This window comes from Bactrocera latifrons, unplaced genomic scaffold, assembly GCF_001853355.1.
Source record: "Bactrocera latifrons isolate USDA-ARS-PBARC rearing strain unplaced genomic scaffold, ASM185335v1 scaffold_15, whole genome shotgun sequence".
NCBI lineage: Eukaryota > Metazoa > Arthropoda > Insecta > Diptera > Tephritidae > Bactrocera > Bactrocera latifrons.
In genome coordinates, this window is record NW_017534963.1 from 1,759,404 (window position 1) to 1,823,109 (window position 63,706).

At 36.3% G+C, this 63,706-nt stretch overlaps 1 protein-coding gene across 1 annotated transcript; it reads left to right on the forward strand.

Moving 5' to 3' along the window:
- Positions 1–33,742: 33,742 nt before the first annotated feature.
- Positions 33,743–60,166, forward strand: LOC108965846 (aldose 1-epimerase-like). The gene is made up of 7 exons (XM_018928501.1): positions 33,743–34,012; positions 40,198–40,291; positions 43,895–44,265; positions 46,126–46,373; positions 46,557–46,659; positions 58,466–58,555; positions 59,314–60,166. Exons 1-7 carry the CDS (start codon positions 33,899–33,901, stop codon positions 60,016–60,018), a joined length of 1,725 nt encoding a protein of 574 aa, XP_018784046.1. The 5' UTR covers positions 33,743–33,898; the 3' UTR covers positions 60,019–60,166.
- The last annotated feature ends 3,540 nt before the right edge of the window (positions 60,167–63,706 follow it).

Below are 63,706 nucleotides of genomic sequence, written 5' to 3' on the forward strand. Positions count from 1 at the left end.
GAAAAGAAAACGTTGCCTACATTTTGGCGCTTTAAACAAATATTTAATGGCTATGATTACTAAACAAAAAGCTTATTATTAATTACTACTATTCTTCTGTTTGTTTTAAATATTTTTCTAATATTTATTCACTTTTACTTTCCCCAAAAATTAATTCATAATTGTTGTGATATTATCAGTTATGCCCCCATATACACAAGTTAATGCATTTTCCCCATTTGCAGAACGCTCGCAGCACTTGATCCTCTTAACCCGCAACATTTGCTAAACAAAGCAGCTTCCACTAAATAGGGATAAGACATGAACGTCATTGCGAGACATAAGCAAGGCATGTACAAATAATATACATATGTAAACACCAGCGCTTATGCCAATATTTATGCTAATATGCTTAGGAGGAGCAGGTCTTGCAAGCGCCAGCTAAGCGACTCAGTAAGCGTAACTGTATAAAAAGCATTGGAGGCGAGATATTATCGCATTGTTTTTGTTGGCAGCAGCAGCTAAGAGAACTAAGCCTCCAGCACCAGTAGATACACTAACACTTACTTTCATATGTAAGTGAGTGTGTATGCGCCTCTTATGATATGCGATAAGCGCTTACATATACACACACTGGCATACAATGCATTTGTGTGCTTAAACATGAAATTAATGTGAGCATTGTTTTGCAATTTCTAACTGCATAAATAATACAAATACTCTCAGTTTGCTTCCACAAATATAACTCAGCATATTTCAAGGCGTTCTCAGTAATGGAGACTTCCAAGTATTGCTATCGTGTATTTAATAACTACTCAAGAGAGTATATGATTTTAGTTAGTTCTACATGTACACACACAAATATGCTGACTTGTGTGCTGTATTTGTTGTCACTTAGATCAGTCAACACAATTACAACTGCGCAAGCAAAAACGGTAATTTTAATATACACAAGAATATTAGTATGCAATTTGAGGTTATGTGCTTCTCTGTAATGTGAATTTACGCTGAAAATAATTTGATCAATTAGTACTGCATTTAAGTTCATGGAAATGGTAGTTGCCGAATTGAAAAATTAATTTGAAATCGCAAAGCATGAAACCCAGATTTCGAAAAAATTTACTTCACATAAAGAAAATCGAATAACTATAATAATAGATCATCTCTGTTTGATGCGCAAAATACTAGAGAAGACTCCACACAATAAAAAATGTTTCAAATTATTCCATTGTGCTTTAAAATAAGAGATATTATCTCTCTCTTAATCACTTTATATTAAGATCTTACCATATAACAATGGTTTCATACGAACACAATGGCTGATCAAATTTGACTCAGACGTCATTTGAATTTTGATCATCATATGCATATTAGTGTGTGTTTGGCTGCTGTTTGGTTACAACGTGAAACACTTTTCACGGTGGAAACAATTCAGCAACGAGATTATTTGAAATGTTCTGGTTCGGTTTCATCACGACTACGGAATCATGGAAATGTTACGGAAGTGTTTCGCGAACACACGAATTTCATTCACAAAACATATCGAGAAGGTCGTGAAAGTAATGATAACATACCTCATCCATACCATCTCTCTTCGTGTAGATAACATCAAAAATGTTAAATAAACAGTGCCTGATAATCCTCGTGTTGACATCAGAAAGATAGCAGAGAGTCACAGTTTCTTCTTTGAATCGGCACAAGACTTTTTGGTTCATTTTTTTAAAGTCGAATTAGATCGGAAAACAAAGTAGCTGAGAACCCCCAATTCATCAAACACATTATTACTGGGAATGCGGGGAATTTTTTTGGCATTAGTTAAGGTTAGCTGACTTATCGCTCAGCATGAGGAAAACCACTTTTAGATTGTTATATACTGATCTGTGTAAAGATCTCTGAAAAACTCTTGTATTTGGATAGCTACTATCGGCAAAATGCTTTGAACATATCACAAATCTGCTTAGGTGTTTTTTTTATATATATTTCAGCTTCTTCACATGGATGTCTAAAGATTTGAAATCCGAGTAGTTCTTGCCGTCATCTGGCATTACAAAAAATAAGTGTTTCTTGCGGTTGTAACTGACATCCGTTAAGATGTTAGATCTGCAGTTGATCAACGCTCGCTGAGCAGGGTTGAGGTCCAGCAGCCCTGTGCGGAACCACAATAATCCAATGAAGTGCTTAGCCTTTCCTACTTCGCAGCTACAGAGACTGAAGTAGCTGTCTTACCAAGCTCTTCAGCCTTAAAAGTTCCTGCAATACAGTACTGGCCACAAACTCAAAGCAGTCTTATTTTAAACAAATCGATGCTCGAAATAAAGAGTCTAGGCATCCTTTCACTAGTCCTAAGCGCACAGTCAGCAAACTCCAAGTTAGGAGCGTTGCCTTAATATCAAACTGATAAGTCACAGCTCTGAAAGAGGTTGCACTAGGGAGAGTCGATCTACTGCTATCTTTATGGTAACGCCTTCCGCGTGGAAGACGCTGCAGTGTTCAAGAAGCCGAAAATTGAAGTTTATGAGAACAACAATCCGCTCCTTCAGCAACCAACAACGGAAGCTTTGAACATCACCACCAATCTCCTCTAGCAAGTCCTTTCCGTCCATGCCTCCCTCTACATATGATTTTATGGTTATGTGACATATAGTAGTTTCAGTCCAGTCAAATTTGATTATATGGTTTAATAAGTTCTCTTTGTGATTGGATAAACAATCTTTGAATACATTATGAGTCCTAACTAAGCAGCATTCAGCTGCTCAAAAAATCGGATAAAATGTCTGAACCTTTCCATCCTTGCTACTGAAGTTCTTTTAGATTTGAACATTCTTCAAGCATACTTTTGCAAAGAATAGTTTAGTTCTATTTCAGGGAAATTATCAGTTGAACTTTTAGCTTGACTAGGCGTAGTTTTGATCCCAACCCTCTTCCCTCCATACAGCATTGGTAAAGAGCACCGGACAGAATATTTAGTCGCACTGCTTTTAAACCCTTTGGACTGTGTCCAGTCAAAACATCTACAATTGCGATGAGATTGACTTTGATAAATGCCAATAGCTTGGAAGAACTCCTATCCGGTCCTAGTCGGACAAGTTCTAGTTGCTGACCAATGCTTACTAAACTTACTGAAGAGCCAAGCGTTGAACACCAGAATGCAAGAAAAACTCAAAAAAATGACTCGTTTCCAATCGAATGAAATTAAGGAGAGGATGACCTCCCTGGCAAACTCATCAACTTTGAGGTTTTCGGCGATTCCGGCGATTCTAATGTAGAAAAAGCTTGAAGCTATTGTCAATTTGGACATGCATTCCTTGGCTAGTTTTGAGCGTAAGGCTAGCATGCTCTAGCTAGTATAGCTGCCTGACTATCAATTTGAATGATCAACTCTCTGTAGGAAGCTGCACCTGGGTATCATGATGGTATTCACCTCCGCTTGATGGCGCTATGTGGGTTAGGTAGGTTGAAGCTAGAGAATATAGAGAACTTTCAACAGAAGTAATCGCTTCTACTCTTCTTCGTAACTTCGATCCATCCTTGAAAGTGCTGACTACACGATTTCTCCAATGAACTGACCACGTCCACGAATTTCTCACAGATATTTAGTTGATTTTCTCGAATTTATAAAGCTTACCAAGCATTTATGGCGATTCTGGTCTGCTTTTGGCCGACTTTGGTTATCTTCCTTTACAACTCTTTTAGTTTCTTATTGGTCCAACTGTATAATGCTGTTTTCTATATCTGTATCACTTCTTCATTACAATAACCCTAAAAAACTATACTCTAGAGCTTTCTCCCGTTTATGGAGTATTTCGTTTTATAATAATACTAAAAAATTATTCATTTTGCAAAATTGATTCACTAAAATTACTACATAAGTTTATTTAATATCAATATTATCTTTAGTTGAAATTTACTATTGAAGAATTACTGCTTAAAAAAATAAACCTGCTTTCTTACTTTCAGTCACAATTACTTAATGATAAATACTTAATTGGCCAGGAAACAGCTGCGACACCTCGCATCCACATGGTCTGGCTGCGTGGCTGCCTGGATGTCGATGCATCAACTGATTGACACCGAAGTGCAGTGGAATGCAACGGAAGGCTGTTAAGCAACGAAGCATTCAAGCATATTTCAAGTGACAGCTGTTGCATGCTGCCTGATGAATGGCAGCGTAGTAAGAGTGTAAATGATTAGAGAACCAAGGTGATCGAATGCTGCCAAGGAAGTGCCGAGAAACATAATTGATTCGATACTTGGCCGCATGAGATCGCTTAAAGGACAATGACCGAAAGGTGAGTGCAAAACACACAGTTTTTTCACTTTACTCAAACTATTATGTGTCATCGAAATATTTTTATATTCAGAAAAATTCTCTTTATTTCTGAATTTCTCAAGTAAGACCAGTTTTTTAATTTTGTTCAATAGGACCACTAGCTTTCCCGTAATCGAAATAAACCATTTTTTTACCTTTAAAAATTTAACCACGCCCGATTTCTACATCTTTTCGAGCTCGGTTACTCCGTTAAATATTTGTCACTTCATTTTTGATATCTTATTTTTCATTTCCAGTGGGTTTCATTGATTATTTGTTAAAAATAATTGTTTCCCTTGTCTACTAAATAATTTAAAGATTGTTTTAAAACAATTTATTAATCAAATAACTAAAAGAACAAAAAACTATTTCAACAATTTTTCGCTTTGTACTTTCTTGACTTTCTCTCTGGTATTTACTCCACTTGTGTGCCAGCTTAACTTGCCCTAATGAGAAATAATGTCTTAATACTAGCAAAAATACCAAAGCCAAAACAAGCAAAATAAATATATACGTAAAGCTTCAGACCAAAGTGGGAAAACTTTTACTGACCCACTGAGATACTTAGCTTGTAATGCAGAAACACGTGTATGTCGTAGATATCTGTTTACACGAGTGCTTGTGACATGACAGTTAAAAATTACTACTTGCCACTACATAACTGTTCTTGTAGTGTAAAATGACAACACGTTAAAAGATACATACCCCCTTTTTCATAGCTGAAAAGGTAAAATTTTCCAAGACACACGAAGTCCAAAGTTTGAGTAAAAAAGCAATTTTCCGTAAATACAATCCCAGTAGTGCTAATGGAAGTTTGTTTGACTAATTTAGCTTGCATACGGTCGCTTGATCTCGGAAACCCACGGCATTATCTAGGCGATGCAATATGTATAATTCCCTAAAAATCCCCTTATCTGCCATGAAAAAACGGAAATTGGCAGGCATTTTTAATTCATATGTTTTTCACTGATTTCTACTCCCCTTAAAAATACTCAATGTTGTTCAGAAATTATCAATATAATTTTTTTAAAGTCAGAGCACACCGTGTCTCCTTTATACCCTTTCTCCTCCTTCTACCTTTAGAACTTATAACCTTTAGAACTCTGTATTTGAACACTAAGATAATTATTCTGGCCTCAGAATAAAAATGATGAATCGTATGTATCTTAAAGATTTTTGCTTTTCTATAAAAAACATTTTTTTATGAAAGACAAAAAAATCCGTGGCTCTCGAAATTGATTGAACTAATTTTTGACACACAACATTATTATCAAATAGTTCTTTGACCGATAGTCCTAAGTATATGGTTATCAGATGATGATAATCCAGATATGTGTAAAGTAGGTGAAATATTTTCCTAATTTTACCAATTTTTTACACAATGTACTATTATTTTAGTAATAGATTATATCTGAATTTCATTAACATATATCACAGATAGGTGATATTTTCGGTATTAAGGTTCACATATACGATTTAAGAGGGTTCCGATTATTTACAGACGCCAGTTATCATAGAGCGTACGCAAAAGTTTTCTTCAGATAGCGTCAATGGTTCTTTATTTATATATGTAAGTTAAAAAATATGTGTCTAAAAAAATTTTTTAACGAATTTATACAAATAAGAAGCTCTCATGGAAGCCGAATATCGAGGAGAAAGCAAAGAAGGCATTATATTGCCTTATACTGCCTTATACTACTGCAGAGGAGTTAGTGGCAAAAGATGGGACCGAAAGTGGTCCTCTGGCTCTATGACACCATACACCATAGTCAAGCCCATGTTGTTCTATGAGATCCTTCTGTGGTGGAGGGCCTTAGGGAAGACCACACTTACTAAGAAAATCAACTCAAAATTCAACGGGCTGTTCCAATTAGCGTATGGGGTGCATTAAAATCCACCCCAACCCTGGCACTTAATGCAATTTTGACATAACGCCGGTGGATATTACCGGCAGGTGCATAGCCGCAAAGACGGCTATCAGACTCAGAGAATCTGGATTCTTAAAGGAACGTTTATCTGGACATTCGGATATCCTCACAAACTTTGACTGCATACCGCATAATCTGGATCATGGAGTCGCCATATCGAACTCTGGCGGCTCCTTCTCTGCCCATATACCGACAAGGGAGATATGGGTGGGAAGATGCCGTTGGAGAAGAGGGCCAGCAAGCTTCTTCACGGATGGGTCAAAGCTTAGGGGGAAGGTTGGTGGAGGAGTCTACTGTCGGGAGCTCTCCATCAATTTATGTTTCAGGCTTCCCGACTACTGCAGTGTATTCCAGGCTGAGGTCGCAGCCATCAAGGTAGCAGCAGATTTGTTGCTATGGAGTGTATCCACCTTCAGAGAACTGACCATTCACTCATTCACACTGCATTCAGGGTTAGTAGAAGAATGTCTTTCGTCGCTATCTCTAGCAGCTAGAGTTTATGTGATTAGATTGGTATGGGTGCAATAGCAAGGAAGGGCACCCTAGAATCACAATCGGTAGAATGGGAACGGATCGGTACTCCTGTATCCTATTGTGTTCTACTATTAGATAGCTGAGCCACGCGGATGCTTGCCCAACGCTGGGACAGCATCGGTACTTGTGCGGTTGCAAAAGCCTTTTGGCCCATGGTGAATCGCAGGAGATCTCAGGATCACTTAGCCCTCAGTAAGGCTAACCTCTCATTAGTAGTGGGACTCTTGACGGGTCACTGTTCTATTGGCATACATGCATACATGCGTAAGAATGGGTATCTTATTGGATGCCGCCTGTAGAAGCCGTTTAGAAGAAGATGCGGTAGAAACAAGCCAGCACTTCCTGCTTGACTGTCCCGCGTTTGGGAGGTAGACACTTAGACACTTAGGGGCGTATACCTTCGGACATCCCACTGAACTGTCGGGTGTTGAAGTTACGTGGGATCTTTGGTGAGCAATATAACCTAACTTAACCTACACAAATTTTCGGTTTCATTCCGATTAAACCGGATAATCGGCCTCAATGTCAATCTGTGTGTTCTTATCTTTGAATATACCATTCTCGAGCCTAAGTTTATTAAATACCTTGAAGCTAGAGCAACGTTTTTAGCATAATGGCAAATTGTCTTCAGAAAAAATACTAAATAAAGCGCCTTAAATTCAGTATGTAGATTCTTTGAAAACGTTTGATCCACATTAAATGAAATTGACATTTTACCGAGGATATCTGTACTAAGTTAAGTGATAAATCTATAGATCTGTGACAACTGCTTTGCAAAAGGAAATTACCATAATTCCCATAACTTAAAATTTAATCTGGGCAGTACTTACTAGCTTAAAATCGATTATATGTTTTGCGACGAGATCAGTGGCTCCTTTGTTTATATTTAGTCAAGATAACAACCTTTCTAGGTCATCGATTTTGCTAAGGTCTACAACCCATTGGTTTATCTTTAGTGAATTCAACATCTGTTTACATGAGCGCTGGTGGCAATGATCGCTTTTTTACTTACCTTTAGCGAGGTCCAATCAATGGACAATGACAATTTTGTTTATCTTATCTTTCTTGCTTCCAACGACCCTTTTATTTACCCTTCGGAGGTTGCGCTCTTCTTCAACCGCTCTGTTGATTACATTTTGCAAATACAACAACTTTAAGTCTATGAGTCCCTGGGTTGTTGACTTTGCTAAATCTTATTAAGAATGCCGGTAAAATTTCAAATCTTTTTAATACGCTTTTAATTTATCTCTATAACTTAACTTAGTCATTTTCGAAGGTAAACAGAACTGAGGCTAGTTTTAGTAATAATATTTAGTTTAATTTACTGCATTCTGTCAAATATTGAACACTAAAATTGAACTAGAATCATTGCTTATACTATCTACCTCGATTATTTATAGGTGCTACAAAAATCGTTAGTTGAACAAACCTATTATAACCTTAAATATTATAACTATTCACCACTTTCCTTGTGTTCTTCATATCTTCTATTCGATCTTCTATTGTGAAGCCCACAAAAACAAAAAATCTCTTACCTAAATAAGTTATACACATTTACAAAACTACACTAAACACATACTATTTTTAGAGTACTGTTGAAAGTCATTGAAATATTAATATTCTTCCGTTTTAGCTGTTGACTTATCACACTTACCATAAGCACTTACACAACCGAGCTCTACAAACTAAATAATATTTTATTTCACAAGCCATGAGTATGTATATCTGTGTGCATATGTATTACGAAAAATGTCTTACTTGCACAGGATGCCAGTCCTGCAAAGTTTTTCCTCTGAGGCAATTTAATTTTCCCTGCCCTCCACACTTTTTTACCACCGCATCACTCGAAATGCTTTAAAATCTTTGTTGTTCACTCTGTGGAAAATTGCAGGGTTGCAAATGTGATATTAAAATTTAAAATTTACAGAATACATTTTAGGTAACCGCCAGCAGCTGGCAGAGTTAAAGAAAATACTTCGAGTATACATGCCATATATGCAATTTTATTAAGGTATGCACACGTGCTACTAAATAGTTGTGCGAATATGCAAGCATTTGCCTTAAAGACACGTTAGTGGTCCAACAAATTGAGAAAACTGCAAAGCAACGATTATTGTGGGAATAATTAGAAAGTGTTTACCATGCTACTTCATGCATGCATGTAAATATTTAAGACTGAAAACAAAGCAATTTCACCTACATACATATGTATGTCTACCAGGCAGAAAATGTGTAAATCAAATTTTTGTTCTAACAAATTTAATTGCTAATTTTGTAATAAAAGTTTTAAGCATTGAAAAGCATAACACTTCTGTGATATATTCTGTGATACCAAACAAAAACAACCTGAACCTATCACAAATTTCTGCTTGGGTGTTTTTTTTTACTTTCGCTATTTCACCAGAATGTCTAAATGTATCAAAACCGAAGTAGTTTTCCTTGATCCTTGATCTTTTTCTCATCTTTTTCGAAACGGTTGATGAAGCTGGCAATCAGTGAGATATTTCCGATCAAACCGTGTCCAGTTAAAACTCTAGAATTATCGAACCTAGACCTTGCTGAAAATGAAAAGTTCTCTAAACGTCTTACGATTTAGCCTGCGCTAGAAAGATTTTTCTTCAGCGTTTGCTGATTTGGCTTGACTTTTGGTCGTCAAGTAGTCGTTCAGTAGTCAACCACAAAATCCAAAGGAGCTTTTACCTGTTCCCTGCCCATGAGAACAGTAATACATGCCAAACTCTATCAAGGTATCTCATCAAATAGACAAGTTTTCCATACAAGGAAACCCCATATCGACGGTTCCGACAAAAGAACAGCTTCTTGAGGAGAAGAATCGACTTAACTCGCCACACAAATCTTTTATAGCTATATATACTTTATGTGGTCAGCGTCGAGGTTTCCTTCTGGGTAATAAAATAAATTTAATATACCCTTTTTAGGGTATAAAATCATAGCAAAGGACAAGTTATGTTGGTTTAAGATTTTCAAATATTTAAACTTTTTTCAACTTATATTTATTGTTGATATATGGCAATTAAAATTAGAACTTTTTACGTTGGGCATAAAGCCGTGTTTATCCAGCACCATCATCTTTCTGTACTCTTAAATGGTAATCTCTGCAATCCAATGAACTGTTTGCTTTTTTTTTCATAAAATAACTAATGTCGAAAATCAAAAGGTGAAATTGTTCCAGATTGGATTAAAATTTTTTTTACATCATTATCAAAATAAAAAACTAGAGTGTGTAAGTTATTGTATGAAATTCTATTCTGTTTTTTAAGTCTAAAATGGCTTACACTACCAAAAATAACATCATTTTAGATTTGCTTCTTGGCTTGATGCTGATTTTGAGAGAGATAATTGAACATTTTTCAAAATTGGCCTTTCGTAGAATGAGAACCTTATAATTTATTTCGATACATTTTTGTTACAAGTATATAATGTTGAGAACTTATTCGCGACATCCTTCTGTTATGCCAGATCTGGCAAAAATATATTGCGATATCGAAATTAACATTTATTATTGCTAGACTAACTCGACTCAGCAATTCTTTGTAAGTGGTGAATCGAACATACGACTGGTATAAATTTACTAAACTGACATAATTAGTTTTGAATCGAACATACAACTAGTATAAATATACTAAACTGACATAATTTGTGGTAAATTGAACATATAATTTATATAAGTATACTAAACAGGCATAATTAGTAGTGAATCGAACATCCAACTTGTATAATTATTCCAAACTTGCATAATTAGTCATGAATCGAACATACAACTGGTATAAATATAATGGAACTATTTGGACTAGGGCATCGAACACGCAACTCGTATAAATATACGTAACTGACATAATCAGTTGGGCTGGTATACCAAGCGGTTATATAATATTAATCTTTTGAGAGACTTTAGCTCGCATTAAATACAGTTGTATTGAGTTATTATTTTGCCATACAAATTAATTTACACGAGAGCTGAGCACAAAAGAGAAGAGATATGGCGAATGGAAGACGCTTACTCTTTGCTCACTTTATGAGAAGGCTCGTCAAAGTAATTTTATTTTATTTATTTTTAATTCCAAAAATTAGCCAATATTACTTAATATTTCTTAATCAAAATTTCAATTTCCCGCATAAGAATTAACGTGGCAGCCACGTGTATGCTTAAAAACTTCCGCTCCTAGCTGTCATTAATTACCTCCATTGCGGGAATACGAATATTCCGAAAAAAGTTGAAAACTCAGTCAATCACGTTTGCCAAATGAGCGATTGGAGAAAATCTGCAGTCATTTGCTAATTCCTTCACCGCCAACCTGAAAATCCTGCTGCTCGTGTTTAACTGACAGCCAACCTGTCTCTGTCCGTTTGCCAATCACTGCTGTTACACAAATTTCTAAATAATTCAATCAAATTCGTGGTTGCTGCTAAGAGAAATGCGCAGAAAATGTGTATATGTATATGTGAGTGGTAAGAAGACATTCTGACATTATACAGACATCACGGTGGGTACATATGTATGTAATGGGTTATATATATTGAACGTATGTGCGCTGCTGTGTGGGGACGCCGTCAGTTGACATTTCATAGTCAGCGTTGCCGCAGTCATTTGCAATTAGATTGACTGCAATAATTTTATCATAATGCCAACTGAAAGATGAGATTGAGGGGAGTGGCGAACAAATACACACATACATACATAAATAAAAACTTAGCGTGCTATTGTATGAATGAGTAAACTTTTGCTGGGATTTCTGTGATTTAGCTGGTAAATGAAATGCTATTAACCGCGATTCTGGTTTGCAACTAAACTGTATGTCTGAAAATATATTTGTGTGTATTTGTGTGTACGTTGACATACATGCGATGTTTTTGACTTTTGTGTTATTGTACTTGCACGTAGTTGCAGATCTGTTGATTTTCGAATTTTTTCTCATTTATCATTTGCGAAACGTGCGCTGTTTGACATATTTTCTTTGTGTATGTATTTTTGTATATATGTATTTAATACACATATACATAGTCTTTGTGATAATTTTCTGTTTGCAAATATGAATCATTAAAGCTTTTATTAACATATGTATAAATATATATTTCTTGCTAATTTGGCCTGGTCAGCAGGCAGTTAAGAAGAACTAAATATTACTCACCTCAACCTTTGTGCTTTTAGTCTGCATTTACGTTACTAATCGATGGTGAAGGACTACAGACAAATTTGAACAAATAAAATATAAAAAAGACTTTTCTTAACATTTTTTATAGCATGAATTGGTATAAAAAGAACCTTATATAAATATTGATCGATCAGTTTGTATAATTATATTGTTATCTGATCTAAGGGAATTCTGTATTAATAATGCCGAATCCTTTGTCAAATATTGTCCTTAAGTCGTGACCTTCTAAACGCTGGTCGGTCAGGAAGGAAATGTTGAGTTGTTTCCACTTCTTGTTCTGGTATGATTCCCATTCTTAGTTCCACAACTAGGGAGATGCTAGCTTTAAACAGATAACTAAATCATTTGCGACCGATTATGGGCCAAAACACTTTTACAACAGCGCATGAACTGATGATGGCTCAGCGCTGACTAAGCTGCCGCGAGGCCCAGCTATCTAGTAATAGAACAAAAGAGGATACGGGATCACCAAGTGGCTCCTACTCTACTGACACTTAGTAGATCTAGAGTTAATTTATTTGCTAGGTCATCAGCTTTATAATTTCCTGTGATTCCTCTGTGGCTTTGCACCCATATATCAGTCTTATCACAAAGATAATTGATGTTATTGATGGGGAGGTTAGGCACTCCTTGAACAACCCTGGATTCACTGTTAATGTTTTCAAGGCTAATACCGCCGAATGCTTTCTGAGTGGATAGTCACTTCTCTGAAGAAGACTGCACTCCGAAGGAGTATAACTGCTGCTACCTTAATGACTGCAACCTCAACGTGGAAAATACTGCAATAGTCAAGAAGCCTGAAGTTGAAATTGATGAAGAGCTCCTCACAGTGAACCCCTCCACCAACCTTCCCCCAAGCATTCATAAAAAGCCTACATTCTCTCTCATTCAACGGCTTTTTCCCACGCATAACTCTCTCGCCGGCACATGGGTAAAGAATAAGCCACCAGATTTCGGTTTGGCAACTCAATGATCCAAGTAATTCAATATAAAGTCAAGATTTGTGAGGATTGTTGAGTGTTCAGACACGCATTCTTTTAGAAACCCAGATTCTCTGATTCTGATAGCAACTTCCGCAGCCATACACTTTTCACCGATATCTACCGATATCCACATATGCTGATAAGCGCCAGTAACGTTCTCGAGGTTATTTGGAAGTGTGGTCTTTTCTGGAACCCTCCAAATAAATCATGTATGTCAAGTATGTTTTACTTTCGTACCGATCCTAATTGGAAATCAGATCCCTCTATTCACGAAAAAATAAACTCAATATGATAAGTCTCTCAACATTTCCGTCCTATTATACGGTGCAGAATATGGACGTTGACGAACCAAAATGAGATGGAGTACTCAAGAAAACTCTTCTCTGCAAGGTCTTTGGAGCCGCCCGTATTAGCGACGATTATCGATGAAGATGGAACCGCGAACTTAAAAGCTCTACAGCGACATGGATTTAGTAAACCCCAAAAAACCCAGTGAATCCGGTGGCAGGAAAATCATTATCCAGCGAAGGGGTCCTTCACTTCAAGACGTGTGCCTGGACTGCGGAAGCCAGGGCGATCGTGCATCCTATGGAAGAACCCCAATTGTATAGCGAGCCATACAGTTGTAGAGCCTTAAAAGAAGAAAGAAGAAGCTAGTAATGAAATTTTATGTGAATATATGTCCAAGGCAACGCATCCAACTTCAAAGAAATTGTTTCGATCGGACCATTATAGCATATAGCTGCCATCGAAACCGACCAATCAAAATAAAGTTCTTGTACAGAATTTTTTACCACTTGGTGACCTCTGCGCGCACACACGCTAGCACATAACAACAGCAACATAAATTTGGCTAATGATGTTGACAACATCGTCGGCGACTTCCTGCAGGATATTACTGCACGCTAACGTAGTTTAGTTGCGGTTGGCGACCACAGATGTAAGCTCTCATTATGTTCGTACACATTCATCATTTACAAATGTACTTCATCACAGTTTTACACTCTTCATTAGTATGCGTGTAGTGTTTCAGATTGAAATGGAATGCTCACGGAATTAAATATTCATTTCCCTGTTTAGGTATATACATAAGTACCTACATGTATGCAATTATGTATATGTTTGCCAAAACAAAAAAAAAATGGTTATTAGTGCCTTCGTAGGTGGTGAGTTATGGAGTTGGGAATCAAAACGGAACTTTAAAGAATGAAATGTAGTAGTGAAATTATTATTTTGAGCTCCAACTGCCATATGTGATATTATTGTATTTTTTAGAGACACAAATATGTTCTTAGTACAAAGTATATAACTAAAATCACAATAATCATTTGTGGTTAAACTAACAAGTATTAATTAAATTCTGGTTAATTAATATTAGACATACTTATATGAATAATATATACATTGTATGTGTATATTGTTGTGTGTTCACCCAGACATAACATAATAACTTTCACAGATATATTTACGTACAAAACTTATATACTACATAAGTATGTATAAAGAGCTTCTTTTTGTTCAATTCTCTGTCAACGACATTTTTCTGCGTTGTCACACACGAAACGTCCACATTCAAGAATTTCCGCTGCCGCCAGAAATTTCCTCCGGAAGTGTCAATTTGCTGCTTTTGTTAACCGAACTGTGTATTTATACATATGTTTATTTGGCTTTGAGCAACTTTGAGCATCACTGAAAAACTGCATTATTATTGTAGCTTTTTGTTTTCGTAAGTTTCAGAAAATCGAAAGTTTGTTATTTATTTTAGTAGTATTTACGAATTGAAAATGAACATTAAGGTTAGCAAGGTCCTGAGGGTACAAATACAGAGCGGCAAATGTTAGCTTAGATTTGATAATGAGTTACTAGACAAATAAGTTCCTATTAAGAGGCCGCCTGCAAGTCAGAAAAATCGCGTTTTTTATGAAATTCTTGTTTTTTAAGACTTTTTATGTAATTAATAAAGAAGGTGATGTATTATTCGAATATTTAATAAAATTTGGATTCAATTGATTCTTTTGTCGATTTCCAGGAGTCCTCCAAGAAAGGTGTACATCGATGAGATGAAAATGAGTTTCCTACTATTATCTCAATCGGCGATTAATTTCGAGATTCCTTCTTTTTTAATAGGGGACTAATTAATTATTTTTCGAAAGAACATTATCTGGCATTTAAATTTTGAAGATTAACTATTTCATATTTTGGCCGCGGCTCCGTCTCAGATGGTCCACCTATTGAGTAAAATTTTCGCTGACTCGTTCGAGCATGTCGACTAATGACTGTCGAATTACACTCATGATGTTTAGCTCCAAGGTCTGAATCCAAAGGGAATTGTCCGCAGAGACTTTGTGTATACACACAGGAAAAATTTTTTAACATTATTTTTTTTAGTGGCTACTCGACCGGCCCAAAAAGTCGAGTTATCTGCCTATCAGTGTATTCTCTCAATAAATCCATTAATTAATGCGATTGAGCCAGAAACGGGCCTCATCGCTGAACAAAATTTGTCTCGAAAACATCAAATCTTCTTGGTTTGGAATCCACACACGACGGTCTTCGCGTACACTCGCTGCTATGGATGATACATTGTCTTCACAGCGTACTGAACGTAGTCTATTGGGTCGAGTATAATCCAATCATGAATGCTGGGTCTCAAGATGGGTGATGGTGTTGCGAATAGTACGATCAGTAGACCGATTATGTTGAGCATAAGTTGAGCGAAGCGCGCAAAACACATTCTTTACAGAACATGAATTTTCATAATAAATTTGAGCGATTTGTAAACGTTGTTCAGGCGTTTACCTTTCCATATTGAAATGCGAAACAATACTGAACAAAAATTATATGACAGCTTCAAACGACTGTACCTCTACTTGGATTATTCGCTAAAAGAATAGAAGAAAAACTGTAATTTACAGATTACACTCAACAACTCATCTTTGTGAAATGCCTTTAGATTAATTTAATCTCTTAAACCAATTAGCATTGCAAAAAATTGTTTGAATAGTTCTGTTCTACTTGCCAAATTTTGGAGACTAACGAATCGAAGAAATAATTGGCATAAAACAAACAGATTAACACAATTACATCTAATTAGAAAGAGAGAAATTATAGCACTTTAAAGAGTAATGATACAGCCCTTACATTGAATTCAGCTGGTTAACTTTATGTTTGCTTTCACGTGAAAATTATTCGACAAGAGATATAGAGAGATAAAGAAAGAGAAAGAGAGAGCAGAAAACACAATCTTCGAACAAATGTATTAAGACGCAACAAACCATAATATCATTGTCATATGTCACATGACAGTCAGTTTTGCGTACTCTTGACACTAAAAGTTTCCAAAAGATGTGTTGAAAACTAAAACGTAACTGTTTACCAAAAGAGCATACAATAAAGCAGCAAAAGCATAAAAAGTGTATACAAAAAATTAAAATTATAAAAGAAAGACAAAATGCAACTCTGCACCATCAACTTTAAATGTTGTATGCATTGAGTTTCTCTGGCACATTGATGTTATGGTTATTTTTGTGACACTATATTAAGTTGATTTTATAAGTCATACATTTTGTTGTCATTGTTATTATCGCTGTTGTGTACACTGCTGTTGCTGATGCTCTATAACGCTGACTGATGTCCAATAAAAATGTCCAAGCAAGATTTATGCCAAGAAAGAGCAGACATTTCGTTAAAACCATCTCCTGGTTGTTGCAACAGCGACACAGGATATTTACTTGGCGCAGATGACATATTTGATATGAGCACGTTGAAGACAAACAGGAAGTTGCTGACAAAATGTAAGCGAAACAAACAGATGTACGTATATGTAGTATTGTAAATATAGTAGGTATGTACAAAGTATAGTAAATATGAGTGAGGCACTACGTGTATGTACATATCATACAATTATTAATATATATACACCTTAATCAAAGTCCTTGTATTAGTTGACGAACTTGTGGCTCAGTTCAAACGCTCTCCAATTTCCTAATATTTGAACAATATCATTTGCCATCAAATCCCTTGATCTCTCTCTTTGAACTTCACCCTTATTGTGTTGAGCTAATTTAGCATTAATTATCTTGGGGAAATAAGTTTGTATTTGTTTTCTTTGCCTCACACACCGTTATTTACTGCTGACCAGCATATTTATTTACAAACATAATTACATATTTATACACAAAACATTTATTGTTGTTGGTTTGGTTCTGCTTTGAGGTAACCGAGTAAAGTGTCGCCAGCACTTGTGTTAATTGACCGCATTGTGTTCTGGGTTAAGTTCTCAATTCAGTTTTCTTATGTGCAGTGCTCAGATATGAAATTTATTCATCTTTAGACCAATGTGGTCAGTACTCAGTCAGTTAAATTTTAGACAGATATTTTCAGATAAGCTCATTCTTAGGCTAGAGAGTGAAAATGGGCGAAATCGGACTACAGCCACGCCCACTTCCCATACAACCCAACTTAAAATTCCATTACATCTATTTCGAGGTTCTCTTCTTTTTTAAACAAAAAACACAGAAACTTCAAATTTAAGTGGGAATTTTTATTATCACTCGAAAAAAACATTATTTGGGACTTTTTTCATAGATTATTTCTTTCAAATGTTAGCCGCGGCTACGTTTCAAATAGTCCATCCATTGCGTTCGATTTCCAACGACTCTTTCGAGTATTTCGACTGGTAACTTTCGAATGGCACGGGTATTGTTCTGCTCCAAGGCCTGAGTTGACGAGGGATTGTCCGTATAAACTTAAAACTTTACATATCCCTACAGAAAAAAGTCTATTATCGTGATATCACACGATCTTGGTGGCTAATCGAGTCTTGTTGAAACCAAATATCGCCGAGATCACGAGCTTCAATTTCAGGCATCAAATAGTCGGTTATCATGACAGGATAACGGTCCTCATTGACGGTTACGTTCTTACCAGCATAATTTTTGAAGAAATATTCAAATTGCTCTTAGTCCCAAATATTGAGCCAGAAATGGACTTCGTCGATGAACAAAATTTGGCTCGAAAACGTTGGCTCATTTTGAAACATTTCATGAGCCCATAGAACAAAGTGATATTGCTTGGAAAGGTCAAGCATATTCAGTTGTTGCATAAGCTGTATTTTGTACGCTTTCAATTTAAGATCTCGACGTAAAGTTCCATATGTCAGTTCGAGTTGCTGCGAACGGCGCCGGATCGACTCTCCCTGGTCTTCGTGTACTCAGCCATAATACACAAATACAATACTTATAGTACGCTCAGTAGATCGACCATAAGTTGAACGAAACAAATTCTTTTCAGAAAGTCAATTTTCGAAATAAAGTTAAACAGTTTGTATACGATTTTCAGAAATAAGTCTTTCCGTGATGAAATGCCACACAATGCTCAACAGAAATAACGAAACAGCTTGACACGACTCACGCGTGATCTGTGAAAAAAGCACTATATAAAAGTATATTCGAATTTTTCTTTGTTGTAAAACAATTTTTACGACAAAATAACTCGGTTTGTATATGCTATAATACTTGGTTCATTTCCGTAATCATTTACTTCGCTCAAAGTCGTTTGTAGGTGGCGGTCATGATTGCGGGTGAAGTTGATCAGATATTCAATTTCAAAATAGTGTTGTTAAATAATGAGATCGGAGAGAAAGTAATACTATACAGCAACTTTGTATGCAAGGATGTTTGGAGAATGCTTCCAGAGTTGTTCGCAAAGTTATGTTACAATTTATAGAAGCAGGCGCTTGAAACGAAATCCAATCTACTTAACGATCTGGAATAAGAATTAAATATTTCTTCGTCAATTTGTGGATGACAAAGAAAACCTTTTACGATTTTAATGAATTTTCTGATTTTTTCAAATTCTGATTTTATCAATTTGATCAATTTTTTATAATTCATAGTTAAAACGGTAGCGACATACGTAGGGGAGACTGAAACAAATATTCAAAAATTTAATTTCGAAGAAAATGCGGCAAAACTAGTAGTCCTATGGAAAAATGTTATATGTCAATGTTGTTGGTAATGAAAAGATCTATAACTCTTTTATACAAACTTTTTACATATAATCTCAAAATTTAAGTGAAAAATTCACATAACGTAGCTTTTGGTTTTTTATTTTATACACAAGCTTCTACAACTTCTAAATGCTTTCCTTTTTTTCTGCGTATGTCTTCGTATAAATAATTATATACATATAAAATGTATACAATTACTTCGAAATTATTATTATTCATTTAGTACGCGCCTTATTTGATGGTAATTTCATTCATCAATAAATATAGTGAAACCAAAATTCATTCTGGTATTCTCTGATCAAATTTACCGAACTTATATGTACATTATATGCCACCTTATATATGCATACATCCACATAACAGCAAATAAGGTATGATGCATTTATTTAGCTAATGTTTATATGTAATTGTATTGAAATATGGGAATTCATACTCAAACGCAAATATAACTATTGTTAAAACAAACCATTTAAACTGCACAGAGTTAACTGTAAACCAGTATTGCGAGACTGAGACTCGATACATAATTTCCGATACACTATATTCATATGTATAACTATTATATGTATCATCTTAGTTTGTATTATATTTGGTTCTAATATAATCCAACATCTGTTAATTCCACCAAATACAAATATATAGAAATATGTTATATAAATATTAAAAAAAAAATTATTGAACCAAAATTTTGTTTGCATTACTGAGAAACTACCTCCATAAAATAATATTATGTATGACTACACAATTTGTTAATTAAGTTTCATACTTCAATTTACAACACATAATCAACCAGTATTTTAAACCCATTTATTCCACTTTCTCCTAAAATCCACTCAAATTTCCATTCAATACACAACTTTGCTCCAAATACAACGTTAAATACTCGCCAGCGTGCTTCACTTCACCAACGTGACGTTAACTTTTTCATTAACAACACTTTAATTCACTTAAATTTGACAAACAATGTCAAAAAGTTTTAAGCCAAGCGTGCATTAACAGGTTACGCCAGGGATTTTCACACATTCAAAGCAAAACAAAATAAAAGAACGCGCATAAGCAACAACAAGTCGACTACAACGGCATAGAAATGCGCAAGCAGTAAGCGAAAATGCAGCAACCACCCACTGTATTTATATTTAAATATTTTTAATGTGTATTTTCGACACTCTGGCCGCGCGTGTTGCTCGATTCACGCTAAATTCAAGGTGCACCGGGCGTATGAGCAACTTCAATGGCAATAGAGGCGAAAAGTGGTGGATTATGAAGGCACTTAGAGTGTTTGAAAGTATTGTAAGGAGCCACATTAGCACTAGTTAGCTTGATGCTGCTTGACAATTGTGCTGCTAATTAAAGGAAACAAAAAGAAATTTTTATAGTAATTGCACTGGTACACGAAACAGAGAACCCTTTTCAAATATTAGTATGCCAGTAAGTCAAAACTGTGTTGAATCGGGCCAATATTTCCCTTAGCTCCCATAAACCTAATAGAAACAAGTAAGGAAGGGCTAAGTTCAGGTGTCACCGAACATTTTATACTCTCGCATGATAAAGTTATAATCGAGATTTCAGGCGTGGTTGGGAACCGATTTCATCCATATTTGGTACATGTCATCAGGGTGTTAAGAAAATTGTATATACCGAATTTCATTGAAATTTTTCGAGTACTTCCTGAGATATGGGTTTTGGTCCATAAGTTGGCGGTGCCACGCTCATTTTCAATTTTTTAAAAAATCCTGGATGCAGCTTCCTTCTGACATTTCTTCCGTAAAATTTAGTGTTTCTGACGTTTTTCGTTATTCGGTTAACGCACTTTTAGTGATTTTCAACATAACCTTTGTATGGGAGGTGGACGTGGTTATTATCCGGTTTCWTCCATTTTTGAACTGTATATGGGAATGCCTAAAAGAAACGACTCTATACACTTTGGTTGACATAGCTATAGTAGTTTTCGAGATATGTACTAAAAACTTAGTAGGGGGCGGGGCCACTCCCACTTTTCCAAAAAAATTACGTTTAAATATGCCCCTCCCTAATGCGATACTTTATGCCAAATTTCATTTTAATATCTTTATTTATGGCTTAGTTATGACACTTTAAAGGTTTTCGGTTTCCGCCATTTTGTGGGCGTGGCGGTGGGCCGATTTTGCCCAGCTTCGAACTTAACCTTCTTATGGAGCCAAGAAATACGTGTACCAAGTTTCATCATGATATCTCAATTTTTACTCAAGTTACAGCTTGCACGGACGGACGGACAGACGGACGGACGGACAGACAGACATCCTAATTTCAACTCTACTCGTCACCCTGATCACTTTGGTATATATAACCCTATATCTGACTCTTTTAGTTTTAGGACTTACRAACAACCGTTATGTGAACAAAACTATAATACTCTCTTTAGCAACTTTGTTGCGAGAGTATAAAAATAATCGTTAGCTGACTCTTATAACCCCATATAAGTTAGGTTAGGTTGGGTCGTGTGGTTGATTCAAGATCTCTGAATCTCACTAGAACAGAAATTCGAACCTTATGTTACTCATAAGCTTCCAAACGTTGATCACCACATCCTCATCGATAAAAAAATCGTTCTGTGCTTAGCACACTAAGGTGGTAAATATAAATTCGTTAGGTTCGTGTGTCCACCGAAATATTTAAAACTCAGTCTTTATTTCGTACAGATTTGGCAACGAGCGACCGGCGGAATATTTGGCCGCATTGCATACAAAACTATTAAGTAGTGTTCAGTGAGAACAACCATAATGTGGAGAGATTGATCCTATTAAAGATCGAGTAGTTGGGATAACCTTTAACGGTTTTCTCTAGACCAATCTCACAAGTACTGGTTGTTGATCAGCGCCTGCTGTGCTCACTGGTGGTTCAAAAGTTCAACAGAAGAACGCAATCAGACCCACACAACTCTATCACTAGCTAGTTTTGAGTGACTCCAGCGATTCCATGTTCTTCCGACAGAAGACTCCACCAGCTACTCTCCTTGCCCACTTTCTCCAATGTCTTCGCAAAGTCTACAAATTCCTCACATGTGTGTTAACCATGAAGGAACTGACAGGAGAAGATTCTACGGTGCCGTGATCTAGGTAGGAAGGAAAGTGTAGACCAGCTATGTCTACAGGTGCCATTGTAGAGGTAGCTCTTCATGTAGCACAGATAATGATGAGACCCACTCTTTCAACACCCTACAGCTACTTTTTTCCATAGAAAATTATTAGCTTAAATATGCTTTCATATAGTCAGAAAGTGTCGCCGACGTTTTCTTCTGCGTATTACAAACTTCGTGTCAAACTTCATATAATCTGTTCGCAATATATGAACTAACTAGTTACAGAAGCAATTTATTTTAGTGCGCATGATTCAATTGCAACATTTCAATTCGCTATGCAAAGCATTTACTGGCGGCACTATTAACAAATAATTTTTTATTTTTTTTCAAGAAATATGTTGTTAAAGGGAATAAGTGGCAGCCAAAGAATACAATTTAGTATCAATTTCCCAACAAGCTGCAACGACTAGCATTGTGAAAATGCGTTTGGATGCCGCAGAGCCAAAGCCAGGGAAGGCGGCATGCTACACTTGAAGAAACCCGAGCACAGAAGCACGCAAACACTTTGGTATTTGTTGATTGGGCTCACAAGAAAGGCGAATTTCAAAAGAGAAACTCCCCTTCCCCCCTTACCTTTTGGCACGTTCATTCGGTGCGCCATTCCTCACATTACTTTTTGTTCGCTTTGCATTCGGCATTTTTTACTGCTTTGCGCGTACACACCACAATTCGTAGCAGTACGCTTGCATGCGAATGTGTGTATTTTTGCGTGTGTGTGTTAACATTGACAGCGAAATCTTGTGGCACTTCACGTTTTGCCTCCAAATGGCAAGTGATTGTTGAGCAAATTTTTACATTTCTTGCATATTTCGACTTCGAATCCTTTCTTATTTTGTTGTACTTTGGCTTTTTTGCATGCGCTGCTTGATTCTTTGCGCACGCCAAGTAAATTTGGTATTTTAACAATATCGCCATAGTGAAATTGTGATTCGAGAATTGAGGAGCTCATTCAAATCACTTCGCTTGTGTAACGTATTATTGCGAATATCTTCTTCTTTGCATTTTACTCTTTTGTGTGAAGCTTTCTTGTACATTTGGAAATTACTTTCCTGCTTGCATATTTTTTTCAGCTGTCTGCTTATTTGCTGGTCGTTGGTGTTGTTTTGTTGTTACTTATACATATATGTGTTAATATCAGTATTATCATGATATATATATGTATATATAATTATATCAAAGAGGAATACATATACTTTAGTTTTACTTCCGAACCCAATGTGAGACATTGTCTAATATTTCTCAGTCATCAAAATATACATATATAAATAATAATAAGTTACTCATACGCCCCAGTGTTAGGTAAGTTCACCAAATTTGGCTTTGTTTCTTGTCAAAGGCAAAGCATTAAATTAATATATACAATTGTAATTGCAGATTGGTACAGAGGATGGCAGTAGCAAGAGGCACCTGTCGGTAAAACTTTTTTAAAAAGTGGGCCCCTAGCCCCTAGGTACCGAATATACGTAACACAGTATCTATAGTTGACTTTTGACAAAAAAATGTAGGCCATTGTGTGAAATATATGTAAGGAATTCAGGGATAATGCTTTCCTGACAATATTGTGTGTCCAAGAAGGGGTTGAATCGGGTCAATACTTCCCTGCGCACCCATATACCTAATATTAAAGACTTTCGAACTTCCGGGTGACTTTATATTGCATCTATCGGCCAATATGTGAGTTATCTCAATGAATATTACAGAGCGTGTTTTAATCATAAACCAATATTCCAATATCACAGTATCAAGATGACTATAAACTAGTGCTATATATTATACCCATCCACAAGATAAAGTAGCCACTTTTCAATCGAAAGTAAAGATCTTTAATAAATATATGCTTAAATTCAAATATCAAAACAGTAGCATTATTCCAATTACTCGCAAAAGTGTTTGCACAAAAACTTATTCAAGCAAAATGAAATCCTCATAAATATAAGAAAACCAACATTAGCAGCCGTTATGCAACCGCATAATAGTGCAAATAAACAAATGTCAACGAGGAAATGAAATCAAAAATATATGCAACTATAATATAACTCAAAGCGAATGGTGAAAATAGAACACACAATCATCACCATTACCTATGTATGGTTGAATGCGCTTTTATGCAAATAACGCAACCCAGTAAGGTCTGATATGTTTAGAAAACTAGCCTCTTCAAAAGGCCATTTAGAAATAGAAAAAAGGCGAAGACGGAGGTTAGTAAATTAGATTAGGCGAGTCTGTTAGGTCAGCCACGCGTAGACCAGTTTTGGTGCTTAGCGATGCCTCCTTCAGGATGCCATCAATTGACGCGAATTTCAATAGATTCTGCGCCTAATTATCGATACCTTTTTTCTTGTCTCACACCGTGGAGCTTCCAAAAGTTTGAGCGTTGCCTTTCTAGTTTATTACAAGTGCACATTTTTCCCTAATGCTTTGCTCTTAACATTACAGCCTGCAGTCATCTTCATCTGTCATTATGCAGGCGGCACCACACTATGACTAGTAAGTATTCCAATCATGTTCCTGCAGTCTCCTCTCTTAATTGCGTATTTTTAATCTGCCGCTTTGCAAATTAGTTTTGCAGCTTTGCTTCCCGATAGGTCATTCAAGCATTTTCGTGGGGTTTAATTCATTTTAATTCCGTGATCTTTTATAAAAATAAAACAAACAGTTAGCAATGTAAAAATATGATATTGTTGCTTGGGTATCTACGTAGATTTTATCTGTGGAGTTACCTGCTGATACATTAGAGACTAGTTCCATGGCGTTCCAAATAGCAAATACCTTATCTTCAAATATGCTACAGTGGTCCGGCAGCTTAAAATGAACACCGTCCTCTGATTTCCAGTCAACGGTATAAACGTTGAATGCGTTGTGCTCAGCTAACATATCTGTCGTCAACCATATTTTTCTGTGCTTACTCTGAGCCTTCTTTCCCATTTGAAAAGTGGGGTAGTCGCTGCTTGCCACACCGTTATTACCCACCGTGCTGTACCCGAAACTTACAAGGAGCGTTCCAAAGTAAACAGGACTTAAAAAGAAACACAGAACAATTGGTGTTTTCGGCAAAATAAATTTATTTCATTCAAAATAGTCTCCTTCTGCTGTAATACAGCTTTTTGCACGGTCCAAAAGCATCTCGAACTAGAGTTTTAGCTCGTTGGCCTTAATGGACGCCAGTATGCCGGTGCAAGTCTTTTGAATGGCCTCTACGTTTGCATAACGTTTTTCTTTCATGGGCAAATGCATTCTTCCGAAAAGGAAGAAGTCGCACGGTGCCATATCAGGTGTATACGGGGAGCGGTTGATGGTTAAAATGTGATTTTTGGTCAAATAATCGGTCACAAGCGCCGATCGATGATACGATTCTGAGCAATTTTTAGTCGTCAGTCAATTAGAGCGGAACAAACCGTACACACAACTTTCGTAAGCCCAAATATTCGGCAAAATAGTTAAATTCCATTTCGATGAATTTCAATGATGATTTCGGCCGATTTTTGACGAATTCGCGCACAGTTTCGATGGAATTTTCGGTGATCACGTATCTTGATTGGCCCAGATGTTGATCGTCATTTTTGTCTTCACGACCACTTTGAAAACGTTGAAACCACTCGTGCACTCTGCTACGAGATAGGCAATCATCGCCATAAACTGATTTCATCAATTGAGACGTTTCGGAAAAAGTTCCACCAATTTTAAAATAAAATTTAATACTGGCTCTTTGTTCGAAGCTCATTTTCGCACCGATAACACAAACATACTGACATTTTTTTGAAATTTTGAAGTTATCTTCTGCGTTTGAGTTTTGCRCTCTATATGAATCATAAGGCGAAATATTATAATTTCTGAAGTTAATTTAAAAAACTCGATCTTAACTCTATAAGAGTAACAATAGAAGACCTCAGGAGCATAGTATATAGCTTCAGTTTGTGGTATGACAGTTAATTTATGATGAAAATGGATAACACCCCCCCCACCCCCTCCCTATTAAAAGGTTCTAACTCAAAAACCTTTTGAGATATAGGTTACAGTTTTTTACTGATTTTTTAAGGGAATAAACTAACTTAGTATAGTAAAAATATATATGTGTTTTTAATATAAAACTAACTGTATCCTTACTCACATTAAACTCATCACAATTATTGTTTAACCAATGAACTTTTAATTAAGGACGACAATTCCCAGTAGGGAAGACGATTTTGTGCTGGAGCCACGCACCCACGCGTCTGTACAAATGGACACTTTACAATTTATTAATTTTATTACGCAGCTTTCGACGCTTTTGAACTGTGCGCCCGTGTAAATAAACATGTGTATGCCTTTATTTGAACACATACTCAAACCTACATACATGCATTTATATAAGCGTGAGTAAAGCTTTCGCGGATATTGGCGTCAGTTTGCGCTTTTGCCAGCGCGAATTGTTGATAATATTGGTCACATGTGCACTTTGGCGTGTTTATTCGCGTTATACGAATATGCATTTATACAGTTATTTATATTTTATGAACACACACATACACACATATATGTATGCACTTGTAGGCGTTTGTTGTCACGTGGTCATATTATTGCATCTGTGCAAATTTATTTAAGGCAAATATTTTCATTAAACTCCATTACAGAAATGTATTTTGCAACTGTGATTTTTATATTAATTAAATCATGCCAATAAATTACAAGAAATTACATGAATGAGGTGCGAATATTTAAAATAAAAACCTATGGAAGTATAATTTGCAGCAACATGTATTTAATATTGGCATTGAAAAATGAGGAGAAAAGAAAAGTGTGGATAAAAACAGATCAGACAATAACTAAAACCATTCATGATCGTTTGACTTCAGACTTTAAAAGTATTGAAACGATCAAAAACATTTAAATTTGTGTGTAAAGAATACTCGAAATTTATTTCAAGAAGTATATTTGAGGACCACTGAAGAGATTCAAGAGCTCTTATTACCTTGTACAAGAAAGGCGAATACTTGATTGAGGCTGTACGCAAAAAACGAAAAAAAAGAAACAAATTATAAAGAACCAAAGTGAATAACCGACCGACAAAAGCATAATGAACCCTGTATTTCAATTTGTTTTCAAAAATATGTTTTTCTTTTCAACTTCAGTCAGTTACTTAAAGAAACACTTGGCGTGGAGTGCCTGAAGCGTCTTATTTCTGCATGCAATTCCCTCTAGCATACACCTATAGATACAAGTATAACGAACCTATCTCTAAATCCAATAGCCAAAGGTCAATTGCATTGCCTAATTAACTGGAACTTCAAGTGATACACCCACATATTATATATCAAACAATATGCACATGTGTTTGTAGTGGCTTCTTGTCAAATTCCCCGAAATGAATAATTATTATCCGCGTGTGTTCTATTGTTACGCTCAGCCTTAAAAGGATATCTCCTTTAACTTTCTATACAACAAACGCTTCAAATTACGGACTAAAGCCAAGCTGAACAATAGCTTTGAGCACTTCATTAGCATATCAAATTAGCACTCGATTCGGTGTTTTCTAATTAAACTCAAAGGACATGATAATAAGCTACTTGCGCGGTATGTGGTATTATTTTGGAATATTAATGCATGTGTTACCGTGTTTGGGGTAAAGTTAAATAGGCACATAAGTTATAACCCTTACCATTTTCGCTTATAGTATCTATAATAGAATATATTATATTAATGTGTGGTCCCATCCCAGAAAAGTATATATTAAAGAGCTCGCGTCAAAAAGAGAGATTTAAAAGTAATTAGTGTTTTCAAAAGCGAATAACTTAAATGTATCAAAAATATTCACCAAAATCTAATTTAAATTATTTCCAGTAGATAGAACCCACTTCAAAACCAAAAATGTATTTTTAAGTGGGTATGCCGAAGAGGAAATTCTTCTGGTTGATACTACCTCAAATCCAGAACCTAAATCAATTCTATTATTAAATACAATAGGGGAATGCAGGTACTGAGCGAAGAATAAGTCAAATTGTAGTACTTGACAAAATATTAGCAAAAATACATATACCCACATCTCTGAAAATATTTTTTTGTACGTAGGTACGCAAGTAAAAAAAACACCATTTTATACATTAACAAATGGACATAACTTCTTAAGCGAATAAACAAGTAACAGGTCAATTGGAAAGTCGCCGGCCTACTATAGTAAAACACATTATGTTGGCAAAATTCCTTTTTTATTCAACATAGTACCTTCCAACTCCCACTTTTGTCCCTCGCTTCAAAAAATGCCTCAGTTTCGGCGATCACCTCTTCATACGACGAAAATTTCTTTCGAGCGAGCATTGCTTTGAGATCTGAGAACAGGAAGTAGTCGCTGGGGACCAGTTCTGAAGAATGAAGTAGATGTGAAAGCAATTCGAACCCCTTGTCATGGAATTTTGATATCGCTTTCACAAACTTGTTACACTGTGCATTGCCATAATGAAACAAATTTTTCTTTCTCTTCAAATGAAGCCATTTTTCGGCGATTTAGTTTTTCAAATGATCCAACAACGCTATGTAAAAGTCGCCCATGATAGTCCTTCCATTTTCAAGATAGTCAATAAAAATTTTTCCAAGCGTGTTCTAAAATACATGCCATAACTCTGCCAGCTATAACATTTTTACACTTTTTGGAGTGAGTTCATCGTGTGCAGTCCGCTCGGATAACTATACATAGATTGGGCCTTGGAGTGAAATGATGGAGCAATGAATGTATCACCCATTGTCACAAAAAGTTAAGTCATTCAAAACTATTTTGCGGACTTTTTTTTTAGACTTAGCATATCCATCCTTTATGGTTGATTTTCCTGAGCCAGTGTTCGGCATCATCGGTAAGAAATCAACTAATGATCCGACAGGTGTCAAATTTATTCGCGCAATTACTGAAGGCTAAACCTAGTTAAAAAACATATGGATTTAATTCTGGAGGCGCTATCTATCATCATCAACAGGTCGGGCACTTTTCAATTGATTCAAGCTACTACATGCACATATTTAGTTTACAATGGAGACAGATTTGAAATCAAAATGGAACTAGTTATGAAGCATGTAGCAGAGTTAGTTGCAAGACATACGGCACTGGGTATTAAAAGAATTCTTTACTGTTATTATTGTACAGAGAACTGTCTAAAAATATAGATTGGTACAAAATGTGGTTCTACTATATAATAAGCAAATGTGCATATATGACTGAATATTTAGACCTATAGAGCATTCCTATCCTATTCATGTACTACGTTGAACTAAAGGACACGTCAGAGTGTGTACGTTGATTTCGTAGCGGATAAGTAATATATGCAACTGGCAACTCAGTTTATATGGAGAGTAAAAGATTGACAATGCGTACTCCGCTGGAGAAGTGTCTGGTAGACTTTCAACTTATACATACGGTAACGTACTCAATTGATATTTGACTGTGAAAACGATGTCAAAACTCCATGAGAAAAGCTTCGAATTGCTTTCACATCCAACTTATTCTCCAGAACTGGCCCCCAGCGAATATTTCCTGTTCTCAGATCTCAAAGCAATGCTCGCTCGGAAGAAATTTTCGTCGAATGAAAAGGTGATCGCCAAAATAAAATGTCATAAATAAATAAATCGTTTAGTGGCATACTTTTAGGCGCATATTTAGATAAGAGAAATCAGTGTGTTGCGTCACTTGCCTACTGTAAAACAATTTCTGCATAAACTATTTTCGAATTTCTAAATTTATATTGTAGTTATTTAGTAAAAATCGAAAAAACACATATATTTAATAATACGAGAATGTTGCATTTAAATTTTAGTTATCAAACAGCCCAAAGCACCTGACGAGTAGCACAATTTATTACAAAATTCACGTATAAGCATATGTTGTACACACATACATAAGTATATAAAAAAGTAAAACATACATATGTATGTACAGTGCCTCCAGCAAAATATGTTATCTCGCATACCAGTTTTTTGACATCTCTGTTTTGAATTTTTTCTTCGCATTATTAAATGATTGTTTAAAAAATGGTTATTCACACGTGTTTAATACATTTTCGGTCAAGTTAATGTTCCAAACTGTTACAATAAAAATAAATATAATGAATGAATAATTTGCAAACCGCAAGATTTTTTGTTTTGTTAACGAAAATTAGCAATTTTGCCACTAAATTGCCATTTTGCTTGATATAAATATTATTTTCTAACTAAATTGGACAGATAGAGCAGTTCGCAGGCGATTAAGCGCGAGCAAATAAATTATGTAATATTTAACTAACAATGTTGCACCGGACTTATTATTATTTTTTTTTTCCGCAATTAATTGGAAAGTGTTGTAGTGTGAATATTTGCAGTCAAGTGATCACTATTTTTTAATAATTCGCATATAAAGTTAAGACCACTAAAGCATTATGAAGTGGAAATGAATTAAATTTGTTAATTTTTGGAAACCAAAGTGGCTTTCAAAATTAATTTTAATGCAAGTTGTGGTTTTGAGCGATTTTTGTAATTAGAGGAGCTCAACTCAGGTAGAATGTATACTTCAAGTGATTTTTCTATTATAAATATGGAAATAATATACGAGTCTGTATAGATATTAGATCCATAAAGAGCTAAGTATAAAATGTATGGCTTTAGGCGTTGGAATCTTCAGAAATGGAAAGTCTTCCCATTTCTCCTAAGTTATGATAGCTTCACACCTGCACAACATCAACGAACGGTACAAGTGTCAAGCAGTTGGCTGGCTTCTATCTCTGCGAACTGCGTTAGATCAGGCGATATTCGTAGAGCTTGGAGGCAAGTAAGGGAGGCGTTCATTCAGAAGGCCGGTGAGAACTCTCTTGTGAAAGCCAATGAATTCAGGCTCATTAATGCACCAGCATATCAGGAGCAGCATCCCGAGAGACATGTTACTGAGGCTCAGCATGCCTACAGCCAATACAAGTCAGTAGACACTGCTCTGCAAGCAGATTTGTCACGGCTGAAGGTAGCCCTTCTCGACATTGTGATCTTATTAGTAAATGGCATATTGAAAGAAATAGAGGGACGATTCTGTCGGGTGATACGCTATGCGGATCATGTTGTCCTCATGTGCAAAGGATAACCATCTCTGAGTTAATACGTGGACCCCTCGATATGGTAGCTAGCTGATCAGAACCATCTGTTTAGCTGCCAATTCAAATACAACTTAACTGGTTTTATTTGCGAGGAGATCTAAAATTCCGGAGCCACCCCTTTCCCAAAGGAGGGCTCTAGACTACAGCTTGGGACTTATCATTAATGGCAGTCTCTCATGGAAGTTCTGTGTAGAGGACAGGGTGAGGAAGACACTGGTTGCCCTAAATTACTGTAAAAGAGCGTTGTAAAGCGATGGTGTCTCCCACCAAAAGTTGTGCATTGATTTTACGTAGTTAAGTCAATATTGTTCTATGGAACATTTGTCTGGTGGAGTAGAACATCAGTGGTGTACTACATACAACAGCAATGATGGCGCGGACATTGACAGCAAAAGCATTGCCGCAATGATAGACGCCTTAACTACATACAGTCCCATTGGCATTCATGCGGTGAAGCTGAAGATTTTAGATTACGCAACTCGCCAAAGCATATCCAGATTTTTTCTACTCCACTGTAAGGCTTTCGCCTAAAAATGTTTTATATTATTTACGTATTATATTTATTTCCCTTAAATAAAATCTGTTCCGCCTCTGCACTAATAAATAAAATAAGAAACATATACACATATGTATATTTGCGTTTATTTAGTTAAAATTGTACATAAACTGCACTTAAATTTGGCATACCCGCTATAAAAGCTCGTCAAAACAAAATTGTTTACCGCAATAAACAAAACAACTTTTACATTCTCTCACTCTTGCTCCAATTCTCACATATTTGTGCAAATTTTTCTTATACGTAAAGCTCAAGAGTTCAATTTTATCAGCTTTATTGCATATATGAAAACCTGTTTGTAGCACCGCATATTAGATTAAGCACCTACCGTTATGCTCATAAAGTTGTGCATAGCAAGTTGTACGTATGCTTATATATTGAGTTAATTGACTGCGATCTCCCATGCGCTCATGCGCTCTCACTTTAGCTCGCACGCTGTTCGCATTTAGTGAAGTCTCTTTATCTTGCAGTTCTACGTACTCTGATAAGCCTCAGCTAACAATAAGGTATTTAAAGTGCCCAGTAGGAATTTAATGAGATGAGTAGTGCCTTCCAGAGCTGAAATATAAATTTTTCTTGTTTTGTGATAGTATTAGGTTTATAATGATGACTGCGATTTATGAGAATGATAATATTTTACGGTTATTTTTTATCACAATTTTCCATGAATAATGTCGACTAGTAGAGATTTTATTAGGTGTAATCCACGGAAAGCACTTCAAAGTATGTTTTTTTTTTTTTTTATTAAAAGTTTATTGTTTAGTCTTAATATATAGATAAGAGTGTAATATATGTATATATTAGTGTAATAATCTCTTCAAACTTAATAATTCATAAACTAATTTTTTAATTCCCAAAACGCGCCCAAAATATTTTAAAGTTAAAAAATACTACTGTGGACAAATAATAGTAAGACTTTTTAGTGCAATCTGTTTAAAAAAGTTGATTATTGGTCAAAATGTGTTTCGACTTTTGCTCAAATAAGAATAAGATATGTCATTATATGGATAACTATGTACAGACCACGTCGAAAAATTCGATAGTGCGCGAAATTTCGGTCTCCAAAGTTAAACGGACAGAGATGATTGAACTGTAACTGAATAATAAGGCTGTAACTGAAAAATTATTTGAGATAACAATTTAAATTTTAGTATATTGTTATGAAAGGTATAACAAGTCAATTGAAAAGTCCCCGGTCTGCCATAGTGAAACACATTTTTTGGCAAAATCCTTTTTTTATTAAACATAGTTTCCTTCAAGAGTAATACATTGATTTCAACGAACCTCCGACTTTTTGGTACAATTTTGGTAATAGTACTGCGATCACCTCTTCATTTAATGAAACTTTCTTCCCAACAAGCCTTCTTCTGAAGTCTGAGAGCAGGAAATAGCCGCTGGGGGCAAGATCTGCAGAATACAGTGAGTGCGGAAACAATTCTCATGGATTTTTGCTTCACTCAAAATAATATAACCCACAAAATAATGATCCGACAGGTTTCGAAGGTTCGGGCAATCTAAAAATCATATGGATTTATATAGGAGCGCCATCTATTTATCAGGCCGGGAACTTTTCAGTTGAGCAGTCAGCCTACTTAAATGCAAAAAAAAAAATACTTTTTAATTAACACTAGCTGATTCTCCTAATGCAAAAAAATCCTATAATATTATATATTTTCTCCATAACTCTCCTCTCTGTTGCACACCCTTCACTTTCACTTCGTAAATGCTTACTCTTTTTTCCTACAGGGTACTTTAGCTGCATATACGTATTTACATTTCACACATGGGGCACTTCAACGCAAGTTTATTTAAAATGCTTTAGTTATTTCCCATTGCACAATAAAAATTCGTATTTTTTACTATTATGACATAGCGGAATAAATAACTAAAAAAAACTCTTACGAGCTAATTGCTCTGCAAGTGCTACACGACATATGGTAAACATCAAGCTCGTCTCTCAATCTTCTCACAGGTGCACTCAAGTACTCACATGCTGACATATGTAGACATTTTTGGCCTCTCGCTGACACTATTGACACTTCAAACAAATAACAGATTCGCTTGGTTCGCTATTTGTTGTGTGCGTCCATTCGCGTCGCTGTGCTTTCGACTTGGGTACTGTTAGCCGGCAAAATTTATAAATTTATTTAATTAAACTTTTGAAGTGTTCACCGCAGCGTTTAATTATTATAATCAAATTACAAAAAGCAGTCCTCAGCCAGCAGCGAAAATGATTCACGTATCGCAGGATATGATTAGCAGTGTGACGGACCCAATTACGGGGGAGCTCGCCCATATACACCGTTTTACTTTGGTGAACGATGTCACGAATACGTATGTGCAGGTGAGTGCTTATTGACACATTTTTGAAGTGTTTCGTTTGGGTAGCTTGTACTTATGAAGGTATAAATGTATGTATGTTTAGTACATATGTACGTATTAGCGCTCTCATGCCACTTGTTGAATTTGCGATATTGCGATTTTGCTTGGAAAATTACTTTGAAGCAATGATAAGCGCACAAGTGCTGCCGCATACTTGGCATCTTAGTGATTGGCTCTCGTTTGACCTTGACATTAGCACCTCTACAAATTCGAGTTTAAGGCTTCTCATTTAATATTATTGGTAGAATAATTGGTCAAAGATTACTTCAATTCTCTACAGCCAATATTTTAGTGTTACACTCTGCGTTGATGCACTAGATGTGGTAGCTATAACTTTTATTAACTTATGATTCGATGAAGATTTTCCTCAAAGAACACTTAACGTAAGGATAACATTTTCGGGAATAAGGGATCAGTAGGGTTATCTAGCCTGTTTGTTTTGTCATTTTTTTTTTCATAGAAATTTTTATTCTACAATAGAAATTTTACCACATATCACGAGGTATATCGTGAAGTGTATAAACACATTTTTTCGGAATTTTTTAAATTGTTATAAATAATTATGTATGTTATGGTACTTAGGAACAATAAGTAAATTTGGACGGACTCGCTGTGAGGTGTTTACCTAAGGAAGTAAGTCTGCCCAAATATGAGCTGTTAATTGTAACGAGAAGATCCTCTGCCTTACGATTTTCTATTTTTTCTTATTATTATATACACAAATTGAAATCTCACTTCCAAATACTTGAAAAATATCCTTATATAGATTTCATGGATCATTTTTTTACAAAGTTGAGTTTTTCGATTTTTAATGATTTTTTTTTTTTTTTTTTTTTTTGGCATTGAATTATGAAATTAATTAGAAATTTTTAACATATCACAAAAAATTACATGATTTGGCCAAACTGAGAGATCAACAATCGGCAATTTCCATAATACAATTTTTATTAACGTTCGACTCCTTGAACGTAGTATGTCTTCTCGCTTGTGGGGAACCCGTGGAGTGCACCTTCACTACTTTAAGTGTCTTAAATAATTTTTTAATTTATAATATTTTTTTTTTGTTACTTGCGACCATCATGCTATAATGACAAAAGAAATTACTTCCTATTCATTGGACCTGGATTCGATATCGGTTTCTCAAACCTTATTCTCATAGAAACGTCTATTATGAAAATCCATTAGCCTTGAATACCACAAATACCATAGAAAAAAATATTGACAAAATATCCCAAAAATACCAACAAAATTAAAAATAATAAGCATTTGGATATCGCTTTTTAATTCTTAATGGCTTGGTTCTTGACAACCCATAATGGATTGCTGGTACATATAACATCCGGCCAATATCGGAATTATTAGTTTATATAGATTTGCAATCTGATTAATTTAAGATGAGATGGAGATTAGCCTTCTGCATCCGAGCCTGGATGCAGGTCTGCCGGTGTCTCCTGTCTGTCAGGGCACTGGATAAGGTGGTAATAAAGTTAAAACAATCGCCCATAAAAAATTTACTTTCTTGCTTAGAAACTTTAACGAATTATGTAGCTGTCTCGAAACTGAAATGACCGATTTTCTGTGAGAACATAAAGCAATTAAGCGTTGATTAAAATTTCAACGAAGAGACCACATAAATTTCCTTTAATGTACATGGCTAACTGCCTATATTGCTTTGCAAACCATGCTTTCTCAACCAAAAATGTAGTCAAAGCACGTGAGCTACACTAGAAGCAACAAGGTGGACCGGTGGGGCGAAGTAGGAGAAATTTGTATATGATTGTCAGTGTCAGTGTCAATTTAAATCAAAAGTTAAGTATTAACATACTACTAAAACTTAAAGGTTTGAGCCCGCCAATACCGCTTTTTCATATTAATAAAATCCGAACCCATAATTTATTTATTTGCCAACCGGCTTACTTGCGTATTCAATCTTGATCCATATCAACAGTTTTTATGCCTAAATCCATCAAACATATTCACAGTTTCATATATTTGTAATTGTCATTCGTCGCTTCTACTGTAAGCTCCAATCCCAAAATATCCACAACCTCAAATATTAACAATGAACATATACTATACATCTGTACATATAGTGTCATTGCAATAATACGTCGAATATTAACATGTTGAAGCCCGAGCAATTTCAAGCAAACATTTATTGGACAATTGAGTATTAGAAACATGTAAGCAAAAGTAGAACAAGCGATGGGTTTATGGGTCGATCGACCGACCAACCAACCGACTCTAACTGCCGCTTGTTGAGGTAGTTAAAAGAGACATAACACAAAATGCCATTTCCGCCTCACGAGCCAATGCACAGCCAAAACCCCCAAACCCCAAACCGACAGCGCAACAAATACCAGCTATCCATGACAACAAACGAACCGGAGACAGGCATAAGACATCAAACAATCCTTTTTCCTAAGCCTATCGCACACACATGTGAATCCAACACTCTATAATTTTGTCATGCCATAAAATGCCAAAGCAGCCATTCAAACCACATGGCCGAGACAATGGCTGGTACATACCTACATGGCTGCCATAACATTAATGTATCAGGATCCAATGACCCCTTAATAGCAACAGCGACAATTGGGGCGTGTTAAGGGAGATGTTTAAACGGTTTTCGAAGAAGTGATAACGTTAGAGGCAAGAGCGAATGGGCCGTTTTCGGTTGTCACTTGCGAAAGTGTGGGCTATGGCATGAATTGAGAACCCAAAAAATTATATTGACACTATTAGCAGGGTTAATCGGCGAAAGTAACCCAAAAAACGCTTTAAGTTTGCCAGCACAGCAAACAAAGCAATAAATATTCAAAAAAAAAAAAGAGAATCCGTTTAAACTTAAAAGGAGAGCAGCGAAATCAATACTTATTGAAAATATTGAATTGGCGAAAGCAGAGGAAGAAAACCCATTGCCGAGAAGGGTTGCGCAATTATCGAATTCAGTTTTTATGTACTATTCCATTGATGGTGATAATGATAGTGAGGGCAGCTCGCATTAACAAGTTGAAGTCGTATAATACTGAGATGGGTGAAAAGGGTGCGACTATGAATTATTTGTAAGGCTCGTACATCTACGAAGTAAATATTAAGCACAAACACTGGAAATAAAGGGATATGTCGGATTTATATATTAAATTTTTAGCAAATCTGCGAATACATTTTTTACCGATTTAGCTATATTTAGTATATTAAATTTAAAAATTATTCACTTTCGTTTGCCAAGATAATCGAAGTTTAAAAATTCGATGTAATATTCACCCTCATAGCGCTTGATCTGGTCACTAACCATATGAACCTTTATGAAAATGAAAGCGTTACTTATTTTGTAAGTCATAATAATGAAATCAATCTAATTAAGAATAAAGGGCGTGATAGACGGCGGTTTAGTTTTTAGAGACAAAAACCGGTTAATCTCGACTTCTTCATCACTAAAAATCCCATGGAAATAACTTTTCTATGAAAATAACTTATCATGGGGTTTGCCTTAGCTTTCTTATACTCTTTGTTTCACATAGCCTCAAATAACACTGTATTTGGTTCCAGTTCTCTACCATTGCATATCTGCTGGTATATAGTGTTATGCCTAGGGTTTATCTGAAGATGGGTTCGGCTATATGTAGGTAGCATTCTCACTCGCTACCGCTACGTTCTTTTGTAACAAAATTAGGAAGAGACTCATGTCGAAGCCGCCACAAATCGTATTATGGGCATTGACCAAAACCTGCTTTCTTCTACTGGATGCAGCCGCCAGGTTTTGGCGCTTCGTTGTTGGTGCTGCGCCCTAGTGGGACATACGATTATAGCAGGGTGCACGGAGTATAGTCTTATCCCTGGCATTCTTCACTGCCACAACCGAATAGTCGTCTATGAGAAATCTAAGGTCAATATGGGAATACAGAGTTTTGTTCCTCAGTACTGCTGTACTATTTTGACTTCCGCCCTTCCGCCACTTTGAGAAAAAGCTCGGCGAAGGCGATCCTATTTTTGTGACGGTTCAGCTGGAGTACCTTCAACTTCCTGTAGAATGCTGAGTTCACTCTGCACACCTTCTTTCTCATCTTCTTTTTTCTTCATCTTTCTCGCGCCTTTTTTTCCGACTGCGGAGTGGCATTAAATGAGGCTAAAAACTTCGGTTAAAGATTCCACCGCGCTCAATATTCGCCTGTGTTTTCCCAAAGGATTGAAGGCTAAACCATCTTGCTCGCTCAAATGAAAGCATGAATATATTCAACTCAGAGAATTCTGGAGAAGAGAATCATCTCCACTATTTTCCCTGCTTTCCTGTGACATCTGTCCCAGTGGGTTACTGCGATCGATGAGAATGATGTCGCTTCGCATTCTCACTGGGTGCTTTAGGCATCACTGGCTAGGCATATGCGAGCTTAACGTTCAGCCTCTCGGCTATGTAGATGGACTTTTTCTTTGCAAAGGCTGCCCTCGGTTCTCTCTCTGTCGAACGCTGTCTCATTGTGATTCGCAAATGCTGGATCTAAGGAAAAAGCACGTTATTTTTCAATCAAAAACTCTTGTGTTATTTTTTATAATCTCTAATCTCGAATTTTCTTTATGACAATTTCTTTAGAGTTTTGAAACAGATTATGAAATTTGGGGTACTCTCAACCAACCTCGTAAATTCCTCGACATCATACACCGCAGCATTGAGAGACAGAGACCGTCTTCGCTGTTTTCCACCGCATTGCGGCTCCATATGTGACACAGGTCATAAATAAGCCCCGATATGAGGCCCAAATCACTTCGCAAAATTCGTCGTACTTTGCTCACAATTGTCTGCTGTCAATCCTTCATATTCGCGTGTGTGTGTAAGTGTGGAGTGAGACACATTGGTGCCATAGTACAATCGAAATTGTGGTGGACAATTCGTATAAAGATTAGCATTGATATAAAACTGGAAATAATAGGTGTCTCGTCATTCTCATTCGAAAAGCGTTGATCTATCTATTACTCAATAAAAAGGTGTTATACCGTACAAGACATACATAAAGACAGACTCCAATTTTTATCGGACATAAGCCTTTCTTAACCAAAACTTTACTTAATTACTCAGTAACCTATATAAATGATATATTTCCCAAAACTCCTAACTTTTTTTGACTGATCTAAAAAATTACTTCCGTACTTTCAATCTTCCGGTGTAATATTGCAAAATCCTTCTTAAGCACAATCTTCGAAATCCACAGATTCAACAAAACGAAGAAAGATGTAAAATGTTCCTTTTCCCACCACACGAAACCTTATTTTTACACTACCAAATTGATGTGTGTCAGTAGAGGCCACCTCTCACGACCACCACGAGAAACCATGCAGATGCAGCACGTGCAACACAGAGCCTTCCGCCGCCAGACATGGGTCTTAAATTGATACACATTCGATATGGCTCTTTTCCGATGCAATGCATTAAGATCTGAATGTTTTCATTAAGTCGCCTCAGGATTTTCGCAACATTTATCCGAAATGTTTCCTCTGATACGTGTATATGTGTGTATGCGACTGTGTAGATGTATGAGGTAGAGGCCTGGGTAGCGGTCATTTGTGAAGAAAGAAAGCAGAAAGCGTTCAAATAAATGCATATTGCGAATCTGCGGAAGATTTCGGAAGTGTTAATGTGGCGTGTGTGGGCAAAATATAACACAACAATTAAGATGCTGCTCATAAATATATATATATATATACTTTATGCAGCAGAGAGTATGGATTATTATGTAACGGTTTCGTCGTATGCTTATCAAATTTCTTTGCTCGTTGCAAATTGTTTATTTGCTATAATTTCCTTCGTAAGGTTATGTTTTTTGCCGTTATATTTCAATAGTTAACACTATTAACACATTTAATTGTTTATAAATAGATTTTTTGGTTTCTTTTATGCCCTAAATATTTAAYTAATTTATTTATTTTATATTTTGTTTTTGCATGTTGCCTTATCACCGCTTTACTGTTCCGGGAATCGCATATGGAAATGCAAACTATTTGCTAATCACCGTTATATCAATTATAAATCACGCAAAATGATTTCAAAATTACTACATATAATATACCGGTGTTGAAATACCCGACGATCTCTCTCGAAAACCAAATCTTAAAAAACGTATCCAAACTTCTATTAAATTTACGAAAATGAAGGTCATATCTTATGGTGCCGCCATCTTTTCTCTCCGAATTCCAGATGAATCCGGCAAACTGCAAGATGTTGTTCTGGGCTTCGATTTAGTACAAGGTAAGCACTTAGGTGTATATATTTTTATAAAGGTTCGTCAGACGCACAAAACAAGAAGAAACGATCCCTTCGGTTGCACCATCCGAAGGTGGTCACCATCCATCACAAATAAAAAATATTCCTTACACGAACTTGATTTTGATCGACTAATTTATATAGCAGCTATAGGTTACAGGCGTTCGATCAGAAAAATTTCTTCGGAGATTACGCTGCTGGTTAAGGCAATATGCCACACCAAAGTTCTTAAAGATATATCATTGGCTTGTTGCTCAAAGTGGCGTCGAGCACCTCCCTCCTACTTATTGTAACGAAAGTGGATTCAAAATCCATATTTTCTATATTTAAGTTGCTACGAATGATATACTGTAAGAGAGACTCACCTCGTGCGTTGCATTGCCCCATTTCGAGTTATGGGCGTTTCCTCCACAAACGAAGCCCGTTCCTTTCCTGTCCTTGCACACCAACTAGATATTGTGTCAGGATCTCTGAGCTCGGAGGATTCTGAGGCGTTATTTACCCGCTTTTTCATTTCGTGGTTTAGGTAGTCAAAGGCGTTACCTCTTCTGAAGCACCTATTCGTTCTTTCTTTCCAATAGTAAGATGAAAACATTCTCTCACTATCTTTGACGAAACATTACTATAATTTAGTGATTTGAAAGCCGCTCTTATTCTCCCAATTAAGAAACATAATGAACACCTCTCCCAGCAGTTTCTGCTGGGATGCTTTCGCGAAAATTATACTTGCAGTCACCTGCTTGGAACGGAACCGCCTTATATCAAGAGGTCATTCCATATCAGACTTCGGACGCAACTTATTTCCGACAAGCACTGACCGCCACACACATTGGAGCCACTCACACCTTCACCGACTCCTTTTCAGTGAATAGAGTACTTGGAGTCAAACCACCACCCATCCCAGACGAAGAGCTCGAATTGCCGCGAGAAACGTGGGTGACCCTTGCGTAGCTTTGTTCTGGATATTCAGGTTAAACTCCTACCTATCCAGAATAGGCTCCAATATATCCAATAAATCTCCTGTGTGCAATGAGTCTCCGCATAACACTGGCCACCTCTTTACATGCCGCACCAATCCCACTCATCTGACACCCCTCTCCCTTTGGTCTGTGAGGCGTCACTCCCCATTTCTAAAGTGCTGTAGCTATTTTCTTTCCCCTATTTATTTTAGGTTTCGACTCAAGCTTTACCATATACAGTAAACCTATTTCTATAAAATGCATTGAATTACTAAGAAAATTATAGTTTTGGGTTTTAGATCTCATCAAGACCAAATTCATCTTTGAAGCTGGTGTTATAGTACTCCCGAAATTCGTTTCACAATGCTAGCAAAATTTTAGTGCCTGTCTAGATAAAAGTTGGCGTCCGGTCCGATTTCGTAGACCCGATAGTGGTAGAAACGGTTTAGTATCTGAAATATCTGACACAGAAAGCATTCAAACGAATGCTTTAATGTCATTTTGATAATTTTGTTTCGGAAAGGGAGAATGAAAGGTTTTTTGGGCACCATAAACTTAGAAACTAGAATCAAAAAACATTAAATTAAATATATATTAAAACGGTAGTGACAGTAATAATCCCTACAATATAATATAGTCTAAAGAGGTACCCATAGGAATCAGACATGTCTTCATTCAGGTCATAAAAGAATTCAGCTTAAACAAGTGTTCCACTTTCAAGCGCGCCTGGGAGACATCACCTAAAAGTCCTATAAAACTTAAAACGCCACAATTTCGGAAACTATTAAGAGGTTTTAAGCCAACGGACAAAAATCTCGCAAGAGGAAGGAATAAAGTAGAAGTGTCAGTTTTAGTTACTGTCACGGTTGCATGAATGCACATACACACATACACACGCATGTACATACATGTTCCTCGGGCGGCATAAGTGTCACAAATATGCCTTCTACCGCACGTGACGTGAACACATTTCCCTTTAACAGCGTGGCAAATATAACACTGCCACTGATGGCAAGCAAACAGTGACACAAACAGCTTAAACAATGGCTGTGTTAAACTAGGAACGCTCCAAATGGTGGAGCCCGTGGTGGAGGCAGCTGCAAAAGGTTAAACCGGAAAAAATAGAATGTAGAGTCTACAAAAACAGCAGCCGGAAGTACCGGATGCACACAAACACTTTGCCATCTGGAGTGGTCAGCTAAAGCCACGTACGTCCGTCTGTCCGGCGGTACGTCCACATACGAACGCAGCTGCGACTGTCGGTCTTGCTGTCTGTCGTCCTACGCATGCGTGTACTTTGCACCAACTGAATTTTTCCCATATGAACCAGCCAACGCAAGCAATTCTTTTTTTTTTTTTTCAACTAACTCACACTCACTGTTGAGGGCCAATTTGGTGTTACCACTTGTAACGCTTCGAGGGTAACAAATTTCCCACTTAAGCGGAACTGACGCGTTGCAGCATGGTGAAACGGAAGACAAAAGCAAAAATCGCAATTCACACCCGGGGAAAAAAACAGAAAGCAAAGAAAATAATGACAACAGCAACTGTGGCCATAAAACAAAAACACTAACAATAGCACCAAAGGGCCGGTCGTAGTGGCTCAGCACTCGAATGACCTTAGCAAAAGTGCAACCCGTCTGCGACCATAACCAGACAGAGCTGGGGTCATGTGCCGGATATGGTATGTGTGTACTGGTCATCGCACTAAGCCACCGAATACTGCATTTTTGGTCACTTCATGTGCTTCGTGCGGAGCGCTAATACGACGCTGCCAGCAATGACGACAACTGGACACCAACGAGGGCAGCACAACTCACACCTACATACAAACACACACAAAAACCACTTGACCTCAAGCGGTTGTCTAGCATATGAGTTGAAAAAAACGCCCTCTCGGTTGTCACTAATGCCGCCTGGAAATGGCTCGCCGCGTCTATATATGAGTATGTGGCATCCGAGGTGATGGCGGAAGTCGGATGGCGGATGATTGTAGTGGCACTTGGTATGCAATAGTCACTTCCGGTAAGTCTGTTACATGCCACAAAAACAGCGGCAACAACAAACTCACTCTCGCATGCAGACACACTTCAGCAGCTTTACCAGCTGCCAAACCAAAGTGAGAGCTTATGAGAGAAACGGACGTCAAACCTGCGCTGCTAAGCGAATTAAACGCACTCTTTCCTATAGATTTTTTTTGCGGTCGCATTCTTACGTATTCTTTTCGTTAAGGAGCTTATGCTGTTGGTCATTTATGTAGTATGTCTTCAAAATAGGTGATGAGGTTCATGGGGTTCCTATTAATTTTGAACAATCAGGAATTCCAAAGAAATTTGGCTTCGTGACAGCTTAAACAAATTTCAAAATTTCATTCGGAATCATGGCACAAATTGAGAAAACTTTGGCAGACTTTTACTGCTTACCTTACCTGGGTATATTATCGAGCTCAGCGAAAATTTTACTATCAGGAGTAAGTTTCTTATACTCTCTTACGCCGGTCAGAACATGAAGATTCATGGGTTTAGTACTTTTTCAAACTTGAGAATCATATGTACATGATTACTTTTTTATTATATTATTTCATTTAAATTAATTTATATATTACCCATCTTCTCTTCTCTCCATTCAGATTACGAACACGAAAGTAATCCGTACTTTGGTGCCACCATTGGACGTGTTTGTAATCGAATTGCACACGGCAACTTCATGATTTACGACAAAGAAATTCAAGTTACCCAAAATCACGGCGACCATCACTTGCATGGTGGCTCTATTGGTTTCGATAAAGTGGCATGGAATCTGAAAGAAGTTCATGAAAATGGTGTCACTTTCTGTCATCGTTCAGCAGACGGTCACGAGGGTTATCCCGGTGAACTGTTCGCCACTGTGCGTTACACACTGCACGATGATAATACTTTGCGTATTCATATGACTGCGAAAACAACAGTAACAACCGTAGTTAATATGACAAATCATTCATACTTCAACTTGGCTGGACATGTGAGTATTGAAAATATATATGTGTAGGTCTTATTTTATTTGTAATAGATTTAATGTGTGGTGATGCATATAATAGGTTTTTTGGGATGAAATCAGAAGCGTTAGCGGGTTGGTGGTCAAAAATATCTACTTTTCAAAACATATCCGGGAGAGAAAAGGTTCTTAGGAGAGAAATATCAGTGTACCACATATAAGATCCAATAGATGACTTTAGTAATTTGCATTCCGAAATCCCGAAATCAGTATGTAGTCGGGTTGCGATATATGGAACTTGACTTGATTGACTCGGTATTCTCTGATCATGCATCAAAGATGAAGAACTTGCAAAAAGAAAATGTGTCATATTAAAGGACTTCTTCCATATAGTCGTTTCCGTTTCCATAATATTGATGTCAAACATATACCTAGAATTGTCGAAAATATCGAAGAAACAATGGATATCGTCGAGTTCGGCCCTTCAACTAATCACATCATATTTCGAGATCCCAGGCAGACTAAAAACCATTTAGAACTTTTTATATTATGCTGGATTCAACCGGGATCTTATCAGTGTGGTTTCAGGCCAGAAAATTTAAAAACTGATCAGATATTCACCAGCCATCTAATATTGGAAAAGATACGCGAAACGAAGATTGATACACATCACCTCTTCGTCCATTTTAAAGCTGCTTTCGACAGCACAAAAGGATCTGCCTTTATGCCGATTTTTATATCCCCACAAAACTAAGACCGCTGTATTAACCGATTTTGAGATCTCCGTCAGGATCCGCAAAGACCTGTTCGAGCCGATTGATACCGAAAGAGGTTTCCGACAAGGGGTCTATCGGGCGACTTCTTCAATCTATCTCTGGATAATATAATTCGAGCTGCAGAGCTGAATAGAGAAGGCACAATCCTCTACAAGAGTGTACAATTCCTGGCGTACGCCGATGATATCTATATCATTTTCCACAACAACCGGCCCACTAGTTCTGCTTTCTCCAGGTTGGACGAAGAAACGAAGCAAGGAGGGCTAATATTGACCGAGGGCAGGACGAAATATCTCCTGTCATCAAACAAACAGTTGTCGCTTTGGCGACTTACCTCGCACATCACTGTCACTTCGAGAGTACTCGACGCAGTACTCGCCGGGGGAAGCAGAGAAAGACCTTCTCTCCGTTGAAAAGACCAGAAGAAGGATCTGGCTACACTTGGATTCAAAATTGAAAAGGAAGAACGACTGACGCTGTTGTAAGCTGGCAAATAATATTTTACTATGAACTGCTAACCTATGGCCAAATGACAATGTCAACAATTGGAATATGTTAATGGAAAAATCCCACAGAAGCGCCGAACTACGGTCAAAAGGTGCATAATTGTGATCTATAACGCCTAACCACACAAAGGTAGTGAGTTGCCAGAAGTTCCGGGCGCTTGGTTTGAATGTTCTTTTACAACCACCTTATAGTCAGGACATGACACAGGGTGATCATTATCTGCTACTATCTATCGTGATTGATTTTGCAAGTAAAAAATACTCCTCATAACAATTTTGTGAAAATCGACTGTCCCAGGTTTTAGCAAATAGCGACTAGGGTTGCTATGAGACTAGAATAACGAAGTATCTATAAAATGGTCATAACAAAATGGTGCTATATTTGACGTAAATCGAAGCATATTAACTTGTTCGTTTTCGATACTTTGTAACAATAACTAAAATATCAGGATTTGAGACTTTATCAAAATTAAAGCGGGTGTTTGGGTTCCGTAAAGGATTCCTTGCGTTTTCATAAGTATTTAGTTTTTTATTAAATTATTAGATTTAGAGTTTACCGATTAAAAATGTAAAATTAAATAAATAATTTCTTATACCTTTTACAGGACGCCGGCAGGGATGCTCTTTACCAGCACACTGTGTCGATATACGGGCGTGATATAACGCAAACCGATAACTATTGTATTCCAACTGGCATATATCTGCCTGTCGTTCACACGGCCTATGACTTTCGTTGCGGCGAAAATCTCGGTCGACGTATACGACAAATTGAGGATAGAAAATTGGGATTCGATGACAATTACTGTGTGACACGGGACGGAGTGAGTGAGAATGGGATCGCCAGAGTGGCAAAGTAAGTTTAACGAGAAGATTACTACGAGTTGTATAAAATAAGAATAATAATTATTATTATTATAAAAAATTAAAAAAATAGTATAACTTAATATGTGAGACATTTAATATTAATTACCTGGATTACAAACGCTTTCGCTTCAATAAATACCTTTCATAACATTGCCCTCTTCCGTCTTCACAGGGTTGTCCACCAACCGACTGGTCGTTGGATGGAGGTCTATAGCAATCAACCAGGCGTGCAATTCTACACCGGCAACTTTCTGCCAGATGAGCGAAGGGGCGAGGTAAGTCAATGTTTCTTTAATAGCAAAATAAAAATATTTTCGATTATTGAAGTGCAAGATTTCCATATAAAAAGTGGGGATTAAATGTATTTAAGAGCTTACAGCTGCATTTATTATACTCACCACACTCCCTCCCCATTACTGCCGCAATATTTTGCACTCAGCCAACCAAATACGGCAATCAAGCGCAGCGAGCAATTAGCCGTTTTCTCTTTATGTAAGGGGAGAAGCTTAAAACGGGGTCGGTTCAAAAAAATAATAATAAATATCATAGTGCTCAAAATACCGTTGCAGTTTTACTGCAAAGTTACTAAGCGGAAAACGGCTTTGCTTGAGCTAAAATCAATGCAGTGAACTGTGTTGAATTCCTCGTGGAAGTGTGAGCAAAACTGAAGTGTTGTGTTTGAATGCAGAGAAACATGAGTGCATCAATTTAATTGAATGGCAGAACAAAAAAAAAATTAATAACCGATTAGCTGATGTGTTAAGAAGCGAGTAAGGCAGCGCCTAGTTCGGGTGTTACCGAAGAATTTGTTGGCCTTACAACTTGCCCAACTCAATGGGGGGCTCAATTACAGATATATGCGAGCTGAAATAATTTTTTTAAGCGATTTCACACTTTTTCATCACCAAAATTTGCATATCCAAAAAATTTGTCGCCGATATATATGGTATAGTAAAAATAAATCCATTATTTTAGCATTAAATTGAAGGACTTATTAAACATAATTAGAATGATCTTTTTTAGACCAAATATTCACCCTTTTTTTACAGCAAATTGCTATTATTTTGAAAGTAATTTCATTATGCCCCTTTTATAGTATGTTGAAAATCTGGTCCTTCTTGGAAAAACACTGTGGCAATTGATCATCAAAAATTTCCCTTGGGACTTTTCACCAGCATATGAGTTCTAAAATCATGATATTTGTTATTTGGGGCCGAGGGGTATCTTTACATTGTTATTATGAAAAGAATATCAGATTAGCCGATTTTCGGTCTAATTTAATTTTAGCCCATCTACAATGACAAAGAATATTTGCACTGAATATCACTAAAACTGCTACAAATAATTAATTCACTCGAATTTTTCTCATAAAGCTCTATAACTATCTGAATTAGTTTTAGATATTTCAAATAACCGAACTGTTAGTTGAACCAAACTTTTTTACCTTGTGCAAGGTCTTACGAGGGAATAAAAATGGTGGCGAGTGCTTGCGCTCAGGTGTATACAACAAACATTTTAATTGTTTGTGGTGTTTACTATTAAAATGAGGTAACTCCAAATCACATTTTTGCAATTAATGATGCAAAACCTTCCAAGCATTGAAAGCGCCAGGGAAGGCATACTCTTGAAAGCCGAGACTCATTGGATCCCCTCACTTAAAGTGCTTGCCTTTTATCGGTATTTTCAGACAAGGAAACCAAAAAATCAATTGGCGGTCAAAGAGTCAAAAAATTAGGGGGTCACTTTCACATATGAGCATTCAACTTTAACGCATTAGAATGTATAATTATACCCTGAACAGGGTATATTGACTTTACCATTAAGCTTTCCCAAATGAATCGTCGGAGACCCTATAAAACATTGATTGTCAAAAAAGCCTTGCGGTATTTTCGCTAGTTGGCGGTGGGAGCGCGTAGTTCTAGTTTTAATCGTCGCATCGGGTCATGCTATACCTTTTTGGAAACCTCATTTCATGCGTTAACTCGTGTTTCATTGATTGTTGTTTCTTTTAAGTAGTTCCTGAGTTATAGCTTCGCAAACATGGAGCAAAATAAAGAGAAAATACGGTATATTTTACAGTACTACTATAATAAAGACAAAAATGCATCTCAAGCCGCCAATAAAATTTGTGCAGTTTATGGACCCGATACAGTTTCCATTTCCCCCGCACAACGATGGTTTCAACGTTTTCGTTCTAGTGTAGAGGTGATCGAAGATGCGCCACGCTCCGGAAGGCCTGTCGTCGAAAATTGCGATAAAATCGCTGAATTGGTCGAAAGAAACCGGCATAGTAGCAGCCGTAGCATCGCTTAAGAGCTGGGCATGAGTCATCAAACCTTATAAAATAAAATAAAAATAAAAAAAAAAATACCGCAAGACTTTTTTGACACCTAATATGTGCCAAACATATCATAAATGAAACTAATGAGCTGGGAATATATAGATCGATATCTCAAAAACTGAGAGACTGGTTCTCTTACATGGTATACAAACCCACGCACAGGCGGGCATGGCTAAAGCAACTCAGCTCATCATACCGCTCATTTGTATACGTATATATTATATATTATAAAAACTACACGCCCTGATTCGGAGTTCAGAGCATTCTGCCACATTAACAAGAGAGATGAGAGCCTCTCCCAACAAGTTCTATTTCAATTACCGGCTGCAAATATGAAAACCTTCCAGGCAGTTAATTGGAGTTACTTCATTATTAAAACGTATAGCACATACGTAGGAGATTAAGGAATGTGGAAATCCACAAACCACAACAACAAAAGCGATAAGCCTTAAAATTGTAAAAAAAAAAAGAAATGCAGCAACAATTATTTAAGTACAGTTTCACAGAATTTGCCTGTTTGTTGTTGAAATTTCTATGCATTGTTGTTTGCCTGTTTACTTTGTGTTGCTCCTCCAATTTATACTTGCATATACAAATGTATATACATACGCACATACATATGCCTGGGCATCACACGCTTTAATGGCGCACTCAATTAGCCAACGATGTGGCAGCAACCGCAATTGAGCAACTTTCAAAGCGCAAAGCAAATTTTCAAATGAGTTGGAGGCAAGCACAACTTTATTGAATGCATGCAAGTGTGTGTATGTGGTTCTGCTTACATATGTACATGTAAATGAGAATAAATGCACATAAGCATTTCATGGGTTTAAAAACCAAATGTGTACCAGCTAATAACTGTCTGTATGTGTGCGTTGGATGTGAGTGCACGGTATGCGCTCATATAGTGTTGCCTGCTTGTTTGCCGCTGACCACTTCGTTGGCAGCATGAGTGCTGCCAGAAAGTTGAAAACTTGCACAAAGTGTTGTTTGATTTGCGCATTGAGGAACGCACAACAACAATAATAGCAATAATTCACGCCAGCGCTGGCAAATAAAAATACAAACAATAAGCTTTGCGTTGGGGAAAAGCTGTAATAACAACAAAAGCAAACAACAATGGTTAACTGAAGGGAGAAAATGGCATTAAAGGCGAAATAAAATTTTGAGCTAATGCTTGCGTTCATATAAAACTCAGCCGCAGCGCAATGATAATAAACGGTTTATAATAAAATATAAATAATAAAGCAAAAACAATAAAAGTACGAACTCCGTTAATAATAATTAAGTTGGAAAACTGACAAACAAGCTGCAATCAATAAATATGGTAATGTAATCGCAAAATTTTAACGGTAACCATTATAATAAAGGTGACACCCACGGCGTATACGCAACTATTTTTGTAAATGATGTGATTCCATTATTTATACTGATGTTTCATTTTGTTCCGTTTTCAAGTGAATTTCCCTGAAATAGTTTCCTATCTGATGTAATTTTTCACATCTGACCTTGAGCTGGCTAAATATATGTTATGTCAGCTTGTGGAGAACCCTGTAGCATATATACAAAAGACTAAATTACTTATGATTTTGAAGGTTAAAACTTTAACAAGAACAAGAAAAAGCATTAACTTCGGTTGCAACGAAGCTTAAATAATGTTAACAAATACAAAAAAATTCCTTCTAGGAACTTGATCGACCAGTTTGTATAGCAGCTACATGCTATAGTGAAGCGATCTGAAAAATTGCTTCGAAGATTGCACCGAATTTGATGAAGATAACTCAAAATATGAAAAAGTTTCCCATACATAAACTTGAATCCGATCCTTCACCTTGTATGGCAATTAGCTGCTATTCTTGTCCGATATGAGCAATTGCTTCAAATAAACAACTTCTTAAAGAGAATAAAGCTTTTGCAAAATTGCAGACCCATATCTCAAAAACTGGGAGACTTAGTTATTATATAGACAGAGGGACATGGTTAAATCGACTCAGCTCGTCACGCTGATCATTTATGTATATATTATATATACTTTATAGGGTCTCCGACGCTTTTTTTTCTTTTTTTTTTTTTTTTTTTTTTTTTTTTTTTTTTTTTTTTTTTTTTTTTTTTTTTTTTTTTTTTTTTTTTTTTTTTGTTTGAGTGTTACTCAAACGTGGATATTGATTACAAAGATTTTTTTCTTATTACTATATAAAGAGAATACCTCTTCCAGAAAATTCTCCTTAAGCCCAAAAAATCGGGTTTTTAGAAAATCAGTATAAGATTAACTAACGTCCTAAACTAGGTTGAAAGATCGATTCTGTTACAAAATCCTTACATAGTCCAACGAAAGTGTAAGTACAGAAACGTTTCCACTTCCGTCTTGCTAAAACAGGACAATGAACAAAAACTTTGAGAACTTGCGTCCAACAAGACTTTTAACCTAACCGCATAAATTCCTTACATAGTCCAGTGAGAATTTCTACGATAACAGTAAGATGAACCTAGCTACTAGTTCAGTGGAATTCCAGATCCAGGTCGCAATAGCGCAGAACTCGGTCGTTGACCAGCGCTTGCAAAGCTCAGGCGAGGTCCTCAGGTCCAGCGTTAGATCGCAAATGTACTATAGAGGTGAAACTCGTTCCCAATTAGATATAATTGAGTCAAGAATGCATTCTTGCAAGCTCATCGGTTTTACAGTTTCAAGCGATTCAACTATACTTGACCTCAAACGTGTCTAATAATTGAGTACTTCGTTTTTTTTTTTTTATCGTGAAGACGAACATTCCTCAACTAGCTTTAAGCACACCTTGAGCGAGTACAACGTTAGAATTGCTGGTCTGCCGTCCAGCACAGCGTGCACCACTATCTTAATCGCAACCATTTCTGCTGGAAAACACTTTAGTGGTCCCTACAAAAAAACTCCCCCTTCCCTTCTCGCCTCGACTCATACATTTTCTGAGAGGAAAGAAGGAAAGAGTTCCGAAAAATTGATGTTTGCTTGCTTTATCGATTATCGAATCTGCAACGACTCGCCCGCTTAGGGATAGTACAATCAAGTGGTACACCGACGGTTCGAAAATGTGGGAGGAAATTGGTGCAGGAATCGCAGGACCACGCACCAAACTCTACACAGCTATGGGAATTTTACATACCATTTTCCAAGTCTCTTTGCTACAAGTTAATAAGTAAAGATAAACCTCCAACACAACTACTATGATGAACGTATAGTTATATTCAACGACAGTCATTCAACATTTAAGGCGACGAGATCAAATCGCTTTTAATGCAGGAGTATATAGAACAGCTGAATAGTGTACATTATCTATGTGCCCGGTCACAAAGACCTGAACGTTTCATTACGGTTCCCCATATCATAAAATAACTGCTCGACAAATATGAAGGCGAAGAGGAATAGAGATGAATTGGCAACAACACAAGGGCATGTACTATGCCATGTTGCTAATGGGTGATTACAAGGTTTAAATATGTAATCAATCTCCCAAGGGACGTTTTCTGCATTGACCATTGTAAGCTCAAGAAGCGCTAATATAAAATAGGTGTCTTGTGAAATTGCCGATTCTGCGACATGGAGTCGGAAAATCAAGAAACTCTGCTAATTGACTGCACAGCAGTCTGTAGGCGCAGGAGAAAGGAATATTAATACTTATAAGGCTTAACCATAGCCAAACATTCCTAAATGCACGCATTTTTACGACGCTAATTACGCTTAAAATTCAATTAAAACGTGTTTCGGAACTAATTCAATTGAGCGACTGCAAAGTGAATTACATACCGCAGCGTAATAGAAATTACATTTAGTGCAATATTTTGTGTTGTTTCTGTAGCCGAAAGTACACACCGTATTTTGTACGCGCTCACTTCTTGAAGGCCAACAGCGTATTTTATGATTGTAATCGTACAATTTCCGTTTCCGCTGCACTTTATTTCCCATTTGTCGCTCGTGTGGCTACTTGCCTTGCCTTTGCGCGCGCGTATGTGTGTGTGTGTACTCTCGGGCGTGCGTGCAACAGGATGCCTTGATGCAGGCGAGCAGCAAACCAGTTTTGTTAGCTGAAAAGTGGACATTATTATGACTGGCACGTGATTATGCCGCAGCGCCGAACTCGCCGCTCACTCAAGCATTTTCTTGCCTTCGGTTGCACACAAGTACGCAGAGTATTGTCGAAAAACTAGCCAAATACAATAAAATGCGAAGAAAATTAGAACAATACCGTTACTGCCGAGAAGCACACTTCCAATTGCAGTTGGCCTTTGCTGCAGCTGCTGAAGGAAAAACGCTTTTGCAAGCAAGTCAAGTGTTTGCATCTACTACTATGATTTCATGCGTGCTATTATTTTTTATTTTTTGTTGTTTTTTATTTTTCTTGTTTTGACACTGAACATACCCTATTCTAGGTCGGGTGGTTCTGTTTGCCACAAAGTTTGTCACACCTAGAAGAAACATCAGAGACCTTATAAAGTATTCATATAAATAATCAGCGGAACGAGCTGACTCAACTTAGCCATGCCCGTCTGTCCTGTTTTTGTGATATCAATTTGAAATTATGTGTACCTTTTTCTCTACTCAATAGACCGGAGCCAATGATATAGGACCAATACAGCATATAGCTGCCATATAAACTGACCGATCAGAATCAATCCTTTGTCTAGAAAAATTTTTTATTTGTGGAAATATTTTCTCGAGTTTTGACTCGACATATTGTTTAATGCAAATGTATAAACTGTGAAGAAATTGTTCAGATCGAATCACTATAGCATGTAGCTGGCATATAAACTGATCAGCATCAATTCCTTGTCTAGAACACTTTTATATTTGACAAGATTTCATCGCGAAATCTGGCATATATTATTTTCCAAAGTTACGCTATAATATCTGAATATATTATTTATACCGAACCACTATAGCATATAGCTACCATACAAACTGAATGAACAAAAACATGTTCTTGTATAGAAAACTTTTTTATTTGATAAGATATTTTCACAAACTTTGTCATACATTCTTCTTAAAAGCTGGAATATAAAATTTTAAGAAATTTTACGGATCTGAGCACTATAGCACATAGCTGCCATACAAACAAACTGAGCAAAATCAAGAAAAAATATTATTTTATACCCTTTTATGCTATAATAAATGCGCATGTGAAGGGTATTATAGCTTTAGTGCAGCCAAAACGCTTTTTCTTGGTTTTTTGTTTAAGCCAATAGCTTTCTATTTTCTGCCCGTGAGCACTGTTTTCCGCTAACCAATTGTTTTTGTATTCACATGCGTGCTTGCTCGGGTACAGGGTTATTCATTAGGAAAACATGTGTCTTGCGTAAACAAGAAAACACACACATGCACATATTAACTCACACATACAAATTCAAACATACACGCGCGTCCAAGCGCCAAGCACACAATACGAAAACAGACAGTTACCGCCTTACACATACACGCTTACATATTACAACCATATTCGCACAAAAACAAATAGGATCCACATATGTGACTCATAAATGGAATATATATGCATTTATTAGACTACTTTACCGCCTGTGGCATGCTGACTAGCCGTACGTGTTTTAAGTGTTCACTCGCGTGCATTTTCCATGCACACTTACACATACATACATACCTACATTTACCTAGCGTAGTAGTGCTGTTCCAATCTGTTTTTAGTTTTTGGCCACAGTTTTTTTGCTCTGTCTGCAAGCACTCCAACATTCAATACAATGAAAATGCATTAGAACTGCATATTTGTATTGCTGGTACGTCAGGTCGTATGAGTATTACCCGCTCACATACCACATACTGGCAAACGAGTGAAGTGTGAGTAGTGAGTGACTGCGTGAAGTTCGGTTTTGTTTGTGCTTCACCATGGCTATTACCCATCAAACGTGGATCCTAGTACTTACACTTGCTCTAAAATACACGAGTTGAGGAGAGAGTTTTCTAAACATAATATACCTGCTTATATGCCTTAAGCCTACTCCGCCTCGAATTTCTATACGGCGTGAATTTCTTTTTATATTATATCTCGAAAATGTATTTTATATTTGTCGAAAGTTATTGCTACTGCCTACTTTTAGGTAAAAGCCGACTCGACGGACCGATTTCGACAGCGTTTCAATCCCCCAGACACCGAACATGTGCATCAAATTTCGAATTGGGAAGTTTTTATGGAAAATATCGGTTCGTATAATTGAAATTCGAATGGACTCCTTTCCTGCGAATAGTATATCTGAATATATAAAATGTGTAGAATCGGGACAATATTTCGCTTAGCCTCCATATACCTAATATAAAGATTTTCAAACTTCGATAAAGTCATTTAGCACAAACGCAACGCATATAGCGACCAACATACGAGTATAATCGAATATACGAATATATCCGTATAAGTTATACATGTATATACATGAAAAAAAACAGCATGTTTCACTGATAATAGAGTTTCTTTGTGCTTAAAATACATAAAATTAGGCGAAAACTTGACTTAGCCCCCAAATAACTAATATCAGAACTTTCATATGAGTGGTGATTGTATGTGAGGCACCTTAATGAAACCCCACAATTTTTTTTTCAGTATGTGGCACGTTAATAGTACGTGTTACTGAAAAAAAATCGGATCAATGCCACCTCTACCCTCATATTTTCCTGAAGGAATTTCACGGACACGAATAAATCCTGCCAGTTGCAGAGTATAAAATGTTCGATACAGCCCTTCCTTACTTGTTTTTAAGTAAATTTAATAAATCTCGATCGAAAACTGCTATAAATACTTTTCCCCTAGAATTTTAGTAACAAAACAACACAAACACTTTCTCAAACTGCTCTGGTTTGCTTTAAGCGTATTGGCGTCATATTTCATTTTAAATCTATTACAAATCGATTAGTCCATAGGACTGAACTTTGATATGTTTTTATAGTATGTCTTTTATTTATATATATATATATATATATATATATATATATTCGCACGTGTAAAGCTAGATTGCTATTATTTTGATATTAAACCACGTGACTCGTGTTTTTCTATTGAATGCTACTATTAAATGTCAAATATGGAGAAAAAAATATACGATGCGGCAAAAATATGTGATGTGTGTATATTTTAGTTTTTACAAGAGACCTAATTATAAATAATAAATTCACTAAGTTAAAGCTTAATATAGTAATTATCGCCAAAAAATAATTGTTTTCTGTGATTATGTATTCCTCCTGTAAGCTATCATTCCAAATACTCTTAATTTTTAGTAGAATTTGTCCTTTGTTTCAAAAAAGACCTCACCTCTTTATTCGATGAAATTTTCTTCCGATCGATCGTTCTTTTGAGATCTGGAAACATGGAATAGTCAATGGTCGGACCCCATCTGGATGAACTTTTGTCATCGTTTTCACTCATTTGTCATTTGTTTGTACCACACATTGTCTTTGCGAAATAGCATTTTCTTCGTTTCAAATGAGACCATTTTCGGCGATTTGTTATTTTAACTAATCCAATGACTTCTTGTTATAGCCACTCTTGATAATCTTTACTTTTTTCATTTAATTCAATTAAAATTATACCAGTTGCATCGTAAATTACAGACGTCATAATCACTCACCTGACTGTCCATTGGACTTCGGAGTAAAATGCATGGAGCCATGTTTCATACATTTTGACATAGCGACGCAAAAGCTCGGGTTTTTTACACTTGAACATCTCCAAACATTGCTCCGAATCATCAACTCGTCAAAAGTGAGCTCGAACGGCACCCACTTTATACAGAGCATTCTGATACCCAAATATTAGTGAATGATATGATGTACACATTCAATTGAAAACTTTAGAGCGTGTTATCTCGAATAACTTCATTTTACGGTCATCCTAAAGTATTTTGTACATTTTTTGATGTTTTTGTCTGTAACAACCTTTTCTGAGTTTCCACTGCGTTCATGGTTTTTGGTGTTCATTTCACCAATTCTAAACATAGCAATTCAATCCGTGATTACTGAGCTTCCTCTTTATATCAGCCGCAGTAAAAATAAGACAATCGGCGCAGCACCACACACCTTTAGGAGAAATATTAAGACAATTTCAGCCTTATATAGTGTGTGATTGTGTGTGTTGATTTCACACCCTGTGAAAATTAGTGAAATCGGATGACAAGCACACTTATCACCCACATTACAAACCTTTTCATTCCATCTGATTCCTTCACTTTACAATATAGACAATGAACAATACAATATAGCTCAATGAAGTTATCGGATAAAACTTGCACAAATAATGCCGTCAAAATTGTCAAAGTCGGACTACAACTTTTCAAAGCCACAGAAACCAAGTGTGTAAATCGCAGGCCATATTGCTTAATTTTTACCAAACAAATCGGTCATATATCTAATATAAATTTCCGGTTGACTTTACACCGCATATACCCTTCGATATGAATATGAATTTTTCTTAAAGGGTCAGTAGGGTAATCTGGCCTGTGTTTTTACTTCTTTTTTTTTTACAGACATTTTTTTTTCTACTTTTTCCACAAATCATGAGGTATATCGGGGAGTGTATAAATAAATTGTTGCGGAATTTTTTGATGACAACTATCGGAGAAATGGCTGAGTGAATGACATGCGTTTTTTCACTGGCGGACACGATTTCTCATATTTGGATTATTTGAAACACAAAAACTCAATTTATTCTTAAAAAGTGCGTGAATGATTATCGTCCGTACTAGAATCATGAAAAATATTAATAAATAAAAAAGTAATTAACGTTTTTTTTTTTTTTAAGTTTTTTCCCATGCTTTTTTACATAAATTTTGTGATAACATTGTCAATAAGTTATAAAAAATTATGGATCTACTAGGGACGATAGCCAGGCGTTTTGTGAAGATTAAAATAAAATTAAGCAAATCGGTTGAGTAGCACGACCGGAATCATTCCCGTCAGTTTGAAACAGTGTGTGGTGAGAAAAACGCGTTTAAAGTTTGAGGTGTGCACTCCGAGCGCTCCGAACTTCAAGCGGTATTATTATTTTTGAGCCTTTCCAAAACCTTCCAATGGTAAAGTGGGTTTCTACATTAATTCTAACGATATAAGGGAACAGAAAATGCCAAAAAAAAATTTAAAAAAATGTAAAAAGATTTCCCTACTGACCCCTTAAGTTCGGTATGAAACTCCCGTATTAAACTTACCGCCTTTGATTGAGTTTATATTACATAAGTACTAATTCGATCAAATTGAAAGATGATTTTTTTCCATTTCATCTCCTTCATAGTAATCCCCACCCAATGGAATACACAAATGCCAACGAATTTTCCATTTATAACAGCACTTGGAAAAATCCTCCGTCGTGATAACCATCAGATGGTGCATTATCGCACCTCTTTGTTCAAATAATTCAGATGCCGACGTTTAATGCCCTTGAAGGCAAATTTAATAAATATATAATAAATGAATTCCATATCTGCAATTACTGTATTCATGGCTAACAACGTATATAATTTTAATTAATATCAATATAATAACCATTCCTTTATTGAATATATTCTTTTTATTTGCATCTTTTACTAAATGTGTGACGATCAAGTTCAGACTGATTAATAAATTAAACACAAAACTTTTCTAATTTATCAATTCAGCTCATTTATTTAAGTACATAGTAATTAATAATATATTGTATACATACACACAAATAAATATTATACTAAAATATTTGCGTATTTCTGGTATTATTTTCATCATGCTTTGAACTTTCTTTTCACAGAAACTTCTAAAGGGCAGAGATAAATCCACCTACCACAAGCACGGTGCTTTCTGTCTGGAGACACAAAAGTATCCCGACGCACCCAATCATGTGAGTTCTATAGTGGTTACAATTAAACGCTCGCATACATACACACACACACATTCCGCACATTATTTCGCACACATACATATATATTCCAGCATGCCAGCAATGCGCCATGTCAAAGTATCGGACAGTGACTGACAATGATAAAGAAAGCGTTTGTAAACATACAACTGTGGGCACAGGAAGAATAGTAAGGATGTGTATAACTGAAGGAAAATTAAAAGAAATCCGTATACACAGAAGCTACAGAAACAGCTGACAAGACCGACACACAACAATGACAAAAGCAAACGAAACATTGACGAAAAATCAAAGGAAAGGATAATACGCTAAAGACAGACAGGATATTAAAGGCTATTCAGCAGATCATTGTAACGCTGCTAGACAAGGCGACCATAAAAGAAAAATGCAGCTAAAGTTTAACAAAGCGGATTACAAAAGGAATGAGCCAAACTGAAATGGCATACATGAAAAGGCTTAAATAAAATTGACAAGCAGCAAGACAAAACATATAAACAATCACAATTTACCGTTACGAGTGTGCAACGACAAGCGTTAAGCTGGCCAAATGGCGGCGATTTCAATTTTTCTAATTTATTGTAGCTTTGTGTTTGTTGTTTTTATTGAGAGCGGAATTGAGCGACAGTTTTTCAAGAGCGTCTCAGTTTCCAAAAAAAAAAAAAATCATAATTTTTAAATATATTTTAAATGTTTCACTTGCACTACATTAACTAGAAATCCAATTTCTTATATTTTAACAGAAACACTTCCCATCCATTATACTAAGACCCGGTGAATTATATGAGCATGTGGTCCACTATAAGTTCGGCACACTCCGGAGTAAGGCGCCATTAACTCGGCTCAGCGAATTGGATGATATTGAATATATTGATTTGAGCGGTGCCGATAATTTAGAAGATGATGTTTATGCAGATATTTCTGCAGAGGTCACAAGCGCATCTAAATCGGATATACCTGATGAAGGGAGTAGAAGAACTTCGCTAGAAGATAGTAAAACAAATCTTCGCGAAGATGATAAAGCGCAAAATTCTGGCGCCAGTAAAGAGACTAGTGAAGTGAAGAAAGAGGCTGCAATATTAGAAAAGATAGAAGAAAAACCGGGAGAGCATCCAGTAGAAAAAGCAACAGAGAAACCGGGAGAGAAACCACAAGAACAAACAGCAGACAAACTGGCGGATAAACCAGCAGAGCAACCAGCAGAAAAAGCACAAGAAGCAGTTCCAAAAAAAATGGAAGTTGTAGTAACCGCTGTGAAAGGGGTAAAAGAGGAGCTCAATAAAGAAGCTAAAAAATTTAAAGTAGACGCTGAATGTCAGACTAGCGCAGCAGCAGCAACTCCGGCTAAGGTTGTAAAAGAAAAGAAGGAAGCGGGAGCTCAGACGGATGATGATGAGGAACAACAGGGTGCTTGCGGTGGTGCACCCAAGGAAACAGCAAAAAAATAATGTACCTATTATATCAGTGATTAATTAGCAAAAGAAATAAGTAATATAATACCGAAAAATGTTCTAAACATATTTTAAAATACCAAGAATTGTTCAAATAATAATTAGAGCGCGATAAATATATTACAACTTCAATTAAATTAAAAAACATTATAATTTTCATATATTCACGAATATTGAAATTTACAAAAAAAAACAAAAAAAAAACCATATATTCATCTACTGCATTTAAACAGAACACATACTCAAATCATCATCAACTCTTCACCTGCACCTGTGTTTGTACTGCCAGACATAGAAATTCAGTTTTTGTGATGAAAATAATTTTATGAATTTTATAAAATCAAAATGCTGCACTTAATGGAGGTTCCTGCAATATTTTTTTAAACATCCCCGCATGATTTGTGGTTTTCTAGAAGCGTTTATGTCACGACATCAGCATATGTTATAAATGCGTTAAAATTTTTCGGTTTACGCCTAAAGGTAAGTATAAAGTCAAAGTATTTAACCCACACCGTAGTATGACCAATTTTCTGGATTTTAAATTAGATTTAAAGAAGAATTTTCCACTACGTTTCTTCAAACATATTCGAAAATTAAAAAAAAAAAAATCCATCAAATGTTTTCTATTAAGATACGAGAAAGGTTATTGATGATTAGAGAATTTTAATTTATAAGAATTATTGTGGCGAAGAGACTCTTTGAGAATGAAGTATATAGTATACAAGAATAAAATTAGACTAAGTGGTCGATCCTAAAACTCAATTGGATTTCCATTTCGTAGTTTGAGCTGTTCGCAGAATTGTTGAGGTGGTCAATGTCAATTTCGACTACACCCTATTGGTTCACCGAAGGATACCACAAAGATGTCTGAGCTTTATATTTTATCTTCGCAGAATGAGCGGGAATAGTTGGAATATATCTTAGAACCAACGCCTGCTAAACACACTCGAGGTTCATATTTCGAGTAAAAGTGAACAACGAAAGCCAATCTCGCTCCCAATTCGTTTTAATTGAGACAATAGAGCCTTCTTGCGAGCTCATCGGTTTTCCGGTTTCCACCGACTCCACTATGACCAGCCACCCAAACGAGTATGATGATGAAATGGCATGATACTATTTCTAGTGGCGATAGACACTCTTTGACAAATTTTTAGCGCGCATTTGTGAGCTTTACACTAATATCTTCGCTCTAATATCGGATTGAATGATCACTTCGCTGAACGAAGCTACACTCCGATCCCGCTTTTTTGGATTCTAGTTGTAGGGTGCTATCTCCTCTGTCTAGTCAATGTGCTTCACACTTGCCATGGATATCACAATGCCTGTAACTCATTGCAGGTTTATCGTGAATTAGGATGTTGGTTCACAAAGAAATCAAGGCATCTCTTGACTATCTTTTACGAAACTCTAAAAAGCTTTAGCGATTTCAAAGGCGCTTTGCTAGCTGTAGATATAAATATATTCCTTGTTGTCAGAACAAGGTTTTGTTGCTTTTCCATTCTTCTGTGGAAGAGAAGGCAATATTGGGGACCGAACTTAAGTTCAATTCTAGAGGATTTTGAAAATTCCTGGTATTGTGCGGGAACCTAAGAAATATTATAAATGGCTTCTTATAACAGGCGCCTAATAGCTGATTTCGTTGCCAGTAGCATACAGAACGTAACCCAATACCAAAACAGTTTGGTGTAAGCCCTACTTCCGTTTCCTGTGGCTTAAAGCTTGCAACTCTAGCTAGTTTCTACCAAATTTCACTAAAATGATGCGGTTTTTTCTGTGCTGGGTCTTTAGCCCAGGAGGAAGTAATTTTTTCTTTTTTGGGTGCGAAATTTATCGGTATGAAACTGTTACATACCTTTAGGCGCTCAGTACAAAGCTTTCAAGCGCTCGCTATAAAATGCAATAGTATTTATCTCTAAAATATGCTACACTTTCTTCACTCAAGCGCATCAGGTTTGTTTGCAATTAAAATCGATTAAGATCTTTTTTACAAAGTCCCCAAACAGCGAAATAACTATTTCTCCAGCATTTTTATTTTCTTTTTTAACTTAAGAATCATGAAAATTTCTTTTTTGAATATTTTGTATTTTCGCACTAAGCATGGCTTACTTTTCGGATGGTTTTATAAAATGAATCCGCATTTCAGTCACAATAAACAAACAATCATCTGCTTGAAAATCTCATTCCGATCTTAGACGAAGCTCTGAACAGTTTATAGGTTCACTTCACTTATAAATCAATATTTTATTATATTCGTATATAATATTTCGTCAATCTATGCTGTTACCCCTCAAAGCAAATACTACAAAGCGACAACCATTATTTTTTATTAAAATTGCTTTCTATACGTTATTCACGTTACCTTTGTCCGTCAGTAGAGCGACCCTTAACTGACTTTGTTTAACTTTCTTTCATTTGTGATTAACATAAACGTTTTCGATTGTCATCAATGTCAGTCAGTTATACGAAAACAATTGAAATATTTCAAAAGCTGGCAACCGCTAGCCAATATTTTATTCCTTTTGTATTATTCTCTGCATGCTTGTAGCTATCAGCAGCATATTTCGCTAAGCCTTTGGGAAGTTATGTCATAAAAGAAATAAATACGCATTCAACTTGGCAGGCAACCAATCAAAGCAGTCTGTAAGTCAATCACAATAGCAATATCCTTGCTCGCAATTGTAGTTCCTTGCACCGGCACACGGCTCACTTTCAATACCGCTTACTACTGAAGCAGTTTGTTGCATATCAGACGTTTCCATTTTCGGATTACTTTTCTTCACTTCGGCCGCCTTTGCTTGGCTGTCAAATAAGCCTTTTTGTTGTCATTACGCGCGTTCGCCGCAGCTGTCAATCATTAATTCAATAAAACTTTTGACACTTATATTTTCATTAATTTAAGTCGAACCACTGAACGTTGGATGGATAGAGAGTATGAAACTGTTTTACTGAGCTGCATGAGAGATATCCTATAATTGTTGTTGTTCATTTGTCGGAAGGCCCGCCGGTTATATTTATTATATATGTAAGTTAATGTTAAATATTTCTGTGTTGTATAACAGGTGACTTTGTAGGCTAAAAGAAACCCTGTAAAATATTGGAAACTAAGCTGTAACTGCCTTAGATTTGTTTTAACTAGAATATCAGTAAATAAGGTAAAAGTGCTTAATTAACAATAATTCTCAAACCATGGTTTATAACTTCAAATAAAAGAGTTCGATACTTCTCGCTTTCTAAAGCTGAAAATTTTCAATTAGGAGTTACTTAAGCTACTGCGAAAGAATTAAGAATAACGCCAGTTTAAGGAGAGATTTTATTTAATTTTTTAAATAATTTGTTTAACACTAATAATACTTTCATCGACAAATGCAACCCTAATTAGATACTTGTCCTTTTTTATAACAGAGTCAAAGCTTGCTTACTGGAAAGGAGTTGAACCAGAAATTTGTATGCCTTACCCACAATATTCAAAATTTGAGAAAATGCAACATGCCTCCATGAACTATTCGTAAGATAGAGATAAATCGGCGTCTTAAAAAGCAAAGTAATATAAAATCGTGCTCCGAGTGTAATGGGTAAGTTTAATCTTTCGAATATATGCATACATTTGAATTTTCTTTTCAATTTTTATAAACATAAATCGAGTTTTAATTCATACGAGCATCGTATTAACAATTTATTTATATTT

What these genes read in the sequence shown, in the direction of transcription:
- LOC108965846 (XM_018928501.1), top strand. Translation starts at nt 33,899, where the DNA reads ATGATTCACGTATCGCAGGATATGATTAGCAGTGTGACGGACCCAATT. An exon ending in TCACGAATACGTATGTGCAG is followed by an intron (nt 34,013 to 40,197) that starts GTGAGTGCTTAT and finishes ACGAAAATGAAG; the next exon opens with GTCATATCTTATGGTGCCGC. An exon ending in ATCCCGACGCACCCAATCAT is followed by an intron (nt 58,556 to 59,313) that starts GTGAGTTCTATA and finishes ATATTTTAACAG; the next exon opens with AAACACTTCCCATCCATTAT.